The sequence below is a fragment of the Dipodomys merriami genome, unplaced genomic scaffold (assembly GCF_024711535.1).
Source record: "Dipodomys merriami isolate MVZ:Mamm:240054 unplaced genomic scaffold, mDipMer1.0.p SCAF_50, whole genome shotgun sequence".
Classification (NCBI taxonomy): domain Eukaryota; kingdom Metazoa; phylum Chordata; class Mammalia; order Rodentia; family Heteromyidae; genus Dipodomys; species Dipodomys merriami.
The window spans coordinates 8,069,517-8,138,681 of record NW_027206069.1 but is presented as its reverse complement, the minus strand read 5'-3'; the positions used below and the strand labels follow the sequence as shown (position 1 = coordinate 8,138,681).

At 55.3% G+C, this 69,165-nt stretch overlaps 2 protein-coding genes and 1 pseudogene across 5 annotated transcripts; 1 reads left to right on the top strand and 2 right to left on the bottom strand.

The window, feature by feature from the left end:
- Positions 1–13,996: 13,996 nt before the first annotated feature.
- LOC138810536 (large ribosomal subunit protein eL30 pseudogene) lies at positions 13,997–14,358 on the bottom strand (annotated as a pseudogene).
- Positions 14,359–15,983: 1,625 nt separating this feature from the next.
- Fam181a (family with sequence similarity 181 member A) lies at positions 15,984–24,652 on the top strand. 3 transcript variants are annotated; one of them, XM_069997788.1, is made up of 2 exons: positions 15,984–16,063; positions 23,244–24,652. In XM_069997788.1, the coding sequence occupies exon 2, from the start codon at positions 23,330–23,332 to the stop codon at positions 24,206–24,208; it is 879 nt and encodes a 292-aa protein (XP_069853889.1). In that variant the 5' UTR covers positions 15,984–16,063; positions 23,244–23,329; the 3' UTR covers positions 24,209–24,652. The 3 variants fall into 3 exon arrangements, with proteins under 3 accessions (XP_069853889.1, XP_069853890.1, XP_069853891.1); XM_069997789.1 differs by lacking the exon at positions 15,984–16,063 and adding an exon at positions 16,226–16,339; XM_069997790.1 differs by lacking the exon at positions 15,984–16,063 and adding an exon at positions 19,862–19,908.
- Positions 24,653–26,970: 2,318 nt separating this feature from the next.
- LOC138810492 (ankyrin repeat and SOCS box protein 2) lies at positions 26,971–62,408 on the bottom strand. 2 transcript variants are annotated; one of them, XM_069997683.1, is made up of 10 exons: positions 62,042–62,408; positions 52,661–52,940; positions 46,387–46,491; positions 44,160–44,326; positions 43,274–43,429; positions 40,785–41,030; positions 37,823–37,994; positions 31,008–31,572; positions 29,420–29,573; positions 26,971–27,621 (listed from the first exon to the last, which is right to left on the bottom strand). In XM_069997683.1, the coding sequence occupies exons 2-10, from the start codon at positions 52,852–52,854 to the stop codon at positions 27,485–27,487; spliced, it is 1,896 nt and encodes a 631-aa protein (XP_069853784.1). In that variant the 5' UTR covers positions 52,855–52,940; positions 62,042–62,408; the 3' UTR covers positions 26,971–27,484. The 2 variants fall into 2 exon arrangements, with proteins under 2 accessions (XP_069853784.1, XP_069853785.1); XM_069997684.1 differs by lacking the exons at positions 52,661–52,940; positions 62,042–62,408 and having other exon boundaries at positions 46,387–46,568.
- Positions 62,409–69,165: the final 6,757 nt, after the last annotated feature.

Genomic DNA, 69,165 nt, shown 5'->3' with positions numbered 1-69,165 from the left:
AGTAGCACAAGCTCTTCTTACCCATCACTCTCTGACTATGCCTCCTCTCCCTCTCTTTTACATCCCCAAGGGCTCCCCATCTTCTCAGGTGGCCAGTCCTTGGGTAAAACTGATTTCTCCCCACCAACTCTCCACTCCTGAGTATCAGATTCTGAGAGGTGAAGAGAAGGACTTGGGGGGGGGGCAGGAATTAGGCATCTCTATTTGACAGTGGGGGGAACGGAGGCTCTGACCTGTGATGGGACCTGCTGACTTATGGAAGCAGAGATGGACTCCAGGCCGGTTGGCTTAGCTTTGGAGTCACATAGGCTCTGGTGGATGGGGCTGGGGAAGGAGGAAGACAGGCAATGAGGTCCTTTCTGCTCCCCAGTGAGCCTGGCCAGGACACGCTCTTGCACGTGCTCTCTGGAGATCCTCTGGTTTAATGCCAGGGACCGCAGAGAACTGTGAGCTGGCAGATCTTGCCTGTGGAATGGGAGTGGGTATGAATCTCTCCTCCTGGGCAGGGGGCCTTGCTGGAGCCCCTAGGCCTGGACAAGCCTGGGTCACCTCTGGAGTGGGATTTCATGCCTGCTTGATGGGGTGCTGTGGGATGAGATACATCAGGTGGCCTTTGGCTGACTCCTGAGCCTCGGTTTCCCCGTCTGATTGACAGTGAAACTAGCCTTGCTAGACTCTAACCTTTCAATGAAGTACTTCTGGGCCCAGGAATGGTTTTTGTTTTGTTTTGTTTTGCTTTGTCTTTTTTCCTTCTACTTTTCTCCTTCCCAGCTCTTCAGGGGTTCATTTGCATTCCTGGAATGAAGCTGTTGACTGTCCGACCTGCTCTGCCGCCCATCATAAAAGCTCCGGCAAGGTTTATTTTGGAGAAGTAACTCTGGAGTGCCGGCGGGTGGTGCCTGAGCCTCCCCAGGGAGAGCAATCAGCCCCCCGCTGGGGCTGCGGGAGGAGGGGCCGGACCTCCACCAGCCAATGAGAGCCTCACTCCAGGAGCCGTCTCGAGGCCGTAGGGAAATGCCTCATTTTTATATGTAAATAAATCATTTCCAGAGATTGCTCTGATCACAGCGGCAGCTGGCCATTAAAAGGTTTTAAGTGGGTCCTTTGCCACTATAAACTTTGTTCAGCATTTTGATCAAGTTTGGTTGTTTTTCCTCTCTGCTGATTTCACAGAATCGCTGACTCCTTTGCTCTGGCCTGCTCTGCCATCGTATATCCCCGCCTCTTGCATACCTCTGGACACAGAGAACTCACTATCTGTAGGCTGTCCATTCTGTGACTGGACTCCACTGACTGCCAGCCAGGGCTTCTGAGTGAGCTGGAATTGGAAATCGGTCAAAGATCAGCTGGCTGTGTCTGTGGGGGACTGTTTCTGGGCTGGCTACTTGTTCCCCTGATCTCTTGGTCTATCTAGTCTGTCACCAATACCACAGTGCCGGGAAGAAGACAGGTTCACTGGAAGTCTCCATGTACCCTGACCTGAGATTTCTGCTTCAGTATTGCATTTAGCTTTTCCCGATAACTTCATGCCATGGCCTGGCTATCTCCCCAAAGGCCTGTGTATTAGAGGTATGCTCCCAAGTGTGGCACTGTTGGGAGGTGGCACGTCTTTAGGCCAATCAGGTGTGTCATTGGACAAGATCATGGGACCCTAGCATCTTCCTTTTCCTCTTGGGGATGAACCCCAAGATCTGGCATATGTACTCTACCACTGAACAACCCCCGTACATTATTATTATTATTATTATTATTATTATTATTATTAGTGTGTGTGTGCTCACTGCAGTAGCAGAGCTTGAACTCAAGGCCTCATGCTCTCACTTGGCTTTCTCCACTCATGGCTGCTGCTCTGCCACTCAACCCAACCTCTACTTCTGGCCTTTTGATGGTTAATTGGAGATAAGAGTCTCATGGGCTTTTCTGCCCAGGCTGGCTTCAAACTGCAAGCTTCAGATCTCAGCCTCCTGAGTAGCTAGGATTACAGACGTGAGCCACCAGCGCCAGCCTCTTTCACGTGTTGTCAGGTGACAATGAAGGCACCCCTTACAGTTGAGGCTGACAGGTGAGGGTAGTGATGGAGGAGTCATTGCCCATACCTACACATTACAGGTTGCAGAATGTGGGTAATGTCTGGGGGTGGTGGAGGGGGCGGGGGAGGAATCCCAGAGACAACAGTGGAACATTCCATCAGCTATGCCCCACCAACCACCAATGCCTTGATGGCCAAGATCTAACTCCTTATGAACCAGGGTGGGTGCAGCTGACCCTTTGGGAAATACATATGGGAAGAACTTACTGATTGGATATCTTAGTTGATTCGTTTTTGCTCATGTCTCCTCATTATGTTGTAACTCAGCTGGGAGAAACAGAGAAGCCACATTTTGAGAGGTTGAATTGGGAGTCTTTATGAGAAAGTCAACAGCTGTAGGTAGACTCTTGTCCACCTGCAGCCCCTTGAATACCCTTAGCACTGTCAGAAAACTAAGCCATGACAGTAATAAAGCAAAGAAAGAGCAGAAAAACTATACCAACAAACCAGATCAACCCCATTGGAGAGCTGAAGTGGGACACCATGGTGACTAGAAGAGAACCAGGAGCCAGGAGACACAGAGGCATGGGGTAATGAGGCTTGAGCGGGGCTGGGCCTAAATAGAATCAGGGGCAGGGGGCAGGGTCACAGGAAACTTGTGAGTTTGAAGCACAAGATTGACAGGTCCAGTAACCTATCATCCAAGTCCCTACCCCTGCCTCTAGGAATTCAGGCACGCCCATCACTGGGAGGTGGGACTCCACCTTTCTCCACCATGAAGATAAGATGGCACCAGTTAAACCCAATGCAGGCAAAGTGGTGCCAATTAGACTCAGCATCCTTAATTCTGTTATGTGTGTATAGGAGTGATACACAGGTTTAAGAAACCCTTGAAATCTAAATGTGTCTAAAGCAGCTCCACTGATCAGTATGAAAGAAGACAGGGGGCATCTTGTCCTTGCCTAGGGGTCTAGTTGGCATCCTCGTTTGTAGTGGTTTATTCTTTCTTAGTTTGTGATTCTTAGAGACAATCAGCAGGGTAAAACAGCGAGGGGTCGCATCGGTCAGCCTCCTGGGACAAATCCCCTGCTTGCCAGGAGGAATTTATGAAAAGGAAGATTCACAAGGTCAGGCCAGCTCAGAGACCCCAGCAGCAGCCTGGGAGAGAGGACTAAGAGAAGGGCAAGTTGGTGGCGGCTGCTGCCTTTGGTAGGGCCAGAGACAAGGAAATAAACCTCCACCTCCTGGTTAGCCCTGTAGGAGAGCCAGAGGCCAAGGAATCCTTGAAGCCACTTCCCAGAGATTTCCTTCCTGGGTCACAGAACAGCTGAAGATCTGGACCAGGGTCTCCGGTCAATGCCTCTGACTGCGGTGCTGGGCTCTGTGCTCAGAGGGCCCCGGGTGGGTGGGAGCAGTGGGATGGGTGGGTGAGAGCTGGAGCTCTCTCTCATCCATTCTGGATGTCCAATGGCCCCCTGCAGTATGACTGTGGCTTGGCCGGTTCAGACTCTGCCAACCTCCTTCCTCCCCTCCCCTCTCCTGCCCACCCCTGACTTACAGCGTGACACTCTGGGGGGAGACACAAAACATCTGCTCCAGCTGACACTTGGCTCTGGGATGGCAGGCATCCGCACGCAAGGTGATAGACGGCGAGACCGCTGGCCGCTGCGTGTTTATGGTGCATTTGGGTGAGTCATGCATATTTCAAACTGGGTCTGGTGCCTCTTGCTCAATCAGCCTGGCCACCAGGGTCTGTTCTGATTTAGGGCTCAGGCTGTACCAACTCGAGTTCCGAGCTCTTTGGCTTGCCAAATCTGCAGCGGATCTGAGCTCACAGATCTGTGCACATCAGAGCTGTAGGCCCTGCTGGAGGTACAGATGGGGAAACTGAGGTCCTGCAAGAAAAAGTACAGACCCAGGCTTCACATGGGGGCAGAGGGAGACCCAGAATCCCAGGGAGCGGAAAACCGTTACTTGTGTTCAGGTGTAGCATGGGATTTCAGACAAGTTACCTGATCTTCCTGTCCTCAGTTTCCTACTCTGCAAAATGGGGTGATAGTATCTCCCTGCCAAGGTGGTTGTGGGAATCTGATGGGCACCCAGACAGAGGGATGGTAAAACATTTTAAGCAGTACTTGAAGCTAACAAGCTGGCCAAGGAGTTTGTTGAATGACTTGGTGAGTGTTTGACAAGCTTCATAGACTATTAAGCATAGAGTTCTGTCCCAGCAAAGCAAATGAATTTCACAAGGCTGTCTATGCACAGCAGGGAGGGCCTGCAAACTGTCTGCTTCCATAGCCAAAAATCCAGGCTTTTACTGATGGGCTTTAAAGGAGCCAGTGACAATTTGAGCAGGAACCTGGTCACTGTCAGGTGCATGGGGTGAAGTTCTCACAGCCTGCACACGGCAGGATCGGAGGCAGCCGTGAAGCCTCCGGTCATGGCCATGGCCAAGAGGAAGTAGTTGATGCAGGGAGTGAGTCCTCTGGGGCTGCAGGGAGGATGTGGCTTGGACTGAGCCCAGTGGCTTCACCGCAGAGAGGCTCATAGAGGAGTCTCAGATCCCAGGGCTGTCTGAGAGGGAACAGAGAGGCCACATGGCCCCCAGGATGGCCACAAGTTCCTCAGAGACACAAGATCCCAGTGTTGGGAGTTCAGAAGAAGGACCAGGCCTGAGAATGGCCTCCCAGCCACTTATGGGCTTGCCTGCAGCATAGCAGGTCAGCCCTGGGTTCCGGCTGAAGCTCCGCCCATCCTCTCCCACCACTCTGAGGGGAGGGGCGGGGCCCCAGGAAGTGGGTGCTTCAGGTGCGGCTGTGTCAGGGAAGAGGCGGGTGCAGAGCAGCAGTTTGGCCCGGCGCCACCGCCCCCTAGTTTAAAGGGCTGGTCTCCCCCCCCCCCCCCAGCCCTACAGCAGACAGCCCGTGCGACCGAGTGCACAGCCCTGGAGGAATTCCACAGGAAGCCGACCTTCCCAGGCATATCCAGAAGTAGATCATCTCCATGTCCATGTGAGCTGGTGTTTTCCTTAAAGAGTGGAGATGTACCTCAGTTAGATAATTCTAGAACACCTGCTGCGGAAGGGCCTTTTGAGGGCACTTCATTTTATGATATAAATTGGAACTTATAAAGACTCCACTGCTGTGGTTTCACTCACCCGCAAGCCCACCTGTCCCTCCCTCCCCCCCCCTGCAGCCAACCCCTCCCCCCCAGCCACCCTGCCTGTCATTGCCAGAGGTGCAAACACAAGCTGCTAACACTACTGCTCCTCTCACCAACCCAGATCCTTCCTCAGCGGCTGCAGTGGGCGTGGTCTGGCCTCCTTGTGCCCAGCTCCTGCCCTCTTGGAGCTGAATAGCTTGTGGGTTTCTATGTAAAGTCTCAGTTAGCCTCTTGGTGTGGCCGAGGAGGCTCTTCTGGGACTAGACCACGGTGAGCAGGCCTGGCCTACCTGTCTTCACCTGCCAACACCTCCTCACCTTTAACCCACCCAGATGCCCCCTGCCCAGAGCCGCTCCATAAACCCCAGTGACATTCCAATACCCAAAGCACAGCCTTTTCTGCTGTCTGAGGACATAGACCCTTGGGCTAGAGCCACTTCTCCACATGGTGGTTCTAGTTCGCCCTCAGAACATGCTAGAAAGCCTGTCATGGGAGTTAAGGTGTTATTCATTTAGGAATGTCCCTCACAGAGCGAATCACAGGCAAGCAGCACCCAGCACGTAGCACCTGCCACTTCTGTCACCACGGTCCACGCACAGGTGCGGCTGACTGCACATCTGCCTCCCAGCAGCCTGTGGGCCCAGCGGATGGGCCTCCAGCATCCCACAGCTCTGTGGAGCAGGTGGCTGTTCACAGGTGGGCGAAGGGAGGCTCAGAGGGGGAGGTAACTTACTCCAGGCTGCAGTCAGGGTACCTTGGATCTGAAAAGACACATGTAGCACCCGTGCATTCTTTCTCTGCATTGCTGGAATTTCAAGTCCTGAATTTTCACTGTTGCTCTGATTAAGACCTAATGGACAGAGGCTGGAGACCCAATGCTTGCTTCCTCTTTTCCCTTACAGTCCTGGAAGAGGAATTTGCCTGTTTAGACGGGAAGCCAGGACTGGCAGTGTCTGTGCCACCTAGTGGTGGATCTGGGGATTGCAACCATGTACCCAGGAGGCAATAAAACGGTTCACTGTTCATTGAGAGGCACGCCTTCGGACTCAGGTTTAGAGATCCGGTGTCTCCAAGTCAGGGCTGGTTTGCTCAAAGCAAGTTAGGGTTCTTCTGTCACTAAGACCACTCCTTTCCATGTGAATTTCAGGATCTGGGGGGAGGTCCTAGCACCTGGATCTTGGGAACTACCTCCCCAGTTTGAGATGCAAGCCGGGTTCTCCCTTGGACTCCGGGGCTATCCAGGTGGATTTGAAAGATGTCCAAATTAAAGACTAATTGAACGGCGAGGCTGTAACTCCAAGTGGAGGTGTGGAGGGCTGGGGCTCTGACTGCCTCAGGCAGCCTAATGTCATTATCTCTGAATTAACCACAGGTCCAGCAGCCACAGGAGACAGGCACTCACTGAACCTGGACACTTTTGGCCGACAGGGCTCTTCTTCTGTTTTTCTGTCTTGTTTTGTTTTTCACAGCAAACAAATGCTACTTGGGTTCTTTCTCCATTCTTTAGAGCTCCCTAGAGTGAGATTAACATAGGGCACAGACAGGGTTTTGTTTTTAAACCCTTGGGCAGGGAAAAGCTGTACAGGGCTGTAGCTGGGGAAGAAAGAATGGCTTCCCCTTGGCCTGGCTCCCTCTACTGGGATCTAGCTAGCCCTCCCCTCTTCCCATCAAACCCACAGAGCACTCCTGGAAAGCACAAGCTGCTCAAGCTTCTGCCCTCTCCCAAATGCTCCTGCCTCAGAACTCTGGCCTGGCCCTTTCCCTTGTTCTCCATTTAGGAAATTAGACAAAGATAGGAAAGTCCTAAAGGGAAGATGATAACATCCTGTGTCTCAACTACTCTAACTAAACTTCTGTTAGCCTAGAATGTTGACTCTGTAATAATCGGGCCATTTCTGCTTCCAGACTTCATCCTCCCCCCCCCTCCCCACCCCAGGGCTGTGATCCTGGCCAGTGGTTGGTGGGAGCATTTTACTAGGCGGGGCTTCCTCTCCCCTCCCACCCACAGGCACCCAGGTTTCCCTGTGCTGCTGTGTTTCTGAAATGTGTCAATCACACTGCAGACCCAAGGCGGGACTGGGGCAACCATGGAACTTGTCTTCAGGGTCTGGAGTGAAGATAGGGCTGGCTGTGGAGAGAGCTGGGAGCCCAGCCCTAGAGCAGCCTCTGGGAGCATCCAGTCATTCACTTGGTACAGCCACAGCCCCCATTCCTGTTGCTCACCCTTGCTTTCCGGTATTTATAGGAAATAGATAGGAAAGCATTGTCATCTTTGAATTGGCTGCTGGTGTGCGCTGAGGTTCTCTGTCACTCTGTGGGAGTCCTGTGGAGGCCAGCTGGCGGCCTGGGGCATGTCTTTGCCCTCCTTCTCTGCCATGCCCTCCCTCCTGGCAGTGGAAACCCAGTGGTGGAAACCACTGCCCACCCAGCCCTTTAACCAACAGATTTTACAGGAAGAAAAGGTCACAGTGCCCTCTGCTGGCCAGTGGCTGACTCTTTGTCAGCTTTCTGCTACAGAGCCATCCATGAAAGAGGAATGGGGATGGGTATGTTTAGCACGTTCTTGTGGTTTGGGAGTCTAGGGTTATGGAATAGGCTGGGTAAACACAGACCCCCCCCCTCCACTGCTCTGTAAGGGACCCTATTAAAACTCACTCATTCAAGCAGAACTTGTTTGAGTCATTCTTTGGGCTGTCAGCCCTCCTGAGAAAGTCAGGCACCACCTCTTCTGATTGTCCAGGTAATGGTCTTGCCTGCCCTTGGCCCACGCTACAAGAACACCAGGCCCAAAGAAGCATAGGTCCCATGGTTTCCCTTATTTGCAATATCTAGTATAGGTATGAGTCAAGCGGAAAAGGCCAGATAATGTGATGTTAGGAAAATGAAACCTTAAATATGTATTTTAATGTTTTCGTTTCTTTCATGCATGTGTTTCTAATGCATTTATAAGATTATTTCTTTGTTGCTTTGTATGTCCCTCCCCCACAGTGTAACCCCCGCTTTCACTATATTTGATGTTAGTATAACATGTGGAGGAGATGGGGACAAACAAGTCGTTTAAGGTTTCAGGTGGACCTGTTGCAACAATGAGAAGTACAAAATGTCATGTCAAAACCAGCTTTACAATTTCGGTGTGGGGGGGGAGGGGGGTATAATTGGGTGGGGGGAGGGGGGTAAAATTGGGTGGGGGGAGGGGGGAGACGGGGAAGGGAAGTGAAGGGTAAACAAAGGAGGAGGCTGCAATGCTTGGTAAGAAATGTATGCATTATCCTGCCCATGTAATTGTTGCCCCTCTGTACAGTATGTTCTCAAATAAAATAAAATACAATTAAAAAAAAAAATAAAATAAAATAAAAAAGATCAAGAACACCTGTCACAGCGTCTGCCCCTCTGCAGGTCCTCCGCCCATCTGCAGTCCCTGCGGGCCAAGACACTGTCTCATAGGTCCTGTCCCAGCAGAGAGACTAGGGCAGGGTCCAGTGTAGGCGGGGCCTCATGTGGGCAGGGCCTGTACTGGATGATTTGCAAGTCAACCAATTGTAGAGGTTTCATCCTTGTAACGTGGGTGTAAAAGCTAAAGCAAGCCAGGTGCCGGCAGCTCCCACGTGTGATCCTAGCCATCTCAGGAAGCTGAGATCTGAGAATGCCAGTTTGAAGCCAGCTAGCCAGGGCAGGAAAGTTCCTGAGATCATCACCTACAATTAACCACCAAAAAGCTAGACGTGGAGCTATGGCTCAAGGGATAGAGCACCAGTCTTGAGGGAGAAGCTACAAGGCAGCGCCCAAGCCCCAAGTTCAAGCGTGCAAGTACTGGCGTGCAAGTGCCCCCCCCACACACACTAAGTGGGAGGTATTGTCCTTCCCACGTACACATGAGGGTCTTTAGGACCCAACTCAGAAACAATAGCTTCTAGAACATTCCCTAAGGCTTCTATGCTCAGCCTTTCTTCCTGCTTTCAACCAGCACATGTTATCTGTTGTATCCGTATCATCTCCTCTACCCCTTGCACTCCGTGGGCGCAGGGGCTTGCCTGATGCATTCTGGGTTCTCTCCTACCTCTTCCTTCTCCTACTTCTCCAGCCCCTCCCACCAGCAGGTGCAGCACAGGTGTATGTGGGAAAGGAGGATGGGAATGTGAGTGGATGCTAAGGACCAAGGAGACTCTCCGAACCCTGAAGGCAGTGTACAGAAGGATCCTGGCAAATGGGAGCCTCCTGCTGTGCAAAGCCAGCATGGGGTCTGTGCTCCAGTGGGGGTGGGGAGTGGAGGGTGGGTGCAGAGGGAAGTGAAGAGGACTCTGAGGCAGCATGACAGTGCTGGGGGCTGGAGAGGACTCGTGTGGAGGTTTGGGGAGAACCTGCTGGGGGGAGGCTGTGAGCCGGGGCGGGTGGGGTGGGGGTGAGGGAATGAAACCGCCAAGCGCCAATGCAATTCAGCCATCGCCCTCTTCAGGCCATTCGAGGCTGCGCACTCAGAACCCTGCCCTGTCCCCTCTGCCAAAGGTTGGAAGTGAGTTCAGCAGAGCAGGGAAGAGCACCAGTCCTGGAATCAAGATTCTCTTCTAGTTCACAGCTTTCAGCTTCACTTTCCTCATCTGATGACTCAGTAGGTGGAATGAGATAACCAGCTCTCACAAATGGCAGGACAGACCCTGGACTAGGAACCACGCCAAGACTTGACAAGCAGGTGCAGAGGAAGAAACTGAGGCACGGAGAAGACAATGGGGCTTCCTCTTGGCCACCCAGTTGGTAAGAGGACAGGAATTGGACTTGAAGTCATGTCTGTGATCCCAGAGTCCCTCTGTCTTTTACCCTGTGATATCTCCCATGCTCTTGATGGTCCCTTCCATCTCTGTCTATAGATCAAGGCATCTTGTGGAGAAAAGAGATTCACAGCAGACATTGGGATCCTGGGAGGTAGATGAGACAGAATTAAGGGTCATCTGACAAGACATTCAGGCACAGAACAACCTTGTAGACAGAACAAACTAACAATAAAATGAACAAAAACCCCACAAAGCTTCTCACAGCTTTTGCTGGAGAAGAAATTATGGTCACGATTCAATTAGCCATCACAACAATGTTCTCTGGGCCAACTGTCCACCAGGGACGACAAGGAAGGAAGGATTTAGAACTTGCTCAAAGAAGCATCACCAGATGTTTGTTAATCTTGTACCTGCCCACCCCAAACTTGCTACCTCTGAGCAGCTCAGAAGTTCTCAAATACCCACCCATCTACTTGCTCTCCTTCCCTCCCTCCCTTCCTCCCCCCCACCCTGCCTCCTTCCCTCCTACACAACCATCCATCTTCTATCTATTCACTTATCATTCCACTCATCCACACGCTCACCCATCCATTAATCTGTCCACCCATCTATTTATCCATTCATCCACCCACCCACCCACCCATCTACCCACCCGCCCATCTGTAAAACATTGCTGTGTCCTAAGCTACTAGAGCCTTATTCTTAGGAGCTCCTGCTCAGATATGTGTCTTAGATATGTAGGCTAATGAATATAGAAGTGTGTTGCATTAGATATCTGTCACTGAATATTGTGTAGTGGCTTTAAACACCAAGCATTTACAGCCTCATGGTGTGCCAGATCTGTGGGTGGGGGGTGTGAGGGATATGATAGTGGCTGAGTCAGGTGGCTGTCCTGGATCTGAGTCCCTTACGTGGTTGTCATTAGGATGTTGGCTGGGGCTGGAGGATCACCTTCTAGGTGAGCTCCCTCATGTGGCCATGGACAGTTCTTCATTGGCTGTTGGTCTGGGTCTTCTCCATTCCTCTTCACATGGGCCCTTCCACAGAGCTGCTTGAGTGTCCTCACAACATGGCGGCCGGCTTCCCCAGAGGGAGTGATTGAGAGAGCACGGAGGAAATGGCCTGCTCTTTTGACCCAGTCTTTCAGGTTACAGCATCACTTTTCCTTCTACCAAATAGGGATTCATTAGAAGAAAGTAAAAAAAAAAATCCAGTTCAAGGGATGGGTCATGGGCTCCATTCCTCCTCATAGGAAGGAGCATCAACTAATTGGCTATCTATTCTACCTGTTTGGGAGAGCTGAGGTGGAGGCATAGAGGGATAGAGGAGTATAGAGAGGAAGAGGTGGCTGTATTAGAACCAAGAGGAAGAGATGGCTGTACTAGAACCAGGGAGGAAGCGATGGCTGTACTAGAGTGGCGAGAGGGGCAGCAAAGAATGAGCTGGGTTCTCTCCCCAGCTTGTGACATGACCTTGAACAACTGCCTGTTTCTTTCTAAGTCTCTATGTTGTAGAAGTAAATTCGGGCCACTCAAGGGGATCCACTGAGCCCAGTCATTCTGAGCTCACTGTAAGGAGGAAGCTGACCACCATCTTGTACATGGCAGAGACACTAAGGGAGACAACAGGAAGGGAAGGTCTTCATGGGGAGCCCCAGGGCACCCCAGCAGCTCCCTGTATGGCCTCCAGCAGAGGGCTGTTTGCTGAACAGCCCAGTGGTTTCCGATGGAGCAGAAGGTTATCTCTGTCCTACGCCACCCAAGGGTGCTCTGAGCAGAAATCAGAAGCCTATGTCTTGGCGAGGCTATTTGGACTGCATTTGGACCCTGTTAGGATATTCCTTCTAATGACATCATTTGATAGGTTTGAAAGAAAAAAAATAAAAAGGAAAAACTGACTTTTTCATTTTCACCTGTGTCCCCTGGCCACGATTCATTAGTCCTCATGAACTATTTTCAAAGTAATTATTTGAACAATATTCCAGTGAAGTTTAATGAATCATTCTGTTGAGCAAATTTAATGAATTACAAAAGAAGCTACAGGAGAGATTTGGCGGACAGCAGCATGAGATAGCACTGAATGTGTGCATTAAAATTCTGCCTCTGTGACAGGAGGATATTTAAAATACCACCCTTTCTGCACCCCTGATTACAATGTGGGTGAACAAAATCCAATGAGACCCTGGCAAAATGGAAGAGCTTGCCTGAAGGCTGATGTTTCCAGAGACTGCAGCTGTCTGTGACAGGATCCCACCTCCTTGGAGATGGATCTGGCAAGGAATCTGCCAGGGCCTACCTCCATCACAAGGGAGACTGAGGCAGAGGCTCGGAGGAAGCACTCACTGGGACTTTTACTTCCCAGGCTCCGGCTAGGTCTCAGCCCCTGTGATGGCGCTGTGTGTGCCCTGGGTGGATTTGTATTTCATGGGGCATTTGGAAAACAGACAGGAAGCAGACCTCCCAAGGGCTTTGTGGTGGGGAGCCTAGGGTGGCAGGAAAACCTCACCAGGAAGATGGTTAAGACATAAAAGAGATGAGGGCAAGCTGTACAAATACCCAAGGAAGGAGTTAGCAACATTTTCCTGCCAAAGACTAGGTTGAGAACTTTGTGCACCTCCTGGGGACCTCCACTTAGCTGGTAGAGTGCAAAACCAGCATAGGCAATGCGTCAGTGTGTAGCAGTTGTTACAATAAAACTTTATTTATACCAACAGGTAATAGGTTATAGTTAACTGATTATCCATCCACGTGAGGGAAGAGAATTTCAGCAGAAGGGACCAGCAAGGGCAAAGGCCCTGGGGGCAGTGTATCTGGTGTTTGAGGGGTAGTAAGGGGAAGAGTGGGGTTGGGCGGGGGTGGGGGGGGGTGAGAGTGATCAGAGGAAATGGAGAAATAAGTGAGGAAGAGGCAGCTTGATTTGGTCCTGCTTAGGGTGTGTCCACAGATCCAACTCGGGTTCCACTGGATACGGGCCAAGCAACTGCAGCCCTGCTTGCTGCCCTGAGCAGAGCTGACTGACCTTGTTGAAAATCTGCAGAAGCTCAGATCCTGGGAGTGGGCCGCCCAAATGTGGCACTTCCTCAGCGCTTCCTCTACCCACGTCCAACCAACCCCTGCATCTCCACTGAGCTGAGGCCAGCTGCACCGCTCCTTCAGCCTCTGGGCAGGGATCTGTGGAGCTGGGGCGTGCTCCATCAAGTTCATCACCCAGAACTTCCTGCTCTCACTACTGCCTACACCAAGGCACGGCGCCTTTGACCTGGAGGCTGGCTGTGGTCAAGCCTGGAGCATTGTTTGGTGGTCCCTTCTCCCACTCCATAGTCACGGGGCTGGGTAGACTCAGGTCCTCATGTGCTGGGCTGAGCAGGGCAGGAATGGAAGGGGGTCTCTCTGCAGTGGGCCGCATGCTCTGACAGGTGCCTTCCTTCCATGGGCCAGGCTAAGCACTGGGTGCCACACAAGGGGACAATGTCAGCCTGGGAGAGCTCAGGTGCAGAGGCTGGAGGTGGGGTTGAGGGGGCTCCAGCATTCATAATCACTGCCCTTTGCAGACTCCTGCACCAGGAGCTGGATCTTGTTGGGGACCAGGGATGGAATCAGAGAGTGAGTGAGAATGAGCAGCCCTCTTGCAGACCATGCCATTGCCCCTTTCTCAGGGCAAGAATACATATTCAAAGTGGGGTGCTGGTGGCTCACACTTATAATCCTAGCTACTCAGGAGGCTGAGATTTGAGGATCATAGTTTGAAGACAGCCCAGGCAAGAAAGTCTGTGAGACTTTAATCTCTAATTAACTACCCAAATGCCAGAAGTGGTGCTGTGGCTCAAGTGGTAGAGCACTAGCCTTAAGCACAAAAACTAAGGGTCAGAACCCAGGCCCCAGGAAGGTTATGTGTGTGTGTGTGTGTGTGTGTGTGTGTGTATGTGTGTGTGTGTGTGTGTGTGTGTGTGTCTGTGTGTGTGTGTGTGTGTGTGTATGATGTCCAGAGAATTTCTTTTTGTTTTTTGTTTTGGTTTTTAAACAAGCTCTGGCAAGTTTTATTAAAGAAAAATTGTGCACTTCTCTCCTGTTTGTTCTAGAATGCTTCTGGTGCTGTCAGAATCACTGGGGATCAATGATAGCCAGTGTGCATACTCTGTAATGTTTCCCACATGCCGCGCCAGTTCAATATTATTGCCACTGTAGTGGTGAACATCATTTTTGGCCAACATAGCATAGTATTCTATTTCAGATTTCCTCAAGGCTGGGCAGTCTTTTCGAGGATGACCAATTTCCCTGTGCCCTGTCTGATCATCTTCAGAGTCTGCTTGTACCCTAGCATGTACTCTCCACTTCTCATAACAAGTTGGAGTCTGGAGTGGACCGACTCTGGAGACTTCTTCGTCTTCTTGGTGACCACCATCTTCCTGCCTTAAGTGCAGGAGGCCTCCCAACCGAAAGCAGCTGACAAGATGGTCGGGTGGAGAGAAAGACATTCAGAGAATTTTTAACACTGTTATGGGCTGAGTTATGGACAGAGTTGTGATTAGAGATCAAGAAACGAGTGTTGCTGGGGCTGGAGGTGTGGCTGAGCGGCACAGTACTTGCTTACTATGCACGAGGCCCTGGGTTTCATCCCCAGCATGGGCAAGAAGCAAATAGAAGCATTACACAGTAACGGGGATCCTCCTTTCTGCCAAAGCGGGACAGGTGGTTGCTGAGGAGACTGGGAAGACGAGAGACAAAAAGGGACAATGCTCACTCTGGATCCCCTCCATGCTCTCAGACCCCACAGCCCCTCCTCTGTAGTCACTGTGCTATGGACACAGACTGACAAGCTCTTTCTCCCCGGTCCTCTGATTCCTAAACTGGCACACGAGAGGCACAGTGCACGCATCAGAAGGTTTTATCTGCTCATTTGATTGCGAAGGGTTAAGTCAAAGTACATAATTTTCTGCACATGGCAATATTCCAAAGGAGGTGGATGCTGACCCTATTTCAGATCTCCTGGGAAATCCCATTTCCAGGAAGTGGGGTTCCCCGGATGATGGGGTAGGGGGGATCTGCGCCACACAGCTGAGGGGCAGGATGGCACAGGGCAACGTCCGGCACTGATGATGGCCTGGCTGCCCATGGGTGGTTTAGTCACTGGCCATTGTAGCTTCCCAATAGTTCTAAGCCAACCAACCATTTTACTCCATGCTCTGCTTTGCCAATTCAGTCACCAAGCATTTATGGTGCACCTACTGTTTGTAAAAATGCAGGGAGCATGCGGATTGAACTGCCCTCACCCCACTCCCCACAGTGGCCAGCCAGCAACGCTGCCCTGAAGCCAGCATCTCCACTCCCAGAGAGCCCAACCCCCGGTCTCCGGGCCTTTGCTCAGGCCGGCTATGGTTGCCAGTGTCACCACTAATCCTTGAAACTGCATGGCAGGCAGATCTTTGGCTCTGGCCAAAGTTCATTAGCTGCAGAGTTGCTTCTCTATCCCGCGCCTCAGTTTCCTCTTCCATCACAGAGAGTCCTGGTGAAAGCATTGGATGTATAAGACGTTTTCTACAATGAATGCCTGTTTAATAAATGGGTATTGCCAGCTGTGGTGGTGCATGTCCATAATCCCCACACTCAGGAAACCAAGATAGGAGGATGATGAGCTCAAAGTCAGCTTGGGCCATATCATGAGTTACTATCATACAATTTGAGCTGAACTGATGTGCCCTGGCCTGCCAAGTGAGAACTTGAGGCCCTGGTTGAAGGAATAGATACTTGGATGTCACTGTCCTTGTCTGAGGCTCTATTCCTTTAATCAAAATCACAAATAAAAAGACTGGCACAGCAATCTTTTTATCCCGTGATTTTACTCTAGATTTAGAGGTGACACAGCGCAAAGCTGGCCTCATCCCCTGTCCCCCCCCCCCCGCCCACCACCCGGGACAGACATCATGAGTCGATCAGAGCACTCTAAGCATCAAGCCACCCAGGGACCTCGGAATCTTTCCAGAAGGCACCTGCCAGCCATCACTAATCAAATCCGAATTGGCAGTTGGGATTAAACGGACGTTTCATTCCTGACTGGCCCCCGAGCGGGGAGGACACGCACCAGAAGGGCACTGGAGGATACGGTTGAGGTGATGGGCGTTGGCGGGTGGATGGGGGGATCTGGGTGGTGGCAGGACTGTGGGACCGAGCCTCATTGGTATTCGACATGGGCACAAAGCCACAACTCCCCTGTGCTTGTTACCCCGCCCCTTTCCAGGATGGCTTCACCTGGGCACCAGCACATCCAGCTGGGCAGAATGGCACATTAGAGTGACGAGGTTCCCAGTGATGTGTTATAGCTCGCCAACAATCTTACTCCTCATCGCAGCCCTGCCAGGGAGCTGTGACTCAACTCTACCTTCAGGGTGAAGGAATCTGAGACTTGGCTTTTTTTTTTTTGGTGGGGGGTGGGGGGAGGGTAGGTCATGGTTCTTGAACTCTGGGCCTGGGCGCTGTCCCTGCGCTCTTCAGCTCAAGGTGAGCACTCTACCACTTGAGCCACAGCACCACTTCTGGTTTTCTGGTGGTTAATTGGAGATAGGAGTCTCACGGACTTTCCTGCCCAGGCTGGCTTTGAACTGTGATCCTCAGATCTCAGCCTCCTGAGTAGCTAGGATTACAGGCGTGAGCCCACCGACGCCCCGCTTGAGACTCGGCCCTTTGACCAGGTGACTAATTCTCCAGGTGTCGCCGCTGGCTCAGGCTCTGGCTTCCCTCCTGGGGCAGCCTGCCATGTCCTCACCTGGATAGTAGGGACCACAGCCGTGCCCACCCCACAGGAGGAAGGAGCTCCTACGGATGAAGCTTTAGAGCACGAGCTGGCATTTAACAAGGGGTTTGCAAGCTATTTACACAGCTGACAACACCGTTGTCTTATTTATTGCCATAGCTTGCCTCCTGCATGTAGTAAGTGGTTATTGAGCCGTCAAGTGTTATCTGTTCCTCAGGGGAGCCCAACATGCCTCTTAGATATATATTATATGTTATATATAGCATATATAATATGTGTATTATATATTACATATTATACACACACACATACACACATATACATACACATCAGGACCAGGGTGCTGTCCCTTGGCTTTCTTTGCTCAAGGCTGGCACTCTGCCCCTTGAGCCACAGCTCCACTTCCAGCTTTGTGGCGGTTAATGGGAGATCAGAGTCACAAGGACTTTCCTTCCTGGGCTGGCTTCTAACTACAATCCTCAGACCTCAGCCTCCTGAGTGGCTAAAGCAGTAGCCTTAGGTGCCCAGCCCTGCATGTTTGTCCTTGCCAAGCGGAGGGTAGGAAACCGAGGCTCAGTGAGAGGAGGGGACCTGCACAGAGTCAAAGAGCTTGGAAAGGACGCCCAGCTCCCACCCAGGCCAGGCCTACACTGGCTCTTCCCAGCCTCTGCCTTCCCAGGGCCCTCACGCCCCACATTCCCCTTAGCACACTTCCGACTTGCCCAGTGCTTGCCCCCTCCCCTGCCAACACTTACAGATCCAGGCCAACAGCAGTAGAACACATGGTCATGTCAAGTATCTGTGGCTGTTAGCCAGGCCCCACAGGTGATGGGGTAAAACACAATAATACATGAGATTCTCTGGCCACACTATAGTCAATCTAGACATCATTCACAGACAGGCTGACAGTCTATAACACTCAAAAACAAGGACACTCTTTTAAATCTCTTGAGGGAAATTACTGAGCCAAATGCAAACAAAAGCACCACACCACAGCACAGGAGATGCAGCCAAAGCAGGGCTGGGAGGAAGCGTCATAGTCCTTTCACATCTGTGTTTTATGCTTGCGTAGGAAGGACTGCGGGGGGGGGGGGGGAGGAGGGGAGTCCTGGCAGGTGGATGCGGGGCTCTTGGGGGGAGAGGCGCGGTGATGTGGACTGGGGGCAGAACATGTCACTGAACCGAAGGACGTGTCCATCCTGCGTATCTTGGCATAATAGAAACCCAAAAGGGGCAAAACAAGGAAAAAACCCACATGGGTGTATTATCAAAGATGCAGAAAAGTCACCGGACAAAATTCCACCCCCCACTCATGAGAAAGAGTAGCTAATCGGGAACCAAGGGAGCCTCACAAACCTCCCACCAAGAACATCCAGGTCATGGAAGACTGGACAGCAGGGGTGAGACAGGGGCCTGACTCAGCATGCCAATTCCACACCAAATTCCAAGTCACGTGGCCCACAGAGACCAGCTGAGTCTCCAGCCCTTGGTCTCTCCATCTCTGAACCCCGCTTGTAGTATCAGAAGAGCAAGAGAGGGGAGCATTCAAACCTCAGGCTATGATGTTGGACCTGCCTTGATTTATGTTATGAGAAATTAAATCCTTCACCAAGCTTGGGACGCATAAGATCACACTGACTTAGGACACACTCCTGTGTCCTCCCCCCTCCCGTCCCCCCCTCCCCGCCAAATCTCGTGTGTGCAACACTGAAGCCGAGAACCACAGTGCCATCCGGCAAGAAACAGGCCCAGGGAGGGCGAGTGAGGTCCTAAGAACACACAGCCAGGTGTGGACAGAATTGAGAGGTCTCATCCTCAAAGCTGAGGTTAGGACGATGTGACAACTCCACTGCAATTTGCCAGTGCCGGGAGCGGCAGTGGGGACCTGAGGCTGGCCGGAGGGGCTCGCTCCCGCTCGGCTCTGTGTCCTGCCTGGCTGTGATTGACAGCACGCCGCGGGGGACGTTATGTAAACATCATGTGATATCTGTGCTGGGGGTGCCTTGGCCGGCCGGTGCTCGGGCGGGGACTGCAGGTATGTGCCTGTGGCACTGCGCTTGCAGCATCTCGCGATGTCACGGTGGAGGCCTGCATCCCGCAGTCAGCGTCCGGTTCCCGCTCTGCCATTGGCTGGCCCTGGGACTGGGGGTAAGCTTCCCCGGGCGGTTGGTGCCTCGGCTTCCTCCTCCATGCAGGACAGTGATCGTGGCATGATTGGGGCTGGCAAATGACTGGCACGCCTGTTCTGTACTGCGCTCAAGGCGGGCCTGAGGCCACTGCGATCAGGTGTCAGGAGTCAGAGATTCCCCGATGATGCGGGTCTGGGAAGGGCCGCTCAGCCCCCCAACACTACCCTGAGCCTGGGGCAGCAGTGGGTGATAGGCCTGGAGCACCATAGATATCGGGACACGGGGGACAGTCACCGGTGTCTTCCACCCAGGCCTGCTCTGTGACACGGCCATTCTAGTCCCTGGGGACCAGAGGCGGCCCGCAGCCACGTTTGCTGCCCTTGTGGAGCTCAGCCGGGGGACAAATGAGAAAACAAGACAGCGAGCAGCGGTTGTCCGGCCCCCTGGAGAGAAACGGGTCAATGGGATGGGTGAAGAGTTTAACTCATGAGCCACTTAGTGAGAAGCTGCTCTGCGACCAGCTCCGTTTGGGGGTCAGATGGCAAAGGGCCTTCTGTGTGCAGCCAAGAAGGTCAGACTTCGTTCTGACTCTCTGAGCCTAGGGAGACAGTGTCATGGTGAATTCTGGAGTTGGCAGGAGGTTTCTCAGAAGGGAGAGTATTGGTGCTGGTCCTTGAAGACTGAGGTGTGGCCAAGTTTGGATGAGTGGAGTTCAAGGATCAGAAGTTTGAGGCTTGTCTGTGAGTGTGCCAGCCAGGAGTAAGGAGGGAGATAACCCCACCCCTGCAAGGCCAAGCCAGGAACAAGAGGAGGGGCGATGGGAGGGGCCTGGGAAGAGAGCAGCAAGAGCCATCTCAAGCGATCCCTGCTCCTTCCACCTGCCTGGGAGTCTCCTGACAGAGGGAGGTGGCCTGGAGGCCTGACCGGACTCCCCGAGCAGGGCCTGGTCAGCACAGGACCTCAACTATTTCCCAGCACCGACTCCCCAGATTGACGCCTCTCCCATTCCCGAGTCACTGCTGACACGGATGCGAGACCTGAGCCCATAGCTTGAGTGGAAAATCTGGTCCCCGAGGTAAGTGCACAGCATCTGGCACACAGTAGGTGCTCAGGAAAGTAAATGTGCCGTGGTGGGGCTAGCTGAGGCTTTGCACACCAGCAGTCCTGGCTTCAAGTTCAAGGTCTGCCAAGCATTAGCTTGGAGGCCCTGGGGGATTGACTCAGCTTCCCTTGGCTTGCCTGTAAGTGGCAGCCACCAGGCCACCCTCTTGGGCCCTCCTGGCTTGGACAGCAGGTGCTGGAGATGCGGCTCAGGTGCACAGTGGGTGGCCCCTGCCATGCTCAGCTCCTTGCAGTCCACTTTTCCCTTCCTGCTCTTCCTTGCTTCCTTCTCCCTTGCCTCTCGGTGGAAGTGCTGTGGAAAGCATTTTCCCCCTCTGTACTGCAGCATCCTCAGCCTGGGAAGACACTGGCTGAACTGGACACGGAGCCCCACTGGCGGGGAAGGTCATCACTGGCTGAGAAGCCAGGAGAGAGCCTGACAAGAAGGTGACACCGGGCTGGGCTGGGAAGGCTCTGGCTGAGATCCGAGGAGAGTGGCTGGAAAATGTCTTGACATCTGGGAAGAGAGAAGGTGCGCAGCGAGCGAGGCGGGTGTCACGGGCCAGGGCAAGGACGGACCGGGACTTTGGAAGCCACGCTGTCCACCGAAGGCAGGACAGGCAGGCAGCCTGAGGGCTGCGGCTGCCAGATGCACGGTGCCACCTGGCAGGCAGCAGTGGCCAGAGCCTAACCAGGTGACCACGGAGCCCCAGGGAGTCGGTCCCTCAGTGGAGAGCGTGTGCCTGCCTTGCCAGGCAGGTTGGGCTGGAAAGGGCTAGAGAAACACATAACCCCTGGTTCTGCCCCAGCAGACAGAGCCACCTGTCCAAAGCCAGCATCCCAGCATGCTCCAGTCCCTGTGCCTGCCCCCGGGGTGGGGAAGGGTCTGCTTGCAAGCTCCTCCACCTGGGCCGGCCATCTCTACAGGAAGTAGTTGGAGACAGGTGACAGTGGGCAGGCCCCTCATTTGTATGGCAGGTCGCTGGTGGCTAGTGGAAGGAGAGGGCTCCTCGCTGCCCCTGCCAGTGTCCAGAGGAGGCTGGACATCGAGGCTGTGGCCCAAAGGTGAAGGCGGAGCTGAGCCCTGGTGGCTCACATATGTAATCCAATGCCAAGATCTGAGGATTATAGCTGGAAGCCAAAAGTCCATGAGACACTGGGGGTGTGGCTCAAGTGATAGATGCCAGTCTTGAGGCAAAAAGCCAAGTGAGAGCGCAAGGCCCTGAGTTCAAGCCCCAGTGGCAGCATGCACACACGCATGCGCATGCACGTGCGCACACCAACACACACACACCCCCCAAACGAGGGCTTGTGTACAGACCACCAGCCCTTTGGCTGACCAGGGGGCCAGGAGGCAAGGGCAGCAGGAGAAAGGGGAAAGGAGAGGAGGAGGAGAGGAAGAGGCATGCCCGCTGAGCAGGCGGGCACAGAGGCCTTGCCCATTAACATTTCCCGGGCAGCCTTCCTCACCATCCATCCATCCTCATTGTGGGCCTTACCTTCCCGCTGGCGGGCTGGTGGGCCGGGCCAGCGTGGCCTGAACTCGCTTGCTCTAAGCGGTGCCCTGCTTGCAGCCCTGCCGGCGTTGGCACGGTGACAGTAGCCAAGTGTGCAAACTTGTGCCATTGTCCCCAGGCCAGGGGGAGCCATGGAGACTGGCTAATATGACACAGGAAAATGTTTGCTGATGGCAATTCTATGGGCTTTGTCCACCTCTTTCTCCATCATGACGACTCGATTTAAGTCCCTAACTGTTTGACTACAAATGCTAAGGGACCGTGCAACGCCAACCTTTTGTCCCCCAGCACTGAATGGGCAATTCAGGCTTTGTGCAGCTCAATTGAGGAAGCAAACATAAAGACAAGATTCCTGAGCGCTCCGGCTCCCTTCCCAGGGATATTCCAGCATCCTGTTAGCCGGCCCTTCCTTTCTCCACGTCAGTCAGTACCCCATCAGGCCTGGGCCTCGCGGGTCCTCCAGTGCCCCGGCCCTGGGGGAATCCTAGAGCGAGCGTGGTACAGAGAGAGACAAAGACAGAGACAGACAGAGAGCCACTCAACACTCAAGGACAGCAGGGAAAACAGCCCGCCCTGCCTTATCCCGTCCAATTGTCTGTCTGCACTGGACCATGGCAGCTGTCGGCCTGGACTCTTGGGGGGGGGGGGAGGAGGAGAGGAGGAGTTGTGCAAGCCCTTCTCCCCTGCGCCCGTCCCTGGACCTTTTAAACACTCACACACGCATGCATACACGCGTACATGCCACCCCCTTGAGGAGCAGGGAAGGGAGGTCGAGGGGAGGAGGGGTGTTGGAGGCCCAGGAGAGCCTGGTTTGAAGGCCAGAAATTTACCGGGAAATGATTGCATTTGGAGCTGTCTTTTTTGTGATGGTCCCCATGGTGACAATTTGTGACGGCAAAGAATGTGGGAACGGGGCGCCGCCGGCGGGTTGGGATGCTTTGTATCTGGAGAGGCGCTCCTGATTGGCCTGAGGGCCCCCCAGCTCTGGGCTTGTCCTCCATTCAGTCCACTCAAGGGCTGCACAACTGCTCCTGGACACGGAGCGCGCGCGCGGCGCCACCGGGCCGGCCCAGGTCTGCGGGGGAAACCTGTCGGGCCACGTTGGTGGGGCCCCCCCGGCCACACCTTCGGTCAGTGTGGAGGCCCGGCCAGGTGTGGGGGAGCGGGGGGATGCGGGCCGGCCAGGGGCCTGGGGGAGGGGCGCAGGGCTGCGGGTGGGGGCCCCCGGAGGCATGAAATCGCTGCAGCTGCTCCTCCTGGGGAGGCCCCGCTGCCCACAGCCTGAGATCAGTCTGCAGGGCAGGTCTCGATTAAGTGCTAGACAGGGGTCCTGCCTGGTCCTGCCTGAGAGCCGGGGGTGGAGCGTGGGGACGCGAGGGGGCGGGCTGCTGGGAGGGGGGGCTACCCCCAGGAGGAAGGGGGCTTGGCCTTTAAAGTGAAGCAGTTGTGTCAGCTCAGAGAAGAAGAAGAAGAAAAAAACCAAAACCAAAAAACGTTGCTGGCAAGTTGGCAGGGTAGTGTGCGGGAGGTGTGGCAGCCTAGGAGTCTAGCCCAGCGATGCCACGTAGAGCTGGACCACCTCGGGCAAGTTGCTTGACATCTCTGAGCAAGAAGAGGGTCACAGATCCCAGAAGGCTGTTAGGAATTGTCCCATCTCTCAGGTGCACAGGATGTGTGTCAAGACTTAACAGATGCTCCCTGCTCAGGGCTGTGTGGAAGGCTGAGGTGTATGTGTGTGGGGGCGGGGGGTAGGCACCTCCATTTGCATCCAATGGCCTGTTGTGTCCCCCAGGTCAGCTCTGCGCCCTCCTTGGAGCTCCCAGCCCCCAGCAGAGCCCGCCCTCTTCATGGAAAGGCCCGTGCCGTGGCCCCCTGGTGATGGCGGCCGACAGTGACGTGAAGATGTTACTGAACTTCGTGAACCTGGCGTCCAGCGACATCAAGGCCGCCCTGGACAAGTCGGCGCCGTGCCGCCGCTCCGTGGACCACCGCAAGTACCTGCAGAAGCAGCTCAAGCGCTTCTCCCAGAAGTACTCCCGGCTCCCCAGGGGCCTTCCCGGCCGGGGGGCTGAGCCCCACCTGAAAAGGGGGCCCGAGGACCGGCCCAGAAGGCTGCCCCTCCACCTGGGCCCTGACTGCAGCCCCAGCGGGAGTGGGGGCTACAAGGAGAAGGCCCTGGGGCACCCCTTCCGGCAGGAATGCCTCCCCACGGAGCTCGCCCTCCACGGGCAGAGTCCAGAAGCCGCCAAGCCTGGCCAGGTGCCCATGAGGAAAAGACAGCTGCCCGCGTCCTTCTGGGAAGAGCCCAGGCCCACCCACAGCTACGCTGTGGGGCTCGAGGGGGGCCTGGGCTCCAGGGAGGGACCTCCCTATGAGAATAAGAAAACTTGCCATGGCCTGGAGCCCCTGGGGCTGGAGTCTACCCCGGTGCCCATGTCCCCCAGGGTACCGGCTGACAAGAACCCGCTGGGGATGCCCGGGATGTCCCTGGGGGGCCGAATGGATGCCTGGGGCTGCTGCCCCTTCCAGTACCATGGACAGCCCATCTTCCCTGGCCCTCCGGGGACCCTGCCTCAGAGCCCAGTGCCCAACCTGGGCCTGTGGAGGAAAAGCCCAGCTTCTCCCGGGGAGCTGGTCCACTTCTGCAAGGACGTGGATGGCCCAGGGCAGAAGGTGTACAGACCCGTGGTCCTGAAGCCCATCCCCACCAAGCCGGCCATGCCCCCTCCCATCTTCAATGTCTTCGGCTACCTCTAGCTGGGCAGGGACAGGCTCACTCCCTGCTCCGTCCTTGCAGGATGGGGTGGGGGGTGGGGGGCGGCCTGGTGAGCTCTCCTTGTGAGGAAGGGGCTGGGCCGTGGCGTGGCCTCCTGGGCATCCCCAGCCCCTCCCCCTTTCCCTCTGGGGGTGAGAGGGCAGCACCAGCCATCAGGTGGCGCCCCCAGGCACCCCAGGAGCTGCAGGGCCGGGCACGGCTGGCCCGTCCCCACGCAGGCCCGGGGCTAACAGCACCCCCGGGTGTACGCATGCGCACACCACGGGCTGTGGGACCCAGCCACCCCGCAGCCACCCCAGTTTCCAGTTACCGGTTGCCAGTTGCAACCCCGTTCCGCCGCCACCACTGTGTGAGCCCAGCCCAGATGTTTGTTTTGTTCTTTGTAAATATTGAAAAGGTTCCAGAATAAAGACATTTCTTTTGCAGTTTCCACAGCTTGGGTGTCATGAAGTTGAATGGTTTACCTCAACACGCAGGTACTGGCTCTGGGGGAGCAGGTGTGGCTCAGAGCCGCTGAGACTTGTGGGGACAGGCTCTATTCAGAGGATGGAGGTGGAGAGTACTGGAGAGGGGCCAAGGAAGCGTCCTAGGGGGACCCCCAGATCAGAAGACCTGGACACTGGAGGCTCCATGCTGCTCTGTGCCCAGAGGTGAAGCTACCTGCTGTTTCAGTTCTGCTTTGTGCAGAACTGCTTTCTGCCTGTGCCAAGTGGCCCAACCCTGCCCAGCCCTGCCCAGGGCGAACAACAGGCCAAATAGGATGGCAGTCCCTTGTGGACCGAACAGGCGATTCAACCAAGCACTCCATAAATCTGTTGGTTCCGTGACCCTCGAGCCAAAGCAATTGATAGTTCCAGTTCAGATTCCCAGGTTTGTCTGCTGATGCTCTCAGTTGCTGGCATGTTCCGGTCGCCTGTCCCCAGATTGAGGGGCACTGGTGGCAGGGAGTGGGTCCTCAGACTAGCAAAGTCACGGGGGACTGGGGGGTTCCACCTGCCCGCTCGCCCAGAGATGCTCCCCCGCCATAGCACATGGAGGCCCAGCCCAGCAGCCAGCCCTGGCTGGTGATGCGGACTGAGTTAACCTCCCAGAGCCTCTGCCTCCTTGTCGGTAGCAGGACTGGAAAGGTACATTACCTCGCCGCATCCAGGCTTTCTTTCTCTCTCCTTCATGACCTGAGTCCTTTCTAGCGAACCCAGGGCTGCACAGGGCCCTTCCTCCCCTGCCTGGTTTCATCCCACGATCCATGGAGCGGGAAGTCCACTAGACAGGCAGCTCACCACAGGGGGAAGCAGGCAGGGTACCAAGGCTCAGAAGACTTGAGAGCCGGATGCTGGGCTAACAGGCAGGGTCACTGTGAGTGATTATCCGGCCTGTGGGATTGGGTACGGCCTCAGTGTGGGCCCTCAGCTGCAGACAGCCTGGACTTCGAGAACCGTGAGGGGTGAGAGAAGGCGTCATGCAAGCCCACAGAACCTGTAGTGCTGGCCCTCTGTTCCCATTCCTCCACTGTGCAGCAGGGAGTTGAAAGCTCACACCCCAGCCCTGCTGCCTATCAGCTATGTGATCTTGGGCAAGTTACTTAACTTCTCTGAGCTCAGATTTCCTCATCCAAATAGCAGTTGTGATTGTTCAGAGACCTGCTGCATGGTTTGCTGAGGTGGGTGTGGGGACATCACCCTATCCAAATGCTCAGCACCTAGAGCAGCCAGAAGTCACCCCTCAAAATTACCAGGTGACATCTGCAGACCCTGCTGTGCTGAGTCTAAGAATGGTTCGTGTGTGCATACGCACACATACGCACAAGCGCGCACACATACACACACACACACTTATACTGGGGCTTGAACTTAGGACCCCAGTTTTTTTACTCAAGGTTGGTGCTCTTCCATTTGGGCCAGACCTCCACTTCTGGCTTTTTGCTGGTTAACTGGATACAAATCTCTTGAATTTGTTTGTCCTGGCTGGCTTTGAACCAAGATCCTTCTCAGATCTCAGCCTCCTGAACAGCTAGAATTATAGGCATGAGCCACTGGACTGTATTAGCGATGGCTTGGACCTTCCAACCAGCCACACGGCCTATGGAAGGAGTGAGCTTCCAAGGCATGCTGCAGGGTCCTCAGCTGGGCACCTGCAGATCTCATCAAAAGCCTGGAGGCTTGGCTGCAATGCACAAGTGTGTGCTAAGCCGTGACAGCAGCCCCAGGCACTGTGACCTCCTGCATGGAAAGGTGCCAGAACACATCTGGGGAGACCGGCTGTTGATGACAATGATTTTTAAAGCGCCAGCAGCAGACACACCCCATCTAAAGAGCCAGTTGTGTTGGTTCAAAGTAAAACCTAGAGCCAGCCTGGAGACCCCACCTATCAGTGACCAGTTCTCACTGCTGGGGCACACTACAGGTTGTGAAATGCCATGGTGGCCATACTTTCAGGATGGTCGGTGTTTTGTGATGCTGTGTGACAACCCAGATGCTGGAAGCCCTCCTGCAGCCAGGTCCCTCTGCAGAAGGTGACAGCAGCAAGTCCTTGACAGGTATGATAGAACATGAAACATGGTACTCTGAGTGCCCAATCAATTAGCACTGACACCAGAGCAGGGCACAACCAATCAGCACTGATACACAGGAGAGGGTTTGACCAATCAGCTGTGACTGTGAGGGAGAACAGACAGGACCTGAGAAGGGCAGGCTTTCAAGTGGGGCTGGGAGAGTCTGGTGACAAGGACTCGGCTGGGCAGAGCATCTGTGTGTAACATTTATTTGAACTCAGTGAAAAGCCCCCTGGGCCAGACCCGGGTCCTTTCTCCCAGTGCTGGGCCCCACCTTTGGGGGGAAAGTCCAGAGTCCAGTGGAGGGGTTCACAAGGACGAGAGGGGCATGAGGTCATCCCGGACAGCAAACTCATCTCTACAAGTCTTCCAGCCACAGTCCAAGTGGAGCTGGGCCTCACTGAGCCTGCCCTGCCCAGACCACCTCAGGCTCCGCCCTGGCCTCCCAGTGGAGGTCTCTGCCCTTCTCACTGGCAGAGAAGGCCTCATCTACACAACAGTTTGAAACAAATGATTCTTCTCCTACTGACACACTGTGCTCCTCGCTCTGGGCAAAGCTCTGCCACAGCCCAGCAAGGTCACTGCCGCTGCCCTGACTGAGAGGGGGCGGCCTGCAGCCTTCGTCTGCCCCTGCGTGCCCTGGACACAGGATACCACTCTCCTGAGACGTCAAGGAAGCAGGGCCATTCCTTCTCCCTGAGGCCCATTACTGGGTGTTCTCATATTTCAGGTATCTAATCAGCCTGCCCGGAAGAGGCAGCGTATCTAGGAGCTTTATACGATATTTCCCAATGGCCTTTCGAACCCGCAGCCGACAAAGGTGAGCCAGAGGTCTTGGAGGTTCTGGAATAAAAAAGAAAGAGACGCTGACTGTTGTTTGCATCTAGCACAGGGTGTGGCTTAAGGGAGGTACCCCATTTGGTGTGGCTGGACATGAGTGGGGTGCCTGCTATGGTAACCCCAGTCCGTGTAGTGAGGAAACTGATGAAGAGCCCTCCCTCTGGTGAAGGAAGCGAGGCTCAGGGCCTTACCTGAGATGTTCTGGGTCAGCCTAATGCAGCCTCTTTACACCCAACCTGGATCCCAAACACAGCCTTAACAAAGGAGTCAGAGTTTGACCTCTTGGGTGTACTGTGCATGGATTTTGGCTCTGGACTTCTGCTGGTACAAGAGGCTGGGGGAGAGGGCAGTACCAGGCAGCTCCCCGCAAGTCCCAGCGTCCCTCTCAGCTGTGTTCCAGACCCCCTGGACGGCCTCGCACCGTGGGGTCCATTGAGGAGGAGATGGGAGGCAGGAGCAGGCACCAGGGGATGGGTAATTTACTTGGAGGCCGAGTGAGGGGTGTGGAGGAGGGCAGAGGAGCTGGTGGCTGGAGCATGCCTAGCCGGGCACCCATGCCTCATCCTCTGGATTCAGAACACAGCTTCCCTCTGGGAGGGTGTGGAAGGACGCAGGGGGAAGTAGAGGCTACTAGGGGACCAGGACATGGAGGCTGGGCTACCTGCCAACTCTAGGGTCTTCTCTCTACCTTCTTCCCCAAATAATATAAACATCAGAGCACCAAACGCAAAAGCAGTTGAAGAGTATTATAGGTGGGATGTGGGGGTTAAATGAGCAATGTAGATGTTGGTTCAGAACTGTGTGCTCTGCTTGTCCGTTAGCATTTGCAATACAGTCAGGGTTTGATTGTGTGCGATGACCCTGCTCTGGGGAAGAGAAGAGCTGAGACAGAGCCTGAGACCCACATCTAGGTATGGACCACTCCACCCTCTAGTGGCCAGGGATAGTAATGACCGAAGCCCATTCAACAGGTAAGCTTCATTGTGCATCACTGAACCAGAATGAGCAGCAGGTCACTTTCCCAATAAAAGCCCAGGGCACTGCAGCACCCTGCCTAGATGAGCTTGGTGCTTAGCAGGGACACTGGCATTCGAGACCATGGCATTAAAGGATCCCAGTTGGCACAGCTGCCCCTGTACAGAGCACACATCAGCTTCCTGTGCCTGGCGCCACCACCTGCACACCCCAGAGGCTGGCAGAACTAGCAGGCGACTGGACCATAAGTCTGTCCAGCCTCCTTTATCCAAGTGGGAAGGGCCTTGCCCAAGGCCATCTGTGTGACCCTGGCAAGGTGAGCTCACAGCTGTGGGGCCCTACACCAAGGCAGCTCCACTGTCTGAGGAGCAGAGGCACTGGACACCTGGGGGCCATGGAAAGGGCTCGTAGTGCTGCCAAACCAAAAGCCCTTTGGACAAGATGTCTGGGTGTTTTGTGAGTTCTCTCTGGGGATGCCCTGCCCGCCCTTCCCCTCTTCCCCCCCCCCCATACTGCCTCTCAGGGGGCCCAAAGTGGGGGAAACAGATTCCATAGCCCCCTGGGAGCAGAACTGTTTCACGCAGCGTGGGAAGATGTCCAAACCATGGTGGGGCTAGCATGACTCATATCTGTAACTTGGAATCCCAGCTGTGTGGCACTGACCCATGTGACGTGCCATTTATCATCCAAGGAGGCGTCCACACGCTGCAAGGGACCCCCAGACAGCAGGAGTCTGGCAAGGCCCAATGCAGAAGCTGTCACGTGCCCCGGGGCTTTGGCTCTGTGTCGGGTGGGGGAGCTGCCAGTGGCGGCAGCCACGGCCTACCTGCCTTCTCCTTGATGACAGCCCAGTCCTCGAAGCTGTCGATGTGCTCCTTGAGCCGGGAGCACAGCTGCACGTTGCCCACGTAGTCCAGGAGGACGTCGATGATGGGCCCTGCCCAGCGGCTCACCTCCGGGGCCGAGAGGAACTCGCAGAACTGAAAGGGTGGACCACGTTAGTTCTACAGGTGAGGCTAGGGAAGCAGGAAGATACTGAAAACCAACGCCAGCACACTTGGCCAGCACACTTGCCCCTCCACACCTAGGCCTCTCTCCCCAAAGCACACACGGGCCAATTGGCCTGCTCATAAAATGGGTGTAAAACATCCACTTCGAGAGGACTTTTAGAAATGAGCATTCAGAGCCAGGTAACTAGTGGCTCATGCCGGTAATCCTAATTACTCAGGAGACTGAGATCCAGAGGACCATGGTTTGGAGCCAGCCCAGGCGTAAAAACCTGTGAGATGCCATCTCCAAATAACTAGCAAAAATCTGGAATAGAGGTATGGTTCAAGTGGGAGAATGTCAGCCACGAGCAAGCAAGCTGAACAAGTGTGAGGCTTTGAGTTCAAAACCTGGTTTCTGGTAATAGGAACCCAAACTTCTTTGCACATAGGTAGACTATAAATGCTGATCATTGACAGTAAAAGTGGAGGGTTTTTTTTAGCTGACTTTTCAAGCTCTTGTACAGCTTTAGTGCTCAAGGCTGGCATGCTACTTGAATCATACCTCCTCTTCAGGCTTTTTGCAGGTCAACTGAGATGGAGTCTTACGGACTTTTCACCCAGGCTGGCTTTGACCTGAGATCCTCAGCTCTCAGCCTCCTCAGTGGCTGGGGTTACAGGCGTAAAGTGCTGACTTCTAGAGCCACACGCCGTGGGCGGGTCCGGGCTCTGGGTCACTGGCTTCCCACCCCTCCTGGAACCCCAGGCCTGCTTTAGCTGCTGTCTTAACCTTGCAGGTGGCGGTTTGTCAGGGCTGAGGAGCCCCTCCGCTCTGCAGGGCTCCCACCAATCCCTTGCTCGATGGTTGGTTCCTTAAACGTCCCCAAAGCGGGATTGTAATCTGTTTGGACGAACCAGGAAGTTCTGCCACCTCTGAAGGTGCCAACTACCAAGTTCCTTCGCTTCGGGATCTGGGCTGGGGTCGCGGAATGGGTGCTGCCGCCAATGGTCAGCGTGGCCTGGCCCGGGGCGCTGCCCCCGGCCCCCTCGCCTGGCCCGGGCCCCGCATCCCCCTCGCCTCGCCTCCCCGGGCCCCCGGCCCCCTCGCCTCCCCGGGTCCCCGGCCCCCTCGCCTCGCCCGGCCCCGGCCCCCTCGCCTCCCCGGGTCCCCGGCCCCCTCGCCTCGCCCGGCCCCGGCCCCCTCGCCTCCCCGGGCCCCCGGCCCCCTCGCCTCGCCCGGCCCCGGCCCCCTCGCCTCCCCGGGCCCCCGGCCCCCTCGCCTCGCCTCGCCCGGGTCCCCGGCCCCCTCGCCTCGCCCGGGTCCCCGGCCCCCTCGCCTCGCCCGGCCCCGGCCCCCTCGCCTCCCCGGGTCCCCGGCCCCCTCGCCTCGCCCGGCCCCGGCCCCGCCCCGCCCGCCGCCCCGCACACCTGCACCGCGCCGGGCGCCTTGTCCTCGGCCGGCGCGTCGTGGAAGCGGCCCGCGCGCGGCGGGGCGGGCGGGTGCGGGCCGTTGCCGTAGCGGCAGGAGAAGCAGGCCTCGCCGTCGCAGCCCAGGTCCATGAGGAACTTGAGCAGCGACAGGCACTTCATGGCGAACATGATGGTGGCGGGGAAGGCGGTGGGGTGCGTGGCGACGTAGGCGTCGATGTCGGCGCCGTGGTCCAGCAGCAGCCGCATGGTGCGCAGGCAGCCGTGGCGGATGGCCACGAGCAGCGGGCTGATGACGTCGCGGTTGGGGTCGGCGCCCGCGCCCAGCAGCAGCTCGGTGGCGCGCACGTTGTTGTTGACCACGGCGAAGTAGAGCGCCGAGCTGCGCCGGTCCTCGTACAGGCGCGCGCGCTCGGGCGCCAGCGGCGCGTTCACGTCGAAGCGCGCGCCCAGCAGCGCCTCCAGCACCGCGTCGTGGTTGCGCTCGGCCGCCAGGTGCAGCGGGCTGACGCCGCTGCGGCGCACGCGCGTGCGGCTGGTCACCGGGAGCAGCATCTGCACGATCCTGGGGGGCCGCGGGGCGCGCACGGTCACCGCCGGCCCGAGGTCGTCCGGCGGCGCCCCTCCCGCCCCCCGTGCACGCACCGACAGCCCCGCCAGGGCTGCCACACGGGGAGGGGGGCTCAGAGAGGTTCCACCCCTTCCCCAGAACCACACAGCCCCAACGCGGGGTGGCTGGGTTGTAGATGCTCAGATCCGAGCTCTGCAGACTCCCCAGACCCGACACTCTTACTCCAGATTGAGTGTGTGTGTGTGGGGGGGGGTCCCTCCTAGCATCCGGGCACTTTACGGAAAAAGTGACCAGAAGTGACCAGAGGCCCCCCCCCCAAGGCCAGCAGAGGCCTAGCGGTGGTCTGGAGCCAGCCCTGCCCTGCCTGTGGGGCAGCTTCCCGGATGAGCTGCCCTGTCCCTTTCCTCCTGCCCTGGGGCCCCGGGGGACTGGCGAGGGCCTCAACACTCCTGTGCTGGCTAGCCATGGTGCCTTTTTCCTTCTCTCCTGGACTGAGCACCTCCCCCGAAGACAGACTCCAGCTTCTCCCAGGCTCTGGGCCCTCTCTGACACAGAGTGGTCAGTAGTTACTGCTGAGGCCGCAGCTCTCACAGCCCTCATCTCCTATCTCCTGCTGACTCCACACTATCTCAGAGGAACCTCCCAGTGGCCCTTGGTGGTGTTGCTTGTATAATAATCCTCATTTTACAGATGAGAACCAAGAAAACCAGAGAGAGCATGTCACTTCCCCAAGGATGCACAGCTAGGATGTGACAGAGCCAGGATTTGTGCCCAGGCAGTCTGATCCCTGGGGTCACACTTTGACCGGTTTCCTTGTTTCTGTATAGTGATTGTTGCGGCGGCTAACACATCAAGGGCTTTCCGATCTTCTCAGTGTTAACTTGCCTGTCCTGTTTTACCTTCCCTGCAGCCCAGAGGGGGAGCCTGAACACTCTACTGCTTCCTTTGAACAGATGTGGCTCAGAGCACTGCAGTGAAGAATTAGAGGTCACAGAACATCTTTAGGGGCTTGGCCCCAGGACCCTTTGTTTTGGTTCTCTTCCTCCAGACCCCTGCTGCCTGCAAGAACAAGCACCTGCTGCTGACATGATTCCAAAGCTTAATCACGCAATCCCGCTGTCAGGTGACCTCACAGCTTCACATGGGGCTCTAAGGGAAGCAGCCACGTTGGGCAGAAGCAGGTGCCACCCGGCCTGTTTCCCACACCTCTGGCCTCCTGGCAAACCATTTCCCTCTGGCTTCCTGGAAATCAGATGCCAGACTCCTGCTAGCGTCTCCATGGACAGCATTATTACTGTTAGTGAAGCTGTGTTTGGCTAAAAATCTATCTCTAAAACCTCCAAAGGAAATTCACACACCCAGGGGGGCTAATTGCCTCCTAATTTCTATTTGTACAGGCACTGGAGACCTGACCTCACTCTGCAGAGGTGCTGGTCAAAAGCAAGGCCGGGGCCTTGCCCTGGATCAAGGCCATGGGCAACAAATGCTCTGTAACAGCCGTAACGTGCCCGAGTGCGGGAACCAACAGCGACCGCGGCTGGCCCGGGATTTCTGGCAGGCTGGCCGCAGCTGGTTTCCAGCAATCGCCTGCCGAAAACGGAAGGGATGCGGAAACGTGATGGCCTCTGCCTCAGGTCTCAGTGACGGGGAATCGCGGGATGGCTGCACATTTTGAGGACTTGGGAAGCCAGAGAATGAATGGGTAACGCTGGCCTGTGTGATGCTAGGCAGGGACAGTGGGCCCAGCCCTTCCGTTTCACAGAGGGTGAAACCGAGGCCTGGGTTCAAGATGGGGAAGAAAAGGAAGTTGGACTGAAAGGGGGAGGCAGGCCAGGGCAGAATGAAGAAAACTGGTCTTTCTATGGTACCCCATTTCTAACTATGGGGAGTGGCCCTGTGGACAGCCTAGTTTTGGAGGACTGAGGGCCAGAAGCCCCACAAAATGGGTTGAGGTCATTCACTCTCCCACAGGAGGTCCTGTGGGGAGCTGTTGCTCAGAAGCCCCCATGGATGGAAGGAGGTAACCACTGCCCATAGAACAGAGGTATGTGGGGGCCTGGCGCCCTCCCTGCCCCAGGCAGGGGCTACACCACACAGCTCAGCTTTGCTACCTGGAACCGTGAGAGCAGAGCAGACACCCTGGGGCCGTGTGGAGAGTCCCAGGGCAGCGGCTCTGTAGGTGTGGTGGCTGCTGGGTAGATCTGACTGGGGACTTCAGTCCAGGTAACCTGCCTACTGCCTTGCTTCTGGGACTCCCCACTGGTCATGGAACCCCACTCCCCTTGCCCTAGCCCCTGGGTCCTTCCTGGCCAAGAAATCTGGTTCCCCAAGGCTGTAGCCAAGCCCCTGCCTGGCCTGGGCTCTGATGTCTTTCTTGTCTCATCGGCCCCGCAGCAGGTCGTGGGTGAGGCTGTTGGAGCACAAGCAGGCTGCTGGCCTTAGCAGTGCGGGTGTCCCGCATGGGCAGTGTGGATGACAGTCAGCAGAATGTGGGCAACACAACCAACTCTCTGCCCAGTACTGGGTCATCTACTTAACCTCTCTGAACCACACCTGTGACAGATGTGCTTGACCATCATCATGATGATGGTGGTGATGATGCTAACAGCTATTGGTGTTCTTTGTTGAGCCCCAAAGGCTGGAACATATCACCCTAAGAGCCATGATTATTGTTCTTAAGCACTTACTATATGCCAGGCACTGTTTAAAGTTCCCTTTTTTCATGTGCCTCTTTTAGTCCTTTAGAAGAAGTCTATGACCTATACCCCCCACCCCCACCATGGTACTGGAATCTGAACTCAGGGCCTTGTTCTTTGTAGTCAGGTGCTCTACCACTTGATCCTTGCTTCCAGACCTTTTTTGCATTGGATATATTTCAGGTACAGTTTCACCATTTTCCCTGGGGCCAGCTTTCCTTATAGCTAAGACCATAGACACACACCAGACTTCTTTATTGATTGAAATGGGGTCTCACTAAATTTTTTTTGATCCAGGCTGGTCTTGAACCAAGATCCTCCAGTACCTAGGATTTCAGGCATGTGCCACCACACCTGGCCTGAATTAACTTTTTGACTCTTCTTATTCTTCATAATACCCCATCAAAGGAGGCTTGTGGTGCCAGGATTACAAAACAATTCTCTAAGTCTCTTGGCAAGCTTGTGTTTTGAGGATGAAGTGGCACACATAACCCTGGTCTGGTCAGCTCACAGTAGGCAGTCAAGAAGTGGTGGCTGTTGGTGCCCTGAGCACTAGCATGACCGCAAACACAGCCCTACCACACCACACGCAGATCCTGGTCACCAGGTCACAGTCATCTGACCTTTGTCAGTGTTCACTGGAGACACGGTGGGCGAAGCTGACCTCATTTGGGAACTAGCACCTCGTGGTGATTCTGCTGTGTACATGTGTGTGCATGTGTGTGTGCACATGTGTGTGCATGCATGCATGTGAGTGAAAGAAGACTACTTAAAAACCAGGCAAGGCCTGGGATGCAAGTCTCACTTTCTGCTTACCACAAAGGAGACACTAAGATTTTGGTTCTCTTCAGGGCTGCACCCAGACTGCACCTAGACTTATGAAGGCCATAAACCGGGCACCGGCGGCTCACACTTGTAATCCTAGCTACTCAGGAAGCTCAGATCTGAGGATTGAGGTTCAAAGCCAGACAACAGGATAGTCTGTGAGACTCTAATTAACCATTCTCTCTAACCACCAAAATGCTAGAAGTGAAGCTGTGGCTCAAGTGGTAGGGAACTAGCCTTTAAATAGAAAAACCTAAGGGATATTGCCAAGGCTTGAGTTCATGATCCAGAACACACACACACACACACACACACACACACACACACACACAGATAAGGGGGAGAGGGAGAAGGAAAGTGAGGGAGGGAGAGGGGGAGGGGGAAGAGAAGAGAAGAGAATTGCTGGGTGCTGGTGACTCATGCCTATAATCCTAGGTACTCAGGAGGCTGAGATTTGGAGTTCAAAGCCAGCCTGGACAGGAGAGTCCATGAGGCTCTTTTCTCCAATTAACTACCAGAAAACTGGAAGCAGAGCTGTGGTTCAATGTGAAGGAGGGCTATAGTGCCTGGAGCAAAAAGAGGTCAAGGACAGCCTAGTCCCTGGGTTCAAGCCCCATGCCCAACAAAAAAAGAAACAAAGAAACAAAGAAGAAGAAACTGAAGGTTGCCACAGCTCTGCTGCCTAGACATCAGGTATTTACCTGCCCAGGGGTCAGGTGTACACCTGTTTTTCTGGGCTTCTTTGGGGGCGTTTGCACTTGTCTGACTCACACAGGTTCTTAATAAATCTGACCGTGATGCTGATCTTTGATTTCACAAGATCCCTTTGCCAAACTGAAAAACAGGAAGCAGTGCACCTGGGGGGTGGGCGTGGGGGTATGAGGAGCCCCTTAGGCCATCCCTGCTCCCCACGTGCTGAAGAGCAGCCGCTGCTGACAACCACCACCAGCATCCAGAGCTGCATTCCAGGCAGGCAGGACAGGCCAGGGCTGGCAGGGCAGCAGGGTGGCAGGGCAGAAAGCATGGAAAGCATGGAGCAATAAGGAATGTGGAACGTCAGGCCGAATGCTCCAGCAGCCTCCAGAGGCCAGGGTGGGGACCTCTGAGTTGAGTGAGGAGCTGGGGCTGGCTGCTGAGCACCTAGCTTTAACCCTTTGCTGGGCAGCCCTCAGAAAGCTAATCACACGTGCAGGCAGCCTCTGTAGCCAGTGGGACTGCAGGAGTCTCCGTTTCATGCTCTCTGTTATCATTCTCCTCCCCTCTCCCCAGCCCCTCTTCTCTCCTCCTTAAGACTAGGAACGGAGCACCTCACCTGGGCACATGAGTGGGATTTAGGGTGAAGTTTTCTATTCATTGTAGATTCTCAATGTTATACCTGCGCATAAATCAGTCTTCTCCCCCTACCCTCTCCCTTTCTCTCTCTCACACAAGGGCTTTCTGCTTTAGCACGTGAGCCACGCTCCTCATCCTTCTGCACTTAGATTGTTTTTCAGATAGAGTCTCCAGATAACATTCCCTGGGGTGTGCTTTGGACTGTGATCCTCTTTTTATCTCTGATTCCCAAGTAGCTGGGAATACAGGCATAAGCCACCATAGCTGGCTGTTTAGAATGAATTTGTCGTAACTTAAAAAACTATACTTAAACAATACAAAGGTGTCTAAAATCGAGAAGAAAAGCTTTGAAGGGCTGGTGGGGTATCTAATTCCTCATCTTAAAAGCCCAGAAAAGGGCTTGCTATGGGATAGGGCTCTGGACTACTTGGGCCTCAGCTTTCTGTCCTGTCTGTGGGGACCAGGGTCCACCTGGCCACCCATAGCCTGGTGCCCGGTGCTGAGGTCACCTGGGAAACAGACCTCACGAAGTCCTGCCCTTTAAGAGTGCATCTTCCTCTTTCCCCTGGGACATCTTTCTCCACCCCAAGTGCTGCTGCTTTTAGCCCCTGGCTCTTAGGTAGGGGACACAGGGAGAAGATTTGCAGCATTTTCCAGTTTTCATGGTGTCAGAATTCCCACCGTGGCTAATGAATGGTCAATTAATAAATATGTAGCTGAGCAGTTATGCTTGCATGCCCGGGTAGATGCCAGCTCCTTTACACTTCTGCTTCAGCCCATAATAGTCTCTTTCCAACAGGATCCTGCGAGGCTCAACTCCGCACGCCCTGCATGCCTGCATGCACGAATTCACGCACATGTGAGTGCGCACATGCATGGACATGCGGGTGCCTCTTCCCTGCTACCAGATTGCTCTGGGAGATGTCAGCATCTCCCACCTGTCTCTAAGGACCAGGCGCCCCATTAGGACTCAGCGCTTGCTTGCTATCTGTGCCTTGAGCACAATTCCCGTAGCTGGGACATTGAGATCTTATAAGCCAGGTGACCTTGGACGAGCCCCTCCATCTCTCTGTGCCTCAGGCTTCCTCATCTGCAAATTGGGTATCGCAATGCATCTGTGTCACAGAGTCGACAAAGCTTACTGTGCAAAGTGCCGGCAAAAGCTTGGCATGGGCGTGCGCCATTTTAATGGCAATGGTTACCGATGGTGGCTGCATGCTTGCCCATAGCCAAAAGGTTCCCTCTGTCCACTGGACAGGTGTCCTCTACATGGACCCCTCCTGAGCCTTCCTGGCCCGGGGATGGACTTGGAGCAGGACTACCCTGTCCCTCCCCATCCCCACCACTGGATTGCTGTGCTGAGGGGCTGTGGTGGCTGGGCCTGGGCTGACCTGTAGTTGCCCTTCCTGGAGGCGATGTGAAGTGGGAGCAGACCATCCTTGTTGGCCCTGTTGGCGTCAGCGCCCTGGGACAGCAGGAACTCTGCCACATCTTCGTGCTCATTTTTGCAGGCCTCGTAGAGCGCAGATGCGCTGTCACTGGCCTGCGTATTAATGTCAGCACCTAGGATCAGAGAATCAGAGTGGTAAAGGATGGACAGCCCTGCCTTGATGTATGCCTTCCCATGCTGGGCACTGCTAAGCTAACCCCCATGGTCCCCTAGAAAGCAGGAGTCAATTCTAGGGCCACCCCAGATTCCTCAGGAGACTTTGAGACCCAGAGCCCTGCCAGCCAGAGCACAGGTATCTTAGAGACCAACAACAACTGCATGCAATGACACCGGCTTTTTACTGAGCACTTACTATGTGCTGGGTGCCTAGCTGCTCCTATCTCTGAATCTATAACCCTGGGACTTTAATGCTGCTCCCAGCTCCAGAGAACTCAGATAATGTGTTTCAGTCCTCCTAGTTCACACATACTGACCCAAACGCAGCCAGTCTGAGGGTAGAGGCCACACTCCTAGGCCTAAGACACCCAGGCTCTGCTCCAGGAGCAGCCTCCTAGCCCACAGTGAGCTCCTGATGAAAAGAAGCTCCTCATAAATGAAGCCCCAATCTTTTTATCAGTTGGAATTTGCTGCTTTTTCTGCCAGAAGTGAGATTACCTCCACCCCCTTGGAGGCAAGCCCTGAGCTGTGCGGGTAGGAAGGGGAACTGAGCCTGCCGATATTCTGCCTTCTGCTCACTCTCCTGCGCCTTCTGCAGGGTGAGAAGCGTCTGCACGTGGTTCTTCTGCAGAGGGGCCCACACGAGCCCAGATAGTTGAGGCTCACCAGTATGGGCTGCCATCAAAGGCTCTGCCTGGCAATTTCATGCTCCATGACAGTAGATCAGTTTCTGTCCTAGCAGAAACAGCTCAGGCCTTGGCGGCAGACAAGGACAAGTTGAGGTTTCTGGTGGCTTCCTTTATTTTTATTATTCTATTCTTTTATTTTGGGCTGGTACTGGGGCTTGAACTCAGGGCCTGAGCACTGTTGCTTAGGTCGTTTTTTTGCTCAAGGCTGGAGCTCCATCTGTTTTGTATTTCTTGTTTTGTTTTGTTTTTTGCTGGTTATTTGGAGCCAAGAGTCTCACAGACTTTTCTCCCAGGCATGCCCTGAACTATGATCTTACATCCCAACCACCTGTATAGTTAGGCTTACAGGCAGAAGCCACCAGTGCCTGGCTCCAGGTAACCTCTAGAAGCCTCAGATTACCCATCTGTTCACCAGAAGCCAAAATCCCTTGTTGCTGGGTATATATATGGCATTGTAAGCAAATCTCTCAACACAATATCACAGTGACAATGCCCAGCCAGTGCCAGATGTCTAGGAGCTGGCCCTGGGCACAGGCTGGTCCTGCCTGACCTGCCAAAGAAGAGCCACCAGCTAGGTGCTGGTAGCTCACTTCTATAATCCTAGCTACTCGGGAGTCTAAGATCTGAGGACCATGGTTCAAAGCCAGCCTGGGCAGGAAAGTCCCTGAGACTCTTATTCCAATAAACCACTAGAAAACCAGAAGTGGCACTGTGGCTTAACATGGAAGAGAGCTAGCCTTGAACAAAGGAACACAGGGACAGTGCCCAGGCGAGGAAGAGGAGGAGGAGGAGGAGGAGGAGGAGAAGGAGGAGGAGGGGGAGGAAGAAGAGGAAGAGGAGGAGGAGGAGGAGGAGGAGGAGGAGGAAGAAGAGGAGGAGGAGGAGGAGGAGGAAGAAGAGGAAGAGGAAGAGGAGGAGGAGGAGCAGGAGAGCTACCACACTTCTCTCAGGCTCTACAAAAGGCAAGGTGTCTCCAGCAAAACTGGCTGCTCACACAAAGAAAATATTTGGACTGAAAAGCAGTCTCAGCCCCCAAAGTGGGAGGAGCAGCCCCTGACACTTCATCTGCAGGAGGCTGGGCAGATGTGTGGAGCTGGCGGGCCCAGCCTCACCCGCTGAGCGCCCTGCCCTCTTCCCAGGGCCTGCTGGACCTTGGGCTCCTAGGACCCTGCTTGGGTCGCTTTGTTCTCCTGCTGGTTGGTCCAGGTTTGTCCCTGGAGGGGGCGGGGCACCCTTGGGGTCTGTTTTCCTGACCGCTCAGGCTCGTGCTGTGCACATGGATGCCTGTCTGACACAGTCTCCTGTCGGTCTCTTTCCAGGCCGAGGGGCCGTGCTCAAGCAGGGCACGGTTTGGGGCCAGAGGGAGACGGGGCTGAGTCAAGGCTCAGATCTAGGCACAGATCTCTTCACCCTCCTGAGATGAGCAATCCTTGTGTCTTAAATGGGGTGAGGACCCTCCCTTACTCCCATGGCTTTGGGGAAACCTTCAGTGGCATAGTCTGTGTTTGTGCGTAGCAGAATGTTCCAGAGCTACCTGGCCCCCAACCTTTCTGGGACTACTTTCCATAGAGGGGGAAAGGAAATTCCAGGTGTTCTTGGGGAAAATCACAATACACTACTGCTCTTCAACCACAAGAACGTCTTTCCAGGCCTCGGGACCTCTTGCCACTAGGATATCCTAATACAGGCTCTATTGTTTTGGCATCTCCTGTTTAGATTTTTCACAAGCAAAGAGGGAAAAGTCTTGGGTTCAAATCCCAGCTCTGCCAGTAATTCACGGGGGGGGGGGGCGGGAGGGGAGGTGGGGGGCATGTGGACATGTCCCTTTTCCATCCTGGATTTCATCACAGCCAAAGGAGGGAGGTGGTCTCAAAATCAGCTGAGATGCTCTAAAGTGTGGCATGGTTAAAAAACAAATTGTGGTTGGAGCTTCAAGAGGCTAAGAATCTGGCTAGTTCTGCAACTTGATAGACGAAGCCTGCATGGGCGACGGCTCCCGGATGATGATGACACCGGAGGCTCGCCCAGCTGTACCCAGGGGCTTCACGCCACACTCACCATGCTTGGCCAGGAACCTCAGCGCCTCCAGCTGCCCACTCTGGGCTGCCACGAATAAGGGAGTGATGCCGTAGGCGTTCTTGGCCTCCACCTTGGCGCCGCCGCCCACCAGGATCTCCATGACCTCCAGGTCATTGCGTGACACGGACTCGTGGAGCGCCGTCCAGCCTCGGTTGCAGCGATGGTTGGCATCTGCGTTGTGCTGCACCAGAATCCTCACCGCCGCTGCGTTCTTGCGCTCACAGGCTGCGTGTGCCGGGGAGAAGCGTGTCGGCAGAACCCCGGCAAAGGCCTGCGCAGCCCTGGATTCATTTGCTGGTTTGTCCATTCATTCACTCATCCATCCATCCATCCATTAGCCATTCATTCAACAAGTGGCTACAGGGGGTCTGTCTCAAGCTCTGTCTCTGCTCTGAACCTAGAGCACTTGATTATAATAACGCTGATATTAGCATTAGCCTTTGCTGATAGAAAGAGAAGGCTGGATCTGTGCTCCACACTCTGTTAAGTGCTTTCCACGACTGATTGGCTAGCTTGATCATCTCAACTGCCCTTGTAAAAGGTGATGTTACCCCTTCCACAGACAGGAAACCAAGGTAAGTGACTTGCACAAACAGTATGTGGCCTTCTCTCCCCTGGCATGTTCCAGGATGTCCTTAACTTGTCTCCCCCTCCAATGCTACCTGCTTTGGTCCCCCACATTACTTAGACCGGAAGAACCTTCTAGTGGATGAGTAGACAGCACCATACATACATAACCTCCCCCACCTCCAAAGGTTACTCAGTTAATTTGGGATAAACGTGTTATCAGTGCAGCTTCTATTTCTCAACCTGCTCAACCCCTCCTCTTCCTGTTTCCTCTGTCTTGACACCCCAAAGGTGTCTAGCCCCCAGATCCCCCCTGAGGGCTGCTCTTGGTGTTGGACACAGGTCAAAATTAGCCACCGGGGAAGCCAGGGTCAGTACCAGGGGAGGAGACATGGAGACAGGGAGAAGAAATGTTATGGAACATTCCCAATGGGAGCAGGAGCTCTCCACCTCTCCCAGCCTTGTCAACTTAAAATAGGTCACCAAAGCTCCGGAGAGGATGCTGGGAGGCCCAACCCAGCGAGGGCAGGGGGCACAGACTGGGCTTGGCACACTGCAGAGCCAGGGCCCGGCTCCTGGCTGTGGCTCACGCTCGTTCCTGGGAGCTCTCTTTGGGACGGCAGAGGCCCCAGTGCAGGTGCTGGTGCATCCACGTGAGTGGACAAAGACCCTTCCACCCACAGATCACACTTCTCCAGCAGATCACGACCCGCTTCCCAGACCCCACCGCCCACGAACATTCTGAACACCAGATACCAGGCACAGGGGAGCCAAGGGTGTCTGTAGTTCTCACAGTACAAAGGCATTGGAGTTTATGGAAGTCCCAACTGATTTCTGAAGCAGTGGCATGAGCTAGATTATCTAGAACGTCGGGGTTCAGAGCATGTGCTGATTTCCTCCTCCCTGAGCTGAGACCCTGAGACTCCGTTTGCTGGCTGTGTGAGCTTGGATAACTCAGTCTCCATCTCTGTGCCTAAGTCCTCATCCATAACCTGGGAAGGTGGCAATGCCTCCCTCCCTCCTGCACAGATGGGAACGATGGCATGCATAGAAGGTGCCCAACAAGTGCCAGTTGTTTTTCATCCAGATGCCTGTGACCCTGGGCCCTGCTAGGGCAGCCAACTACTATCTTGAATGATGAATGGAGCAAGGAAAGAAGAATCATTTTTTTTTCCTGAACAAATATTCCAAGCTAGGTGTCAGTGGCTCACAACTACTCAAGAGGCTGAGATCTAAGGATCGTGGTTGAAAGCCAGACCGGGCAGGAAAGTCCATGGGACTCATCTCCACGTAATCACCAAAAAGCCAGAAGTGGAGCTGTGATTTAAGTGGTAGAGCACCCAGCCTTGAGTTAAAAAGCTCAAGGACAGCACCCAGGACCAAAAAAAGCCAGGAGTGGAGCTATGATTCAAGTGGTAGAGCACTAGCCATGAGCAAAAAGCTAAGCAAGAGCGTGAGGTCCTGAGTTCAAGCCCCACTACAGTGTCACACACACACACACACACACACACACACACACACACACACACACACACACACACATCCTAGAGGTGCACACCCTCCTGTCTCTCAGCTTTTGCCCATGCTGTGTCCCAGCGTGGCCAACTGGTAAATCCTCCTCTTTGGATTCAGCTCTGCCATCTCCTCCCAGGCATTCCTTCCCCTGTGTTCCCCCAAGGCCTTTGCCAAGCCCTTCATTGCTGTTGACTGAGTGGGTGCCCAGCTTGGGAAAGCCCACAGCATGGGCTGTAGCTTCTCATCCTTGAGCCCAGTGCCCTCGGCATGCCTGGCTTGGGACAAGATTCTGAGCGATGACATGTGAATGAATGATTCAAGTATATAAGTGAGGCATCTGAGAACATCTTACTGCGGGCCTGTGCTGCAGCAAACCCAGGACTCACCTTTGTAGAGTGGTGTCTCGCGAGACTTGTTGGAGATGTCAGGCTCTGCCCCAGCCTGGAGCAGTGACAGCAGGCAGTCCAGGTGTTCACGACATGTGGCCAGGTACAGAGCCGTCTCTTCCTGCAGTGTGCGCTGATCGATGGCCCCCGGGTATGCTGGAGAGAGACCAGGGACTCCATGAAGAAAGGTACCCACCCTCCAACACATAGACCTCCTAGCCCCCCTCACCCCTGCAATTCCAAAGATTCATCTGTCATGGGATCTTTGTCCTTGTCCCTTCACAGAGCTATTTCAATGTCCCGCTACCTCCTCTGATTGAGCCCCCTGATTGAGCCCCCAAGTCCTCAAAGTTCTTGTCTTCTGTTGCCCTCCCACCAGTCACTGCTGAGCATGGCGGGAGGATGCTCAGTGGGCTCTCTTCTGGGGGTGTGGGCTGCCTGAGCGCCTTGCTGACCCCCTCCTGCAGGTATTAACCAACTGAATCTGGCAGGGGGGTGAGAGGGAATAGGGTGAGCTTAGGGTCCCACAGCTGGTAGGGACAGCCTTGGCAGGGCACCGCAGCAGCTGCGGTATTTTCCACACCAAATCATCCTCTGGAACATTCTGGAACAAGTTGGCTGCGGCTGCCCCCCCAAAGTCAGTCCTCCCTCCTTCCTTTTCTAGGAATCAGGCTGCTCTGCCTGGGAGGCCTGGAGAGATGGAGTCAGGGGTGGGAACAAGCACCCCACCCTGACTGTCCACCCTACCCTGACTGTCCACCCCACCCTGACTGTCCACCCCACCCTGACTGTCCACCCTACCCTGACTGTCCACCCTACCCTGTTCCAGAGCTCGAGCCCTTTTCCCTGATGGTGTCCCCACTGCTGGCCCAGCAGCACCCCTCACCTTGCTGCAGGACCTTCAGGCAGCCCAGTTGGCCGTAGTAGGCAGCCTCGTGGAGTGGCAGCCAACCTTCCTTGTTGGGCTCAGCGAGGTTCTTCCCATCCTTGATCATGACCTTCAAGGCCTCTTCATTGCCTTCCTTGATGGCCTTCAGCACAGGGTCCATGGCCCTGTGAGAGCAAGAAGTAGCTCCAGAAGAGGCCAGGCCAGGAAGCCCCTGTCCCCAAGGCAAGCTGGTGGTCAGGAGCCCCTGATGGCTTGTCCCAGCTGGTCCCAGGACAGGTGCTCAGTTCCTACAGCCCAGTGGCTGAGAGAGACTTGGATGTCCCCTCTGTCCCTGTGGCTTTCCATGGCTGAAGCTGATGTTATACCAAGAGGGTTCAGGCTGGGAGCCCCAGTGGCCAATGGTATGGCGGATATGCCATCCATGAATCCAAGGCTACCTTGACGCAATGCCGTCCTCAAGGGGGCGCTCCAGTGCACAGCAGGCCTGTGAGTAACCCCAGGGCTCTCCGTAGCACCCTTTCTTTTGTCCACCCTTATCCTCACCCCTGGTCCATCTAGCAGATTGTCTTAAAAGTGTAAATGCTTGACAGGTTAATTCCTGGGAAGCCTTTACAGTGTAAAACTTTGAAATGTTAAGAATTCAGGGCTGGCCTTGAGCTGAAGAGCTCAGGCACAGCACCCAGGCCCAGAGTTCAAGCCCCACGACTGCCAAAAATAAAAATAAAAAAGTCAGGGCTATGTGAAGTGCAACTCTGCTTGGCTTGTTAAAGTCACTCTGTTCATTCATTCATTCTTTGAGCTCCCCTCCCCATCATCAATGAGTTAGTGTGACTCCCAAACATACTTCCCAAAGAGGAGAGACTGGAGGCCAGCCTAGTGCCCAGCACTTCCTCTACAGGGGGGGGTGGGGAGGAGGGGGAAAGGGGGGTGCTTCGGATAGGATGGGTTCTAAGGGGCTCCAAACCCCAGCCCTCGCCCCCTGTCTGACACTTACTCCAGCACCCGAAACACAAAACACTTCCTTCTGACTCGGCCTTTCTGGTTCTTAATAACATCAGCTTGCACATAGCAGTGAAACCGCAAACCCAGCGAGGAACCGATAAGTCTCCACTCAGCACTGCTATGGAGTTCCACTTAGAACAGCCCCTCCCCGCCCCCACCTCAGGAAAAGCCCAGAGGGGTAAGTACACACTGCCGAACTGGAAGGGAAGGGCCTGGCTAGCCTTGTGGGTTTGGTAAGGGACCCCCTCAGGACCAGCAGCCCATTGTGGGTGCCTCTGCTATGGCACACAGACCTGGATGGCTTCCCCATGAATTCAGACACAGTCCCTTCCTCATGACGGGGAGGGGCAGGCCACTGGGAACTAGCAAGCTGAATGGAAACTACTTTTCTTCTCCAATCCTGTGTTGCACCGAAGTGGGGTCTGGGGTGGGGGTGGGGCCAGCTCCTCTCCAGCTGTCACGGGGAAGTGGCAGAGACCAGAACAGGGTCTCTTTTCAGACTGCCAAGCCCGGGAAGCTCCAGGGACACGGTGGCAACAGGGTGGAAAGGCTGGGAAGGAGTGTGTGGCCAGCTGCCCCTCTGCTCTCTGCAGTAGGATGGGGCCCTGGCCCTGGCATCCTCTCTGGGGGCCCCCGTTTTGCTCTTAGCTGCTTCCAAAGTCACTCTGGGGTACAGAGGAGGGAGAAGAAGCAGCTATTCTCCAAGCCCATTAGCCTAGTGCCCGGGTGCCCGGCAGCTCCAACGCTCTGTGGCTTGGATGATTCTGACTTTTGGCATGTGACACCTGAAAACAGCAAAGCCAAACACGAGCTGTGGGTGGAGAGATTTAGGATTTTCTCAGATGGACCCCCCCCAAAGAGGGACCTGGGGAGACAAACAGTAGATAGGGAGCACCTTGGGTCTGTGGTCCTGCTCCTCTAGGTCTTCCATCTGCTGGAAACCCAGATCCAGGCCCCGTGGGATACCTCAGCACCCAGCCCCACCCGCGATCCTCCGAGGCACCCATTCCAGGAAGACCGTGATCTCTGGCCACAGCCCAGCTCAGTGGGGGCAGCAGAATCTAGAAGACACATTTTTGGGCGGACTTGACCTGGAAGATGCCAGCTTGGTACCTCCTGCTGTCCTGAAGCTGAGGACCTGCTTCCCACCCCCATCCCTCTTGCCACCCCGGGGGGGGGGGTGAGCTTGGCCACGGCCCGGGGGCTGGTGGGGGTCACTTACGCCAGCTGGGAGGACTTGAACAAGCTGCTGTTGTACTTCTGCATCACCCCCTGGAACAAGCCCATGGGCGCTCGGGCCGGCGGGGGCTCGGGGGGCGCCGGGGACCTGGAGGGTACAGAGCGGGAGTGAAAGAGGGAAAAGTAGTCTGCATAGGAGAAGCAGGTCATGGTGGGAGGCAGAATTGAGGATGAAGAGAGAGAGAGAGAGAGAGAGAGAGAGAGAGAGAGAGAGAGAGAGAGAGAGAGAGAGAGAGAGAGAGAGAGAGGCTGAGTGACAGACAGACACAGGGCTCTGAACCAAAGCAGATGGCCGAGTCCTCTGTGTGTGCTGGACACAGCTGCTGTGTCTCTGGATTATTTTTGGCCCTTGGAGGAAGCCCTGGGAGATTTAAATGACCATATAAGACAACAATGAGGTTAGCCTCACCCCTGCCCCTGCCGCCCCCCTCCCCAGCCAACCACAAGGGCAGCAGATAGGAAGCAAGGTGACATTCTTCACCCCACAAGATGTGAGATGTGATCAGAAGCAGGTCAGGAAGGATGGAGGTAGGTCCTAGCGGGGCTGGACCAGAGACCCGGGGGCCAGCGGGAGGCCGGGGAAGCTGATAGGCCAAGCCCTGCGCTGCACCTTGTCAGTCCCTACGAGGAGGGCACCCCAAGTTCCAGACCTGACGGTCTAGAGGTTACAGCAGAAGGGCGCACACACCGGGCCCTGGAGTTAGATACAGGTGCAAATCCAGAGGCTGGGTTAGCCATGTGACCTGGGACAGGTTCACCTTCTCAGGGCCTTAGTGTGAAAAAAGTTTAACTGTTCTAGTTTGGTGCGGGAATGTCTCTTAAAGACTCAAGGGCTGAAGGATTGTGCCTTCTGTCTGTCTGTCTGTCTCTTTCTGTTTCTTTCTGTGTGTCACTCTGTGTCTCTGTGTGTATGTATCTCTGTGTCTGTCTCTGTCACTCTGTGTCTGTGTTTGTGTGTCTCTCTGTGTGTGTGTCTGTCTGTCTGTTTCCCGGCTGCCACAGGTAGGCGGTCTCCTCTATCCCCACGCTTCCCTGCCCTCATGATGCTCTGTCTCACGTTGGGGCTCAAAGCAATGAAGTCAGCAACCACGGACAGAAAGCTCTGAAGCCATGAGCCAAAACAAATCTCTTCTCCTTGAAGTTGATTTTTCTCAGGAGTTTTGTCAGATTAACCAAGGCATTCATTTACAGATGAGGAAGCTGACAGGCTGACGTGTGTGTGTGTGTGTGTGTGTGTGTGTGTGTGTGTGTGTGTGTGTGTGTGTGTGTGTGTGTGTTGTCCAGAGTCACATGCCCCAGATCAGTGAACAGAGCTGAGGCTCAGGCAGGCTCTCACATCACTCACTCCCCCAAAGGCCTCTTTATTCTCTCTTCATCTCTAGGCTTCCACATGGGCATCTCAGTGCCTTCTTCATGTCTCTCTTTCCTCGTTTATAAAATTGTAGGAGGACCAGACTGGAGGTTTCCTACCATCTGTATGGTGTGCAGATTCTGAGTTTGAAAAAGGTCCAAAAGCTGCTGCTATGGGATGGCTATGCCCAGCCCGGCCCAGCCCAGGGCCCCTCCAGGCAGACCCCAGAGAGCTGCTGTCCAGGCTCTCCCTGCACTTGCTCCTGGCCAGGAGAGATGAGTCTGGGGTGCGGTGGAAGGCAGACGAGGCCAGGCCCCTGCTGTGAGCTGGAGCTCTGTGCTCCCCAGGAAGCCCTGGCCTCTCAGTCCTTGCGTTTGTTTGAATGTTTTTAGAGAGATAATACACATTGGTGAAAAACTGCTGTGCAAACCTAAAACTAAGACTGTTTCTGCCTAGTAACAATAGCAGTGGCTCACGCCTGCAATCTTAGCCACTCAAGAGGCTGATAGCTGAGGACCTGGGTTCAAAGCCAACCTGAGCAGACAAAGCCAGGAGACTCTCACCTCCCATTAACCACCATAAAACAAAAACAAGAGGCAAAACCCAACCCAGAAGTGGACCAAAAAGCCAAGCAAGAGCTAGAGGCCTGAGTTCAAGTTTCGGTACACACACACACCCAGGTTGGTGCTTCGGTGGAGCGCGGAGGCTAACGTGGGTGGAGTGACGTCGTGGGCGGCACCCCTGCTCTGGCGTGTAGTGCCTGTGCTTCTGCGTTCATCCCACACCTGGCCGCATTTTGTCCTGTGGTCACCTGGGAGGGGAGGCAGGGTGCACTGCCATTCTGCAGGTGAGGAAACGAGGTCTCACCCAGCAGAGATTTCCCACGCTGGCGCTGTCCCAAGCCAATGCCAGGCATTGGGGATGCAGCTCAACAGTCACATTCCCTGTGGCTCCTGAAGATGGACACAGGTCACAGTGGGTGACAAGGACACACACACAGGGGAAGAGCCATAGGCAGGGCTGAGATCAAGGAGGGCTGAGGCTGGGGAGGGGGGGCATTGATTAGGTTCGGGGGCCAGACAGGGCTGTGAGTCTGACTTGATGGGGAGTCGGGCCCCCTAAGAGGCTGCGTGTGCTCTTTTGGATCCAGGCTGGAGGTCTCACTTCTCAGGGGCCTGGGGCAGGGGAATCTCCAGCAGAACCTTTGCTGCCCTGAACCATCAGAGGTGACAGGCAGCTGACCTGGGCAGGATGTGGCTGCTGGCCACGCGCTAGAAGAGGCCACATGGGGCCTGTCTGGTCTGTATGCCCATGGCTGTATCTCCCAGCCGGTGCGCACCTGTTGGCCATTGAGGAGCCACATCCAGGTGCCTGGATGCACCCAGGCTGCTCAGCGCACAGCAAACGTGGCGGCCTGCTGTGACTTGTCTGCCGTGGAGCGCACAGGAGCCCGAGCCAGGTCAGCTTTGTCAATTCCTGCTTCGTCTTCTTAGAAATGTGACTTAAAATAAAATGCAGAAGTTGAAAGGCCATGAAGAGCCAGCTTCCTGGCCCCCTTCGGCTGGTCTGACTATGGAGCCTGGGTCTCCCTCACTTCAGGGGCACATGGACTGCCACCATTTTGATCCCAAGAGCGTGGTAAATTACATCTCCAGAGCATTGCATTGGTTTTGAAGTGCATCCGTTTGCTCTGTAGGTGCCCACAATGACACCTGCTCTCCGCTAGGCACTGAGGCCACCAAAGTGAAGAGTACCCCCGCCCCCATCTTAAAGACACTCAGGAGACCCTCCCAGGGTGGCACCAAAGCTGGCCAAGGAAGCAGTCTTGGCATTGGTGTCCCTGTGACTAGGGGGCTCATGCTGTGGGGACTGGAAGTTTCTGAACCTGACTGGTCATATTTGCATTTTTAAACAGACAGCAGGGTGGACAGTGTTCCAGTGGTGGTAGAGTGCTTGCTTGCAATGAATGGGGCTCTGGGTTCAATCCCTGGCACTATCAGAGAGAGAGAGAGACAGACAGGCAGACACATGACATAGAGACATAGAAAGAGACTGAGAGAGATGGCCGCAAAGTCCATAGAGCAAGCTTTGATTACTGCCATCTTAGGAATAAGGCCACTGGGGCTCAGAAAGGGAAAGCATCTTGCCTAAGCTTGCACAGCCTGTAAGGTGATAGGATCCTAGGATCCAGCCTCTAAATCTGCCCTTCGCTTTCCACAGCCTCTCCATTCATATCCATTCATCCACTCACCGATTCGTTAGCTCACACGTGACTCTTGGGGCCCTGCCATGAGCCAGCCCTGGGCTCTCAAGGATAGAAGGGGGACTGAAGGCTTTGCCTCCAAGGGATTTTCAGGCAAATAAGAATCAATTGTAAGTTGTAGTCTGGACTCTACCGGAAGCAGTGAGAATCACAGGAAGGGCCGGCGGCCGGCTTGCACAGGGGAGCCGGTCAGGGCAGCATTTGCTGAGGAGGTGACATTCAACCTGAGAGAGAAGCGGCCTCCAGGGACACATGGACGTCCTGTTCCAAAGGCTCCTGCAGCTGCGTGATGAAAGGGTGTGTGTGTGTGTGCCTGTGTGTTTTCGGGGACTGTGAACCTCTGGGGATGGGGGTGGGGGGGATGTAATAAAGCCAAACCCCACTTCTAGGTGGAGGAGGAAGAAGCAGAGAGACGTCGGTAGAAGCAGCAGTTTGGCTGCCTGCGCTTCGGCGTGCACACGCTCAGTCTGCGTTTTGTCATCTGTTAAATGGGTGCCATAGGCCCTTGGCAGGGCCCTGCCTTCATGGAGGGCATGCCGCTTCTTTCTCGGCCGAGCTCACACAGATTCCAGACCCCTGCGGGGAGAGAGGACCTGGCCGCAGCCTCCTCCTCCTCCGTGGATCCTGGCTGAATCTTAGACCTGAGTCTTAGACAGCTTCTTCCCCCAGAAGTGGGGGAGGGGACTCGGTTCTCCCATTTCTAGGGGTCTCAGGCCCCCCCCAGGGGAAGGGCCCCTGCTGAGGAGGGCTCCCAGCCCCGGGGACCCCGTGCTGCAGACAGGCCCCGGGCGGCAGGCCTGTCTCTGGAGGGAGGTGGCCCCATCTTGATCTGGTCTCCTCCTGAGAAAGAGGAACCTGTGGTCTGACTTCAGCAGAACTGCCGAGAACAGGAACCGGCAGCACAGCTGCCAGAAACCTAGGCTGGGTTGGGGTTTCTGATGCTCTCAGCTCAAGAACCTGAGTCCTCATCCTCTTTCTGCCCCCCCCCCCGCCTCCCTCCCTCCCCATGAGACGGGTCCCTCACTGGGGGTGGCCTGGCCTGACAGCCTTGGCCAAGGCCATGGTCACTTTGGGGGAGAAATCTGGAAGGTTCCATCCATGGGGAAACCAAGGCTGAGACACCCATCCCCACCCTTTAACCCCGTCAGCCACTCTGGGAAAAGTCTGCTCCCAGAGATTCTTATTAGAGAAGGAAGAGGAGCTTTTAAGAGGTTGAGTGCTTTGCCAAGGTCACGCAGGGGTCAGGTGAAGACAGTGAGAATTTTTTTTTTTAATTTTAATTTTGGGTGCCAGTCTTGGGGCTTGAACTCAGGGTCTGGGCACTGAGTTTTTATACTCAAGCCTAATGCTCTACCACTTGAGCCACAGCCCCACTTCTGGTTTTTAGATGGCTCATTGGAGATAATCGTCTCACGGGCTTTCCTGCCTGGGCTGGCTTCCAACAACAATCCTCACATCTCAGCTTCCTGGGTAGCTAGGATTACAGGTGTGAGCCACCAGCACCTGGCGTGTGTTTCTCTGTTTGTTAAAGTGATGCTTAGAATATTTAAAATGGTACCCATGGATTGTGGTTAGGGCCGGGTCGTAGTGGACTATTGGTGCTACTTTTAGTGTTGATAAGGCAGGGCTGAGATGGGGAACTGGGAAGAGGACACAGGGCTGGAAAGATTTGCCCTTTGATTCTGGATGTGTTCTCTCGAGTGGGAAGTGCCGGTCTAAGTCAGAGCCTCACTGCCTGCATTCAAGAACAGAGTGACGGGGCCAGGCAACTCCTGTGTCCGCAACACCCTGTCCTCACCCTGTGATCCTGGACCAGTTCTTCAGTCTTGAGTCTGTCTCAGAAATGAGACAGTCCTGGGACACCCTAGGTGTTTAAGAGGATTAAGTAAAAGGTGTGTGCGCATGGTTCTGCTTTTCTGGAGCCAACCAACCTCACATAAAACCTATTTGCAGGGCTGGGAAGGTGGCTCAGTGGTAGAGCACTTGCCTCGCATGCATGAGGCCCTGGGTTCGATTCCTCAGTACCACATACACTGAAAAAGCTGGAAGTGGCACTGTGGCTCAAGTGGTAGAGTGCTAGCTTTGAGCAAAAGAAGCTCAGGGACAGTGCCCAGGCCCTGAGGTTAAGCCCCAAGACTGGCCAAAAAAAAAAAAATATATATATATATATATATATGTATATATGCATATGTGTATAGATACATATGCAGGAAAAAAGAAGTCTCTTCTGAACGTTGCAAACTCATTCCTTATCATCATTCTCTAGGCAGTACAGAGTACGATTTGCTTTACCTACCGCGTGATAGGGACTGCAGTCACCTAGAGATGCTTTACAGCATGGGGCATGCATGGAAGTCCTGTGTGAACACAAGGGTGTTTGACGTAAGGGATCTGAGTGTCTGGCTTTGCTATCTATGGGGCTGTCCTGGTCTCAGACTCCATCTGACTCTGAGGGGAGTCTGGCAGGTGCAGTTAGAGTTCAGCAAGTGGAGATGACAGATGTAGATCACCCAGTGTGAGAAGTCCCCCCGCCCCCATCGACCAGGAGTTTGGTCAGGAGGAAGGGCGTTCGAGGTTGGCAGCTTGTAGGTACCCCCACAGGCCTGGGAGTCCCATTCGGCCCAGCAGCCTGGCCTGGCTCACCTGGTCCATGGGTAGAAATGGGCGGGTTGTTGGTTGGTCCGGGTGGGCGCTGTGGCCTCAGTGGGGCCTCGCGTCTTGTCTGCCAGGCTCTGCTCGATGGCCAGCTGGACCTGCTCCTCCTCGCTCAGGCTGCTGTACAAGCTGTACTCCTCATGCCACCGGGCGCTGCCCTGAGCGCTGACCTCCGTCGCCATCTCCTCCACCTCTCACTCCGGCCTCCAGAATGGCTGTTCTGGAGGGGAGGGGTTCAGTTCAGGAAGGGGACGCCAGAGAGAAAACCCTGTAAGGAGACCAAAGCCTGCCTGGTCACTGCATGTTTTACCAGATAGTGGAGGTTATCCACAGGGAAGGGGAAGTTTTGTTTCCTATGCAGTCACATATTCATTTATGTATTCATTTATTTGGTCACATGATCCATATCCATCGATTGTCCATCCACCCACCATCCATCTACCCATCCACCCATCCATCCACCATCCATCCATACACACATCCATCCATGCATCTATACATCTATCCATCCATAAATCTATCCATCCATTCATCTACACATCTACTCATCTATCTATCTACCCATCCACCCATTCATCCACCCACCCGTCCAACCATTCATCCATCCATCCATCTACCCATTCATCCATGCATCTATCCACCTCTCTCCTCTATTTACCAATCTACCCTTCCCTCAAGTTATCCAGCTACACATTTATCTCTTTAATTTCTCAAACATCTGTCTACTCACCCACTTATGTATCCATCCATCTGCCCATCCATTCACCCATCCACCCATGGGCCCAAACTCCACCTACTCCACCCGTCCATTCTTCCTCTACCCATCTATCCAGCACCCAACTATTTAGCTCTTCTATCCCTCAATGCTCACCTGCCTATTCCGCCTTCTCCTCACCCATCCATCCCTCTGTCTGTACACCATGAGTCTATCTCTCTGTTACCCATCCTCCTTTCTGTCTGCCCACTCACCCCTTTATCCTTCTATCCTCTCATCCTTCCACATTTACATTTATCCACATATTCACTCTTCCACTATTCACTTTCCCATTCCAGACAGCACAACTATAGATGTACACATGCATATATCACAAAAAGGCTGTTCATTGAGAAAGTTCTCTGTGTCTAGAGCTCTTCCTGAGAATGCAACACTAGGCAAACAAGAGTGATCCAAACAAACGGCCCCCAGTCCTGCGCAGATGGAGCACACGCAGCAGTGAGCACATTCCTTCCTCCCATACCAGCAGCATCCTCTCCTGGCCACTTTCCACTTCGCGGTGGGAGGGCTGAGAAAAAACTAGAGATGAGTCACACCCAGACTCACTCTTTGAGACCTCATTAAAACCAGCCATTACAATAGTTCACTGCCTTCCTCAAGAATTCAAGAATGCCTCAGGAAAAAAAAAAAAAAAAGAACTGGTGGAGGGAACTGCTTTTAGGAAATGAAATAAAATCGACTCAGCCTGACTTGCGATTTGCCTGACTGAGTGATGCAGGCCAATGGAAGGACATTAGAATCACGAGTAAGGTCGAAACACCCCGAATACCAGCACTATACTCTGGTTTGTTCAACAAATGTGTGTTCCCCTCACCCACCCCCAGAAACATTCTCCCCTCCCCCATCCCTTCCCCATTGCTGCTGGACCCAGGCTTATCCAGCTAGCTCTGGTGTGTGGATGCCAGGGAACAAGGCATGAACAGACTCATGACCCAAGCAGCCTTGTGTGACAGGCTTTGCTCTTGGTCTTCCCAGGGGAGCTCCTACCTTGCAGCCTGGGCCCCAGGAAAAAGCCAGGTAGGTAGGTCCGCAGCCCAGTCTGCCAGCCCTGCAGGACTCAAAGTCTCAGAGCACGGGGGTCGGGGATGGGGAGTGCCCCACTGTGCTGGGTCCCTTGGGTGCTCATTAACCGAGGCCCAGAGGACGAGGTGAGCGCTTCCCAGAGAGAACAGCCAAAAGGCTAGCAGCCAAAGATGAAGGCGTTTCCCTTCATTCACGTTTGGGGGCCGGGGGGATGGGGAGGAAAGGCAAATGAAACTCCAAAGCAGTACCTCTCTGTACCCACCAGCGCAGCTCCAGGGAGAAAAGATGGAGACTGCCAGTGGGTGTGGGGTGACCGCAATTCACCCCAACATTGGAAGGGACATCAAGTCACAAAACTGCTGGGGGGGAGGAAGGGGTGGTTTTGCTACCAATGAGCTCAAAGCTCCATGGCTAGCCGTACATCCTAGACAATGATGGATGTATATGCACCAAGAGCAAGGCCAAGACCTCATCACAGCCCTGTGTCTACCAGCATGCAAAAGGCTCAGCCACAGACGCGGGCCTGGGACAAGGCCTGCACACCACAGACACAAACAGCCTCTGGACACGGCACAGACCCGCCGTGCCAGCCACACAAAGTAAATACTCTCCGTGGGCTCTGAGAACAGACAGACCAGTGAGAGGAATGAGCGACGTCGCTCCCGCTTTGGGAGGGGTGCATGGGGGCCCCTCTGGGGTGGGATGGGGGTATTGCTCCACGTCTCTCCATCCCAGGAGTTGCCTGCTGGGGTTCACTGGAAGAACCCTGCCACGGTACGCGTGGGGTCTGTGCAATTCCACGCCCGTCCATTCTGCTAGAATAACCTCACTGCTTCAAGATCCCTTTCTAAAAGGGCTCCATCTTAGACCCTTGGGTAACCCCCTTTTCCCAGGAGGGAGGGCAGGGGGGAAGAAGGGACACGCACACAGACAAAGGCAGGATGGGGGCCCCGGGGAGGAGGTCCCCTGCCCAGCCCCTCATAGGGGTTCTGGTTTAGTCTCTGTGGCAGCCCCCAACTCCGGCTCCATCAAGACCCAGTGAGGCGTTGCTTGGCCCTTCTGGTCTTTCCTAAACAGAGCTGGTTGCAGGTCACAGAACCCTTCCTCTACCTGACAGAACAGAGCTGCTGCCCCGGCTTCCTGTCCTCTGAAATCTGGTCCCTATCGCTCTTCCGGTCCCCCCACCTCTTCCGGTTCTTACAGCTCTTCCTGCTCCTCCTCCACATGCCTGACCCTCCCTGTGAGGTAGATGGTGCCCTGATCTTCCAACACGTCAGAGGGTCCTGCCCCAGTGCCCTTGCTCAGAATGTCTCATGTGTCTCCCTCCTGTCTGCACTCAAAATTTCTCCTCCCTCCTCAAGGAACCAGAGCGAGTGCCCCTTTTCTGGGCAGTCCACCTAGATTCTTCAGAAAGAGGAATTCTCTCTGGGCGGAGGTCCTCAGCACACGTGTGCCCTTGACTTTGCCTCCCTCCCCCCAAGCTAGTATCTCATGTGAAAAGGTTGCAGTTCACTTTAAGGCCCAGCCATGTCTCCATTCCCTTGGAACGGAGCTCAGCTTTGTGCACTGTATCTCTTGTGTGGATGAATCGTGACAAGACAATATAGTCTGGGGGCAGACATGTAGCCAGTTCTGCCTAAATAGAAATATTGCTGGTGTCCCCAGGAAGGATTTTGTTTCCTAACGTAAGGAAGAATAGTGGAGAAAATAATGCCTTGCCCCCAATCCTGTCTCTGTTATATGAAGACTTGATGCTTAGAGCGATGGCAGCCATCTTGTGATTGTGAGTTTGACAGTGATTACACATGAGGTCCTTCATTAGAATCATTAGAACCAGGGCTGAGGGCTTGGCCCCCTCTTGGCTTGTTTGTGCACAGGAAGCAGCCCTGGGCCTCTAGACCAGGGAGAGATTTCAGCCTGAGTGAGTTTGATTCCCAGATCCGAGGGGAAAAAATAAAGACTGAAGATCTTTGTGGGTGGAGCTGCAGTCAAACCCCTCATGATGGGGTGGGGGTGGGAGCGGTTTCCTGGCCTGGATGAGTTTTGAGAATGGGGTGAGGTGGGGGTCCCTTCCCGTGAACCCCCAGCTCGGGGCTCTGGTCCTGAGGTGCTTAGCGTTCCTGTTTGGAGTTGGGACTGAGAAGCCCAGCTCCCACATGGCCCTTGTGTCCACACAGGGGAGGGGCCTGCGGCCTCCAGGCACCCCATACCTGCTGCCCGGGTCAGGGTCCTTCACTCTATTACAGAAAGAGCCTGGGTTGCAACAGAGAGACAGACGAATCAGCCCCTCCCTCACTCCTGTCTGAGGTCCTCGAACAGGCAGGGTGAAAGCCAGGCACTGGGGCTCATGACTGCAATGTGAGCTATTTAGGAGGCTAAGATCTGAGGATTGTGATTCAAAGCCAGCCTGGGCAGAAAAGTCCATGAGACTCTTTAACTCTAACCACCAAACAAGCCAGAAGTAATAGAGCACTAGTCTTGGGTAGAAAAGTTCAGGGACAGTGCCAGGCCCTGAGTTTAAGACGCAGTACCAGCACAAAAATGCAAGGGGTGGGCAGTCAGCATGGCTGAGGGCCTGTCCCCTGAGCCCTTCCCAGCTGGGGTGCTGCACCATCAGGCCTGACTCCCACTCCCTCCCTTCCTTCCTGGGCCCTGGCTCCTGCCAGCCTTGATTGAGCCAGGTCTGTGTTCGGTGGAGTAGGGAGGACCCGGGGAGAGGGGCTGGAGCTCCAGTCTGGGGTCTGGAGCCTCAGGTGGTGCAGTTGCAGTTCTGCTGCATCTGAGCTGTGTGACCTTGGACAAGTCACTTCCCTTTTCTGGGCCTCAGTTCCTTCTCCATAAAATGAGAAGAAGAGGTGACCTCCTGGAACTGGGAAGGCATCTGGGTCAGGCACACCTGGGCCGCTCCTCGGGGGTGTGGCCAAGATGGGCTAGTCAGCCGTGATCTCCAGGCAGAGGCTGGCCTCAGCCCCTCCCAGGGCACGTCCTTCCTGGACACAGAGTGTCATGAGATCCCAAACCATAAACCAGAATGGAAAGGCACTTGGTGCCTTGGGCTTATTGGTGGCATTGGACAGAGGAGATGATTGGCTGGGTGGGTGGGAGGGGCGGGCTCAGGGCTGAAACATAGGGACCTGAAGTCCTCCAACCTCAGACCCAGGCCCCTTGTGGCCACTGCCAGCCACCGGCCCGTGTGAGTCCCGGCAGGGTGGGGTGGTCCTGTCTGGGATCCAGGCCCCCGACCCCAGGCTGATGGGGCTAAAACAGGCCTTTCCCAGGGCCTGCCGGGGTCCCGCAAGCCAGGCGTTCCAGGGCCAGCCGGACCACAGCAAGTCTGATCCAAGAGACTGCAGCACCCCAAATGTCAGCTCTAGGGGAGCGCCCTCAGGTGGTCACTGGCTCTGCGGGGTGCTTAGCACCTAGGGGGCACTCAGCCTCGAGTCTGAAATGCGTGGTGGGGGGGTCTTTTCCCCCCTACAGACCCAGGCCTGTGGAGGGGGGGCGGGGCCGCGTGTCCCATCACAGAGCAGGGCAGCGTGCCTGGGGGCAGGGCCTACGCCCGGAGTGGGGGGACACAGGCTGGGTTTGGAGATGGGGCCAGGGACCTGCTCCTCAGCCTGCCTTTAGCCACCTTGACTGCCTGAGACACGGTCACCTTTCCAAAGAGTCCAGAAACTTCCAAAGACCAGGACTGTGTCCGATCCATGGCATAATCTGAGGTATCTGATAAGTGCAGCCTGGAATGACAGGCTTAACAAGACTTCAGTGCAGGGCACAGGGCAGACAAGGGGAGACTGGTGGATTCGGCCCAGCCCTGACACCTGCTGGCCGAGTGAGGCAGAGCAACTTGCTCACTGGCAGGGGCAAGGGGGGGGGGGGTGTTAACCGCCCAGCTGTACAATGGAAAAGTCTGGCTGTGGCTATGTTGTCATCTGACATGAGGTGACAGGATGTTATGATGAATGGTACCCAGCACACAGCACCCAGTCCATGGCCTGTAAAACTGGTACTGTGGTGCACAGTCCCAAGATGCTGAGGTGCTATGACCCCCACCAGAAAGTTGGAGACAGAGTTTCCCCCATTCCTGCAGGAGGGGCTCTCTGAGGGACGCGAGATCTGGTTTACCAGGAAGACGGGGAGAGGTTAGGAGGGGAAAGAAGGCTTCTGGAGATACTCTGAGCCAGGCCAGCCGGGGGTAGGGGCAGAGCTGTGGGGAGAGGGGGTGTGCAGGGTAAGTTCTGCTCTTTGCCTGCATCTAGCCCAGACCCCACCCCCCACTTCCTGCCCACAGTTTGCTGTCCCAGAGCTCAGAAGGCCCCACAGAGCCTCCCCATCCTCCCTTGACTCTCCTCTCCAGGTGACCCCCTGCTGATAAACAGGGCCCTGTTCACTGAGTACTGGGTTATGGTCTGGCCCATGGGAAGTGAGCTGTGGTCACTTGGGTCTGCTTGAGTGGGAGCGGCGGGTGGGCTGCTCTGGGGGGCTCCTGTGGGCAGAAGGGGCTGTCACCTCCGCTTGCTGCTCTGGCCACATTCCCTTCCTGCCCCCATCTGCTGCTGATGTTGTCATTGGAGCCAGAGCACCCTGCATGACGGGGCATTGTTCTTGTCCAACAGATGGGGAAACTGAGGCATGCCCAGGAAGAAAGTGACAAGGGAGGGACTATGGGCACATCTGCTTCGTGTCAACCTCTCATCCCCAGTAACTGAGCTGCCACCTGCTGGGTTTTAAGGTTCGAGACCTTTGTTAAGGAGCTGTGAACATGTGAATCTTAGACACATACAATTACAATTAATTAGTTCCACATGTTTGTGACTTGACCCCCATACGACATCATAGGCTTTCTTGTGTCATGTGGAGCACACATGCACACATATACATTTACACATTTACATTTACACATATATATATGTAATAGTGTCCCTTCTGTATCTCAGAGTTCTGTATGTCTGGACTCAGCCACAAATCAAAGCTGTCCCGGCGGGAAAAAGTGCTCCAGTAATTCCCGCATTACAGACTGTCATCACGCATAAACGTAAGCACCAGGTACAGATGAGCACTGCACCCACTTTGTAGTGGAAGGGGGGGAAGTAACCCAGGGGTGATCGGAAGTCTCCACGGGGACATCTGTGTGTTAGTTGCCCTTTTGCAGAAGAGAGAGCACATACGCCGATGTGGGTATCCAGGGAGCATCCTGGCACCGACCCTCTTCCACCCACAGCTGGACGGCTGCATCTCTGCACATGTGCATAGTGCCCCAAAAGCTTAGCCTTGGGCAATCCTGGGGAGGAGGAACTAAGAATTGCTGCTCCTGGGCACACATGCAGCCCATTCTTGGCCAGACCCTGGCGGCAGAGTGGCCTCGGCCACTCACCCTACCCCTAGTCCCCAGGGATTGAGGAAACGGGAAGCTGGGGCTGGGGCTCAGCGGGAGGCAGGGAGGGCTCCCTTCTCCTTCCGGTCACAGTGCTCTGAAGTATAGACAGCAACATGCCAGCCTCCTTTCCATCTCACTTTCTCTCTCCTGATCTATCTTCCCCTCCACTTTCCATCTCCTCTGCTCTCCATCTCTTATTCTTCTCCTTTGAAAATTTCTCTCTTCTTCTTTTTCCTTTTGCAAGTCCTGGGGCTTGAGCTCAGAGCCTGGGCACTGTCCTTGAGCCTCTTTGCGCTCGTTTAGTGCTCCACTACTTGAGCCACAGCACTACTTCTGGCTTTTTCTGAGTGGTTTATTGGAGATAAGAGTCTCACGGACTTTCCTGCCTGGCTGGCTTTTAATAGTGATCCTCAGATCTCAGCCTCCTGAGTAGCTAGGATTATAGTGTGAGCCACTGCATCCTGGCTCTTCTATTTTTTTCTACAGAAAATACTTTACCACCACCTCCCCAACATATTCCTTTCAGCCCAAGCTCTTAACAACTGCTCTCCTAAGCACTGATTGTTCTAGAAGATGAGCTGTGGAAAGGACTAGAGACGCAAGCTTCCTAGTGATGGTGCTTTCTCCAGACAGCCCTTTGCAATGGGGCAGAAGACCTCAGGGACCATTTTGTGCCCCGCTGGGGAAGCCTGTCTCGGGTGAAGCCTGGGATCCTCTGAGGGCCATGGGGACACTTTTGCCAGGTGCTGGAAGGAGCTCATTACCACTGCCCTGTCCCCAAGGGGCTACCTGAGGCCACGTTGGCTGTCAACGTGGACCCCGAGGCTCGCATTGATTCTCGATTCTAACACCTCATAGCTGCCCAGCCTCAAGCAAGATCCTTTGCCTCTCCTGGCCTCAGTTTCCAAATCTGGAAAATGGGGTCAACATCCGCCTCTGACTCGCGGCAGCTTTGAAAGGGGTCCATGAGTGGAGTGGCCGGTGAGTGGTCTGTGAGCGCTGGGTCACCAAGGTGGGCCACGTCAGGGCCCAATCCCAGGGGGAGGGGGAGATGTCCACCAAGGCCACTGACTTATTTACAGAAGGACTGACACAAGGGAACTGGAGTCACACAGGCCTGGCCAGCAGGGGGCGCAGTCCCCACTGTTTTGGAAGACACTGCATCCTTTGCCAATGGCTGCCTGGTTGGGCTGCTGCCCAGGTCTCTGGTGGCAGAGTTAGAGCAGGACGGGGGGGGGGGGCTGGTGCTATCTGCCCAGGTCCCTCGGAACTCTCTCGGACCCTTGCTTCCCATGAAGGGCCTTTCCTCTTGGAAAGAGGGCTCTGCAGCTCCGGGCAGGGGCTCCGTCTCTGCCCTGCCTCAGTCTTCCTGTCCTTCCTGATCCCCACCCACTCCCTGGCTTCTCAAGGAGCCGCCTGAAGTGAGAACCACCTGCCCGGCCTCTGCCCAGACAGCCAGACTAGGATCTGATTTCCCCCTTGGCCTGGAATGAGCTGTCCCCCCTCAGGTAACCCCAGGGCCCCTGACGTGTCCGCCTCTCCCCAGCTGCTCCTCCGTCGGGGGGGGGGTCCTCACCCCATCCTGGTGGCATTCCTCCTGGCCTTTCACAGGCCTCCCCCACCCTGCCCCGCGTGCGACTCCTGTGCACGCGCCTCCCATGAGCTACTTTCCCTTCTCTATTCTACAACTTTGTTAAGTCTCACACAGAGAATGTTCCTCGTCAGATTTCCTCCCCTAAACCCCAAGCACCAGCAAGCAGAGCCCTGGCACGGTGGTTGTGAGCGGCCCCTGGTTCTGAGGCTGCGCAGCCTGCTGCCACTCCCCGCTCCTGGAAATAGCTCTGCTCACCCCAGCTAAAAGATCGTTGCTGATGGTTATTTGTCTTGACAATCTTTGCAGATATCGCCCCGGGCCTCTGGATCCAACAATAGCATCTTTGATAGCCCCATCCTCCTTTCCTTTTTCAGACATGCCAGTGATATTCTAAAGCCAAATGAATCTTCCAGAGGAGCGGATGTGTACGTGCCTGTCACTGCCCCTCAGACCCAACTCAAGAGTGCCCGAATGCCACTGGAGAGGACAGGAGGAGGGGGGAGGTTTCCAGTGAGTTCTGCAAGCACACACGACCCAGGCAGCCACGCCAGCCGAGCCCTCTACTGCAAAGGCGGGACAAGAAAGTCAAGTTGTGCATACCTGTAGGTTCTGTCGCCAGGGCACGGTTCAAGGGGGAAATAGGAGGATTTGCTTGAGACGGTCTGAAATCAGAATGTGCTCCCTGCCGTCTCCCTCTGCCCTGGCCCTGAGCTTCTGCGTGCTGTGCCAGGCAGTTCTGAAACGCTCTCCTTTGAAGCACAGAGTTTATTTCGGGCCCACCGCATGACCACGGATGGCAAGCCAAGCTATAAGATGCGGAGCAGCTCAGATTTCCTGTGTGAAGATTGCCCTGGGACGCTGCGCGCCCGCCTCCTCCCCGGCCCTCTGGGTGCGGGGAGCCGGCCCGGCCTCCCAGAGCATCTCCGAAGGGCTTTGGCCCTCACGTGATGTCATCATTTGTGATCCTTGACATGGAGCCCATATATGGCTATGTTTCTGGAGCGACCCAGGAGGGAGTGAGAGAGGAGACACACGGAGGCGGAGGCACGGCACGGAGGAACAGGGGAGGAGGGCAGCGAGATAGGGAGTCGGGAAAGAAAGTGGAGCACAAGGGGGCGAGGAGAGGGCAAAGGGAAGAAAAGACAGAGGAAGGAAGGCAGGACACAAGATGGATGCTGACAGAGGTGGGGATGGGCGTGCGAGGCCTCGGGGAAGCCGAGCCTCACCTCTGCAATGCAGGTGTCCAGTGCTGGAGGTGGGGGCGGGGCTGGGGTACAAAGGACACCAAGCACTGTCCCATAGGCAGCAAGGCCTAGGCCCGCCTCTCAGAGACCCAGGTGAAGGGCAGACCATCCCGGTCTCAGTGCAATCGTCAAAACAGGAAAGCTGTGTAAACAGCACCCCTGGGCACGCTTGGCATGCTCGCTGTGGCCCGGGAGGAGCCCAGGATGAGCGGGGCCAGGACGCGCGGCTGGTCTGTGCTCTACCTGCGGTGATGGCCATTCTCAGGCCCCTGCCCGCGGCCTCAAGGGCTGGGATGGCTCGGCTTCCACTCAGGAAGCCTTCACGTGGCTCCACGCTCACGCCTCAGAAGGAAGCTCATGTGGCACAGGTGCCTGGGGTGGGTGGAGGCTCTGGGGGAGTCCGCTCAGTGCCCAGGATGGGAGAGATGTGTCATCTCCAGCTGGTCCCCAGCCGCCGTGCCAGCTGCCCAGACGCACATCACCCAGGCTGGGACTGGCTCCCCAAGCCTCTGCACCACACTTTCCCCCAAGTCTTTATTTCAAGAAGAAGAAGAAGAAGAAGAAGAAGAAGAAGAAGAAGAAGAAGAAGAAGAAGAAGAAGAAGAAGAAGAAGAAGAAGAAGAAGAAGAAGAAGAAGAAGGGAAGGGGAAGGGGAGGGGGAGGGGGAAGAAGAAGAAGAGGAGGAGGAGATTGGAGGCGTGGCTTTGGTGGTAGAGCACCAGCCAATGAGTGAAAGCCTCAGGTACAGAGTTTGAGGCAGGGGCAGGGCTTGGGCACTGTCTCTGGGGAACAGGAGTGGGGTGGCAGGGGTGGGGTGGGGTGAGGGGCAGGACACAAGTGGAACAGCCCAGTTGAAAGAGATATGCTGGGGCTAGCCTGTGTGCTATCTCTCTCTCTGTCTCTCTGTGTCTCTCTCTGTGTCTCTCTGTCTCTGTCTCTGTCTGTCTGTCTGTCTCTCTCTCTCTCTCTCTCTCTCCCCCCCACCCCCTCTCTGCCTTGCTCTCCTCTAACATGAGCAGCTGGCCAGCCGGCTCTGTGCTGGCCCTGCAGGTTCTAGGGGTCCCTGTTAACTATAACGTTGGTGTCGTGCTGTTCAACTCCACGGCAGCCGCCTCTCTCTCCATTTGTTCTGTTTGCTCCACTTGAATCCAGGCCTAAGCAGCACTGACTTAAAGGGATTTAAAAACAGAATTAACATGTAGGTAGTATGCCCACAGAAAAGAACACCTTTCACACACGCGCATCCCAAGACGCTTCACAAAGCTCACCCCAGCACCCAAAGCTCCAACGGTTCCCCTCCAGCTCCTCCCTCCTCCCTCCCACCAGGCCACGCCGGACTGTCCGCATGAATGGCTTCTCCCGGAGAGACCCACTGTCCCTCCTGGTCTCCTCCCTCCAGACACCTGCCCTGGCTTTCCCTTTCTCTGCACTCTCCCCCCACCCCTTCCCTCCTGTCTGCTCACTGTGTGCGGGCGCCCGGGCCTCCCAGGTGGGATGGAACGGGGCGAGTTTTGATCATTGCTGTGTTGGTGCCATGACACTGTTCCGTGGCAGGTGCTCACTCAATAATCTCTGTGTGCGTGGGACCATGCTCAAGCCACAGCTCCGGGGCTGAGCTGGAAGGATCCTGGACACAGGCACACATGCATACACACATATGCACAGACAGACAGACAGACAGACACACACACACACACACAGCGTCATCAAGCCTCTCCTGCGGGCTTCTCTCCATGTGCATATGTTTTCTAGAATCATGAATGTGTGTATCTGTGTGTGCGTGCGTGTGTGTGTGTGTGTGTGTGTGTGTGTGTGTGTGTGTGTGTGTGTGTTGGGAGACAGTTCAGACCAGGCAAGGGACTGATGGGTGCTGAGCCCTGGCACCTCTGCCAGCCATGAAACAGCATCGCCAGGGCCTAATGCAGCCCCTCTGGGGCCTGGCTCCAAATCGGTTTATTTTGGTTTCACATAACCGGATAAAGAGCGACAGACAAGACTCCAGGCTTTGTCCTGGGCAGCACTGGGGGGGAGGGGGGCTCAGACAAAGGCCCAGGCCTGGAGGGGGTCGGGAGTGAGGGGTCAGGGAGCAGAAGCCCCTCCTCTACAATGCCTGTCTCCCTGTGGCGCGCAGACCCTTCCCTGGGAGCAATCTGGGCCAGCTCTGGGGAGAGAAGCCGGCCCTGCACCCGCCCCCCCCGCCCCCCCCCCCCCCGCCCCCATGGCCAGCAGGGCACCTGCGCATCATCCTCAGCTCCATCCCACCGCGCTCAGAGCTCTTGCAGCATCGGGGCCATGACAGCTCCCAGGGTTGTCCCAGAGGCAGGGAGCACTGGGCCACGGGGGCCCTGGTGACCGCACTGAGTCTTCCTCCCGCGGGTAGGCCTGGGCCAGGGGCTGCGCTCCGTCTGGGGCAGGGTCACTGGGCCCCTCTGCGGCGGGACTCGCCGTGCCTGAGCCACCCTGGGGAACTCTGGGAAAAAAGGAAACCCTGATCAGCCCAGAGCCCCCGGTCGGCTGCTTGGAAGGGGTTTTCCTGAACCTCAAACTGGTCTGCGCAGTGCCAAGCGCTTCCTGGGCCCGGCCCCTTCCCTGGGCATGAGCTAGACGCGCGGCAGACCCTGTATGTCCTCCGTGACTGGCAGGCCGGCCATCTGAGCCACCCTCCCTTTGGCCCCTCAGGCTGGGGAGGGGAGGAGAGATGTGGGGCCAGGCCGCAGCTGTCACCGCTGGCACCTGAGCAGGGACAGCCTGAGCGACACACCTGCTCCTCAGGGAACCCAAGGAGCCAGGGACGTGACGTCACAGAGCCAGCCAGGCCTGGCACGAGGAGGGGCCAGGCCGCTCAGCCAGGAAGGCCGGCGAGGGACTGGCTCCAGGAAGGACATGGGGAAGGCATACCCACCATTCTGCTATCACAGAAGAGAAACTGAGGCCCTCACGGGAGCTGCAGGGACCCAGGGAGGTGAGCCCACAGCGGCCACCTCCACCCCACGCAGAGACTGCAGTGCGAACGCCAGGGCAGGGAAGGCCAACGTCCTTTTCTGCAGAAAGGGGAAACTGAGTCTGGAGAAGAAGAGCAAGCGGCAGGGCTCAGAGAGGTCACAGCCCCTGCCGTCTGTGCCCTGTGTGTCCCCGCTCCCTCTCACCCCTGCAGCGTCCTGGGTGGGCAAAGGTTGCCGTGGAACCTGGGGGCCAAGCGGGCATGTGGCAGAGTGCTTACCACACGGGCAGTGCCCAAAGGCCACAGGGCTCCTGTGGGTAGGGGGCTGTGGTCTACCACAGGCCACAAGACCTGTGAGCGGCTGGAATCGGCTGTACAACCACAGGAGGCGGGCAGAGCCACTGCCGGCAGAATCACCAGTGACAGAAGCACCTGGCATGTCCCGCAGCACCCAGGGGCTCAGACTGGAGTTATCTATCCATCGCCATAGTGCTGTGTTACTTCAGACAGCACACTTCACCTCTCTGGACCTTGGGTTTCTGATCTATTCAATGAGAAAAAAAAAAGATAGTACCTATAGCTCATAGAAAAGCTTCAAGGGTAAGCAATTACAAATGTAAGCCAGGCCGTGGTGGCTCACACCTGTCATCCTAGCTACTCAGGAGGCTGAGATCTGAAGATCGTGGTTCAAAGCCAGCTGGGGGCAGGAAAGTCCATAAGACTCTTATCTCCAATTAACCACCAGAAAAAAATGGTAAAGTGCTAGCCTTCAGCATAAACAGCTCAGGGACAGCATCTAGGCCCTGAGCTCAAGCCCTATGACTGTCAAAAAAATTATAAATGTATATATAATTATATAATAATGTCCTAAGCATTCTGTATGCATATAGACACATATAAAACATGTGTATATGTATTGCATGCACATAATTACAATATATGCTATTAGTGTACATCTATACTTAGTATATAATACAAACACATATAAATATGTGTATATGTGTATTTTGCATGTGTATGTGTGAATGGGTATGTGTGAACATGTGTATGTGCTTGTGTATGTATAAGCGTGTATGTATATATACCCATATACATGTGTATTCGAGTAAAACCTTAAAAATATAAGAGACACACAGCCAGAGAGGAGGTGGGTGGGTTGAGGGGGTGAGGTGGTGGGTGGGTGGAGGTGGTGGGTGGGTGGAGGGGGTGAGGTGGTGGGTGGGTGGAGGTGGTGGGTGGGTGCAGTGGTGGGTATGGTGGTAGAGGTGAGTAGGGGTGGGTGGGTGAGGTGGTGGGTGTGGAGGTGGTGGGTGGGTGGAAGGGGTGAGGTGGTGGGTGTGGAGGTGGGTAGATGGTGGTGGTTGTGGCAGCGGTGGGTGGATGGCAGAGGTGGTTCTCAGCTGGGGACAATTCCCCCCAGGGGACATGTGACAATTTCCGCAGTGTTGGGAGGCAGGTGGGGGAGTGGCTGGTGGGCAGAGGTCAAGAGCAGGGCTGAACTCTGGGGGTCTTGCCCCAGACATCCTCACCCCAACATGGAGTCCAGGCCCTGGCGCGGCAGGCCAGGGGGGAAGGGAGATCTGCCCCCAGCGGGTCTTCCCTGGGTGGTGGCTTTGGTCCCGGCTGTCACTGCCATCGGAGGCTGGCGCGTGCGTTTCCAGCACTCTGACTGTTATGTAACTGTTGGCTCACAGGCCAGCGCTGAAGGTCACGGGTGGGGAGACAGCCAGGGCTGCAGCCACACAGCCCTGTGTGGAGATCATCTGAGATTGGGGGTTCTCCTTTAGACAAGACTGGGGTCCTAGACCTGTGTCAGCCAGCTAGGGCCAGCCTCCATCCCAGGGCAGCTGACGGCCTGTGCTGAGGAGCTCAGCCCACACCGGAGCCTGTACACCTTGTGAGCTGCCTAAATATTTTAAAACCAGAAACAAACAGAAAGGGATAAGATTTTGTTTTGAAGGCTCGTTGTTTGGGAACTCTGGAATCCAAAGTTCTATACACACGATTTCACAATGGCTGTCCAGGCAGTGGGGAGCTGCTTTGCACACGGGTATGCTGCACCCTCCCGTGCACACACCAGCTGCACTGGGCCGTGAGGCTCAGGATCCTGGGTGTGAGCTGACACTGCGGGGGAGGGTAAGGGGTTTGGAAAGCAGGTGTTGGCTATTTGCGGCTGGCCCATGGGTAGAAGCAGCCATCTTGTCTCCCTGGGCTGTGTGGCCATGGAAGCACTAGCACAATCACCTGACTGCAGTTTATTTTATTTTGTATTTTGCAGTTTATTTTATTTTGTATTTTGTATTTTTTTTCTTTTTGGTCGGTTGTGGGGCTTGAACTCCGGGCTTGGGCACTGTCCCTACGCTATTCAGCTCAAGGCAAGTGCTTTACCGCTTAAGCCATAGCGCCACTTCAGGTTTTCTAGTGGTTTATTGAGATCAGAGTCTCACGGACTTTCCTGTCCGGGCTGGCTTTGACTGCGATCCTCAGATCTCAGCCTCCTGCGTAGCTAGGATTACAGACGTGAGCCACCAGTGCCCAGCTTTTATTTTGCATTTTATGTTTTGCTAGTCCTGGGACTGGAACTCTGAGCTGGGCTCTGTCTCTCTGCTTCTATACTCAAAGCTAGCGCTCCACAAAGCTTCTGGCTTTGTGGGTGGTTAATTGGAGATAAGCATCTCGTGGATTTTCCTGCCTGGGCTGGCTTTGAACATCGAGCCTCAGCTCTCAGCCTCCTGAGTAGCTAGGATAGGCACGAGCCACTAGCACCTGGCAATAGCTGGACTTTAGGTCCCTGTTTCTCTTTTCATTTTCTTCCTCCTTCTCCATTTCCCTGGTGCCACTGAAGCCAGCAGTCCCCTGCAAAGTGCACTGTCATAGTTCCTGGCCTGGAACGCAGGGCGTGTGACCAGGGAACGCAGACCTGGGCGGGCCTGCCGACAGCCAGGGAGTGTTGGTGGGTGGCTGCCCTGCCTTTGCCAGGGCGCTGCCAGCCCGTCTCCTGGGACCAGGGCTGAGCCGTGTGGATGCCGGGCACGACTCTGGGTCCTTCTGGTGGGCTAGCTGCCCTCCCCAGCTCTATCTACCCTGCCCTATATTTAGTGTCACTCTGACCCAACACGATCAAGTGTCTGCTGTGACACATGTCCTGGGACCCCGTCCAGGCCGCCGTGCCCAGTGCCCTGCTCCCTGACCAGGTGTCCAGCTGGCCCAGGGCAGCCGCGTTCCCCAGGGAAAGGCCTGTCTTTGAAGAGCCCCCCCAGGCCTCTGGGTGAGCAGGGTGCCTGGGCAGGGGCAGCCTGACTCTCCCTCAGCCCCCCTCACCTTGCCCTGCTGCCTGCCTTATTGCTGAAAGACACCCCCCCCCCGGGAAGTCCAGAGTAGCCACTGCACAGCGAGTGCCCGAGACATGGAACCAGTAGTATTTTCATCCTCAGAGCACAGATGAAATGCTACGAAGAGCCAGAAGCAACAGCGGAGGCCGGGCTGTGGTCTCATAGGAGGGGCAACCCCAGAGGCAGCAGGGGTGGAGCGGGAGTAGG

Bases quoted from the DNA above. Each gene is read 5' to 3' on its own strand.
- LOC138810492 (XM_069997683.1), bottom strand. From the start codon at position 52,854: ATGGCGACGGAGGTCAGCGCTCAGGGCAGCGCCCGGTGGCATGAGGAG. The intron at 37,995-40,784 runs GTGAGTGTGGCG...CTCTGATCCTAG, and splicing joins GAGGTTCCTGGCCAAGCATG to GTGCTGACATTAATACGCAG. The intron at 31,573-37,822 runs GTCAGCCCAGGC...GCGGCCCCCCAG, and splicing joins TCCAGGAAGGGCAACTACAG to GATCGTGCAGATGCTGCTCC.
- Fam181a (XM_069997788.1), top strand. From the start codon at position 23,330: ATGGCGGCCGACAGTGACGTGAAGATGTTACTGAACTTCGTGAACCTG.